This window comes from Equus asinus, chromosome 5 (assembly GCF_041296235.1).
Source record: "Equus asinus isolate D_3611 breed Donkey chromosome 5, EquAss-T2T_v2, whole genome shotgun sequence".
In the NCBI taxonomy this organism is placed as follows: domain Eukaryota; kingdom Metazoa; phylum Chordata; class Mammalia; order Perissodactyla; family Equidae; genus Equus; species Equus asinus.
This window is the reverse complement of record NC_091794.1, coordinates 83,470,656-83,533,868: the sequence shown is the minus strand read 5'-3', so window position 1 is coordinate 83,533,868 and position 63,213 is coordinate 83,470,656. Positions and strand designations below refer to the sequence as shown.

At 53.3% G+C, this 63,213-nt stretch overlaps 3 protein-coding genes and 1 long non-coding RNA gene across 7 annotated transcripts in view; 1 reads left to right on the top strand and 3 right to left on the bottom strand.

Moving 5' to 3' along the window:
- Nucleotides 1-2,646: 2,646 nt before the first annotated feature.
- HEYL (hes related family bHLH transcription factor with YRPW motif like) lies at nucleotides 2,647-17,339 on the bottom strand. Of its 3 annotated transcripts, none has more exons than XM_070510244.1 (5): nucleotides 16,884-17,339; nucleotides 10,810-10,872; nucleotides 9,713-9,796; nucleotides 8,384-8,465; nucleotides 2,647-5,959 (listed from the first exon to the last, which is right to left on the bottom strand). In XM_070510244.1, exons 1-5 carry the CDS (start codon nucleotides 17,322-17,324, stop codon nucleotides 5,286-5,288), a joined length of 1,344 nt encoding a protein of 447 aa, XP_070366345.1. In that variant the 5' UTR covers nucleotides 17,325-17,339; the 3' UTR covers nucleotides 2,647-5,285. The 3 variants fall into 3 exon arrangements, with proteins under 3 accessions (XP_070366345.1, XP_044626362.1, XP_044626364.1); XM_044770427.2 differs by having other exon boundaries at nucleotides 10,810-10,876; nucleotides 16,884-17,115; XM_044770429.2 differs by lacking the exon at nucleotides 16,884-17,339 and adding an exon at nucleotides 11,117-16,817 and having other exon boundaries at nucleotides 10,810-10,876.
- Nucleotides 17,340-28,095: 10,756 nt separating this feature from the next.
- NT5C1A (5'-nucleotidase, cytosolic IA) lies at nucleotides 28,096-48,950 on the bottom strand. Of its 2 annotated transcripts, XM_014840207.3 has the most exons (7): nucleotides 48,692-48,831; nucleotides 46,622-46,755; nucleotides 41,789-41,956; nucleotides 41,197-41,326; nucleotides 39,641-39,763; nucleotides 37,378-37,562; nucleotides 28,096-35,727 (listed from the first exon to the last, which is right to left on the bottom strand). In XM_014840207.3, the coding sequence occupies exons 2-7, from the start codon at nucleotides 46,667-46,669 to the stop codon at nucleotides 35,362-35,364; spliced, it is 1,020 nt and encodes a 339-aa protein (XP_014695693.1). In that variant the 5' UTR covers nucleotides 46,670-46,755; nucleotides 48,692-48,831; the 3' UTR covers nucleotides 28,096-35,361. The 2 variants fall into 2 exon arrangements, with proteins under 2 accessions (XP_014695693.1, XP_014695692.1); XM_014840206.3 differs by lacking the exon at nucleotides 46,622-46,755 and having other exon boundaries at nucleotides 48,692-48,950.
- On the top strand, nucleotides 48,565-50,291 carry LOC139045326 (uncharacterized). The gene is made up of 3 exons (XR_011503467.1): nucleotides 48,565-48,600; nucleotides 49,714-49,806; nucleotides 50,158-50,291. It is a non-coding gene; the product is annotated as an uncharacterized lncRNA (long non-coding RNA).
- A 3,774-nt stretch (nucleotides 50,292-54,065) lies between these two features.
- Nucleotides 54,066-63,213, bottom strand: part of HPCAL4 (hippocalcin like 4) — an 11,981-nt gene continuing 2,833 nt past the window's right edge. Inside the window, exons 2-4 of the mRNA XM_014840205.3 lie at nucleotides 59,823-59,992; nucleotides 59,424-59,639; nucleotides 54,066-58,089 (exon numbers count right to left, since the gene is read on the bottom strand). Of these exons, the coding sequence (XP_014695691.1) occupies nucleotides 57,892-58,089; nucleotides 59,424-59,639; nucleotides 59,823-59,984 (576 nt within the window). The 5' untranslated portion in view covers nucleotides 59,985-59,992 and the 3' untranslated portion in view covers nucleotides 54,066-57,891. The remainder of the gene's footprint in view (nucleotides 58,090-59,423; nucleotides 59,640-59,822; nucleotides 59,993-63,213) is intronic.

Sequence of the window (63,213 nt, the reverse complement as noted above, 5' to 3'; positions counted from 1 at the left end):
TACGTGGTAGTTAACATATAGACAAAGAGAACTGATCGGTGGTTACCAGGGGAAAGGTGGGGTGGGGGGAGGGCACTAGGGGTGAAGTGGTGTACCTACAACATGACTATAACATTACTAGGATGGGGCTGGAGGACAGAATACCCTTGTGGAAATTAATTTCTTCTTCTCCTCTCAGAAAGCATCAGCCCTTTTCAGGCTCACAAGCTGGAGTCCAGTTCACTGGTTGAATGGAAACTTACCTTGACTGGGAAAGAAATCCTGACGGGTTTCTTCAACCTCCTATGGGTTGCCTGAACCTCACAACAGACAAGTTAAATCATCATTTTGGGGGCCTGCACTGATTTTTCTTTTTGAGGAAGATTAGCCCTGAGCTAACATCTGCGCCAATCCCCCTCTTTTTGCTGAGGGAGATTGATCCATCTTCCTCCATTTTCTTTTTTTATATGTGGGACACCTGCCACAGTATGGCTTGATAAGTGGTGCGTAGGTCTGTACCCAGGATCCCAACCGTCAAACCCCAGGCCGCCGAAGCAGAGCACACGAACTTAACCGCTACACCACCACGCCAGCCCCCTGGATGCTGAAGCTTTTAAAAAGCATCTAAGTATTTCCAATGAATAGGAGGCATTGAGTCTGATTACTAGCCCTCCCAGTCAGTTGTCCATACCACCCCAAACAGGAATTTCTTTTTTTCTGCTTTATCTCCCCAAATCCCCCTCGGTACACAGTTGTATATCCTAGTTGCAGGTCCTCCTAGTTCTGGCATGTGGGACGCCACCTCAACTTGGCCTGATGGGCGGTGCCATGTCCGTGCCAAGGATCCGAACCGGCGAAACCCTGGGCCGCCGCAGTGCAGCACGCGAACTTAACCACTTGGCCACGGGGCTGGCCCCAGGAGTTTCTTAAACAAGGTCTGACCTTGGCTTTCACCTGGCAAACGCTTCTGTGGCTTCCACTGACCACAGGCTGAAGTCTGCATGGCACTCGAGGCCTTTCCCAATTTGGATTCAGCCTCTTTCCACTAATGACACTAATGGCTAAGATTGACTGAGAGATTCATGTGACCCGGGATTGTACTGAGGGCTTTCCATGTGTTATCCCATTCAATTCTCACCTAACCTTATGAGACGGTGCCTCGGTTCTGTTTTCCTATCAGTAAAATGGGGACTGTCCAAGAAAAGCATTTGGCACAGTGTCTGCTATGTAGTTACGGCTCAGTTAACAGTAGCCACTGCTGCATTATCCCAGTTTTGTAGATTAGAAAGTTGAGGGTCAGGGGTATTAAGTAACTTGCCCAAGGCCACAGCCCTGATAAGTGATGGAGCTGGGGCTAGACCCAGGGAGTCTGGCTCCAGTGCCCAGACTAGCCTGTCTTTCGCTCTGTCGCTGAAGGTCTGTGCTCAACTCAGGCCAATTTTCAGAGCTCCCCTTGATGCGGTCTCCAGGTCTCTGCACAGTCGGTTCCCTCCACTGTTAGAATGCCTCCCTTCGTCTTCCTCCAGGAAGCCTTCCTCCCAGCGCCCCCCTCCCTCATGGCCACCCTAGGCCATGGCAGATACCCCTCATCCTCCTCCACAGACCTCTCTCTCCCATCTCACCTCACCAAACTATCACTTAGAGAGAGGGTACGCTCCCTCAGGGCAACAGTGTCCTCGTCACCTCTGGCTCCGTCATGCCTGGCCTAACACGGAGCATACCTCTGCGACTCTTTATTGGATTTGTTGCGAGCCAAATCCATCAGAGAGAGCCAGGCCAAGAGTGGAGAACAATACCTGCTGGCAGGGACAGCCTGCCTGTCCTCAGCCATCAGCGTGCACTCCAGAGCGAGCACACTCACGCTTTTTTTTTGGCCAGAGCCTTCTCACCATCTGCCAGGAGCTCCAGTCTCCTGGCCCAGGCTCTCACTTTGCTCTCCAGCCTCCCTGCAAAGTTGGCCAGCGGATGGAGCCTATACCATCCAGCAGCACGAGTCCAGAGGATTCCTCACCTCCCCCAGTTCATGTATTCGACAAATATTTGTTGAACAGTGACTTGAGCCAGGCACTGTGCTTGGCACTGGATGCAGGGTGGAGAGCAAACCAGGCGTGGCCCCTGGCCTCACGGAGCTTGCATCCTGGCTGGGGAGACAGTCAACCCACAAGTAAACACACAAATGGGTGTGTAATGGCTAATTCCTTACGAAGGGAAAGAATAGGGGACTCAGACAGATTAACTATTCAAGCACAGTATTCAGGGAAGGCCTCTCTGAGGAGGTGGCATTTAAGCCAAGGCCCGAGGGGATGAAGAGCTCGGGCTGCAAAGGGTAGAGGAAAAGCATTCTGGGCAGAGGGAACAGCATATGCAAAGTCCTGGAAGTGGAATGAGGTTGGAATGTTGAAATAATGGCAGGACAGGCTGGCAGAAGCCCAGGGAGCAAGATTGAGATTGGCACGCAATGAGGCTGGAAGTGAGGTTGGGACAGAAGAGGATGAGCAGGCTGGAAGTGAGGCTGGGTCAGAAGAAGAAGCGCAAGAAAGCAGCAAGGCCACCTTCGGGAGGGCAGCGATCTGGGGAGAGGTGATGTGGCCAGACCAGAGTGATGGCTGTGGGTTCAGAGGGAAGTGGATGGACTCCAGGGTTATTGAAGAAGTAGAATCTTGGAGGTTTCCAGAAGAACTAAAAAAAGTTTTATTGGATGTCTGCAACAACTCCAGCAATGGGGTAGGGAGTCCGGGGCACCAGAAAGGCTTGGGAATATAAACAAAGATACAAGTCCTCAACCATGGAAACAAACACACAGTCACCTTTCCCCCAACAATCTCTCAGAGAGAATGAACCCAAGATCAACTAAGATGCTGAAAGTTCTGGGCCATTTCCACCTCGTTCAATGGTGTCAACCAATTCTTTTGGAGTTGGGTACTTGGAATGTGGAAATATGTTTCCCACAGCCCCACTATGAGTAAACGTTGGATTCTCGGGCTAGGAAGTCGCCAAAGTGCAGGACTGCAGGACTGACCTGGTACCCTGGGAGCAGTGGGCCACCACCTGGGGTGGTCAGGGAGAGGAGGAGGGGGGAGAGGGGGAAGGAAGAAGGGGGGGAGAGGGAAAGGAGGCAGAGGAGGGGAAGGAGGAGGGAGAGGCAGGAGGGGAGGAGGGGGAGGAGGAGGAGGAGGGGGAGGAGGGGGAGGAGGCAGAGGAGGGGGAGGAGGAGGGGGAGGCAGGAGGGGAGGAGGGGGAGGAGGAGGAGGAGGGGGAGGGGGAGGGGGAGGAGGGGGAGGAGGGGAGGAGGGGAGGAGGAGGAGGGGGAGTAGGGGGAGGAGGGGGAGGGGGAGGAGGAGGGGGAGGCAGGAGGGGAGGAGGGGGAGGAGGAGGAGCAGTTCTTCTCCCAGTCCTTTGTGAGGTGAAGTTGGTCTTTGCCTTCTGCCACCTCCCTCTGTCCCCCTCTCCCAACTCCTAGGAGCCTGCTGACCGCCCAGCCCTCCTTCTCTCCGTCCCACCGTCTCCATCCCCCTCAGGAGCACTCCCTGAAATGAGGCCCTCTCCCCTCAGCACCGTCCAGCTCAGATGGGCCCAGGAGGACAGCAATCTGACAGGACTAACTCACACAGGAATGAAAGAATGACTCTAGCTTTTTATGCCCCCTTGAGGAATTTGCCTTTTCAAAAGAGCTTTCTGGGTCATTAAAATGATCTCTGCCCTCTTACCTACTTCTCTGAAAGGGCCCTTTTTCCCCGGGGCCTTTGCAAACTCCACTTTTAAGCCCATGGAGTCTCCTCAAATTAGTCTCTGGGGAGGGTAGTTCCATCAACGAGTGGGGGTGGGAGAATCTTCCCAGGGGCGACACTGGAAGTATTTAATAACTGGTGCGGAATAAGCACCAGTGCCCAGAGGACCCCATGGCCTTGGGTCTGCCAGGCATTAACCAGCACAGGGTCCTGAGGGAAAAGCCATGTGGTGGGGGACTCTCGGAGACACTCAGGGACAGCAGGTATTTGTGAACGAGCGCAGAAGTATTTCTACATGTTAACAACAGGTCTGGCAATGCTGGGCCAGCTGGATGTCAGTCCTGGGTCTGCCCCTGTTTGGTCCAGTCTCTGCTGTTCCATTGGGAATGGTCGCTGGGCCACTTGTTCCCTCTGTTAGAGAAGCAGTCCGGGCTGGAGGTGGGGAGTGAAACGGCCTCTGAGCAGAGCCAGCTGTGTGGGATCCTGGGTGAAGAGAATCTCAGGCCCTAGACCCACTGTGTGACCTTGAAGGGCCGAGCCGCCTCTGACTGTCCTTCCTCTCACCCCTCCTTGCAGTTATTTTTGTCCAGCCTGACAGCCCTTGGCTGTCCCAACAGTCTGGCTCTGTGAGCCGGATGCAAACCAGGCGGCACAAACGTCTGGTGCTGAATCCCAAGAGGATTCCTCTCTGGGCGCCATCACGTGGGAACATGGTCCTCCACACTGTGCACCCAGTGGGGACCACGTGCCTGGAGGATGGTGACGGTGAGAGAGGCAGGGAGCTGGGTTCTCAGTTGGTCAATCCTGGCTCCGGTCTGGGGGCACTGTCTGAGGCCGGTGGTGAGGACACCCTGTCGCAGAGCCTTACTGCTGCCCGGAAACCTCCCAGCCGTGTGCAGGGAACAGCTGGTCAGCTGGAGGTGGTGTCTGCAGCTGAGAAGAGGGCAGGAGCAGGCCCTGCTGGGCCCCCAATCCTCAGGCCTGGGATGTGGTGGACGGCAGGCCCGTCCTGTGGTTTTCTGCGATGGGGTGGGCTGAAGACAGGTGGGCAGGGGCAGACAGGGTTCCCAAGAGACCTATTTGTGGCCCTTGCTCAGTTACTGTCTCAGGAAGTGAGGCAGACACAATGTTCCAGCCCTGTGGCCCTGGGAAGGCTGCAGCCAGTCTCTCATTGCTCCTGGCTGGGGTCTGGTCTCTCGAGGGAAGCAGCCTGCCTTAGGCCATTGTGCCTGTTAGGTTGAAGATTTGTTCCCAGACCTGAAACTCACGCCTACTGCCCCCTGTGTGCTGGGGCAGGAGAGGGGTCTGGGCACAGCTCTTCGGGGCTCTCCTGGGACTCATCTGTCCAGGTGAGAAAGGAGACCAAGCCTCTGAGATCAGAACAGCTCAAGGAGCGCTGGCTGGACAAGCTGGGATGAGCAGTGAGGAGGGGAGATGGGCCAAAGGAGGAGGGACCTTTGATGGGTAAAGAACACGCCTTCATACACGAGCCAGTCCAGGAAGCAGAGCAGAAAAGGCGGCATCATTTTTTGAGCTCCTGAAACAAGAACTCTCCTCACTGCCAGGGGGAAAGCCAGCTCAGAAAGCCCCAACTTCAGTGATTTCAGAGACCCAGGACTGGCAGAGCACAGCTCCTGCTGCTCTCCCAGCTGGCCCCAGGGAAGGGGGCCTGGGCACAGGAACAGCCGCATAAGCAGGGGACCCCACAATGCCAGGGGGAGTCGGAGAAGAAGATGGAAGGAGGGGTGCCATGTGGCTGCTCCTGGCAGCCCTGCTGCTGGGGGCCATGGGCAGAGGGGCAGCTGGCCTCTCCAGGGGGCGGGCCCTCCGGGTAGTAGATGTTCCTCGACTGGGTGGCAAACTCCTCCGGGGTGGCAGGATGGTACCAGTGGCTCTGCGCAAGGGAGCGGTTCGCAGGGCTGGGATGGGGTAAGCGAGTGAGGAGGCGCTGGGGAGGACGGGGCTGGGCACTCTTCCCAGGATGGCGAGCTGGTGGCTGGGTGCTGACAGCCCTGGACAGCTATGGAAGAAGGACCAGGGCCAGGCAGGGAAGGCCAGGGGGCCAGCGGGCGTGGGTGAAGGCTCCATCTCAGCTGCATAGCTGTTGAGGTGGGAGAGAAGGCGGATCCGCACAGGGTCTGCACGGCTGCTGGGCCCTTCTAGGACCCCCAGGTACCTGATGACCTCGGTGAGGCATTCCCGAAAACCGATGCTCCGGAAGTCAATGGCCAGGGCTCGGGCATCAAAGAATCCTGCAAAGTAAGGCATGATTAGAACATGCCAGGCAGGGGGACAAGCACTGAGCCTGGCGTCAGGCTGTCTGAACTCTGGACCTGCCTCCCCCGCTCGCTCCCTGTGTGACCTGGGGCATGTCACTTCACCTCTCTGAGCCCTAGCCTCCCCCTCCATAAAGCAGGAATAATCATCCTACCTGGGACAGAGGGGAGCGGGCTGAGAGGATCAAATGAGTTCACTAAACGGTGAAGCATTATAACATGTCAAGTATTGTTTTCATCAGGATTCAAGATTAATCCAAAGAAGAAACTCTGCAGCCAAGATAACTTCATTTAAGTAGACACTTGCCAGGTGTGAAACGGCTGTACACACGGAGGTGTAGAACCACCCTGCCTGCTGATGGGGGCGGATGCTGGGACGTGGTGGCAGCAGCCATCAGAGCTGGGAGACTCCTTGCAGAAGGCAGCATAGTGCAGCAAGGAAGCACGAGGTCTTTGGGGGCCAGCCGCTTGACTGAAGACTTAACTAGCTGCCTGACCGTGCACAAGACCCTTAATCTCTCTATGCCTCAGTTTCCTTAGCTGTAAAATGGGCCTATAATAGTACTTGCTGCAGAGAGCTGTGAGGGTGAAATGAAACGGTGCACTGAAATGCTCAATAAATTAAAAGTTAGCTATCATTTGTATTACTGGCTTGGCCCCCGTAGGCAGTAGAGTTTGTCCCCCAGCCCAAAAGGCAGCCCGGAAAGCAGGACCCCACTCTGGTTCTCAGCTACTGTCATCAGATCAGGGACCCTCTCTTTGACCTGGTGACCAGATGGACTGCCCACAGAGGTAGTCACATACTCGCTGCCTCTCCACATCCGCCCCTCCCTCGACCGCCTTCTGGGCAAAGACAGAACAGCCCCAGCGAGCACTGGCCTCAGGACTATGGCAGCAAGTGTCCAGTCCCTGGTTCACCGCTGAGGCCCCCACAGAGGGACAGCTCGGCAGGAGACGACGTTTGGAGTTAGCCTCCCTTGGGGGCGCAACCTGGTTCTGCTGTCGTTGTGCAAGTTAGTGGTGCAACTTTGAGCAAATCCCTCCACCTTTCTGTGTTCACTGTTCTCTTTTAAATAACATTTACTGAGTTCTTACTAAGCACATAATTTGCATGATCTAATTTAATCCTCATAAGAACTCTATCATTACTCCCATTTTAGAGACGAGGAAAGTGAGGAATAGAGAAGTTAAATCATTTGTTCAAGGCCATAAAGCTAGTAAGCAGTAAAGCTGGGATTCAGATCTCACGCCAGGGCCCTAAGCCACAATTCCGTCTTCCCGTTACCCTTAGCCAGGAAATGGCGATGAGCAGCCACCACCCTCGAGGCTCTCACGAGAAGCAAACGAGATAACACTAAGTGAAAGCATTTTGAAAACTATAAAATGCTGCCCAGATATTAGTCACTATTTTTCTTTTAATTGGATAAACATGAATGTAGCTTGAACTATCTCCCCCACTGGTTGATTAGAGACAGAAGTTTCCACAGTTGGCCATGCATTCGTTGGCAGAAGTTCCCAAAGCGACCACCTGCATCAGGGTCATCAATGGGCTTGCTAAACTTGCAAATTTCCAAACTCACTCCAGACCTACCGCCTCAGAATCTCTGGGGTGTGACCCACACCTGCCTGTCCCCACATGATCCTGCTGCACACTGAGGCTTGAGGAGCACCAGCGTGGGCCGCTTAAAATGCAACTGTCCCCTGGAAGGGTAGAAAGTTAAGGTTTTAGGACTTAGGTCTTTGTGGCCAAGGTCTGCGGAGCTTTCAAGGTTTCCCAATTGGGAAATCACCAAAACACACAGAGAGGCTTCATGCAGACAAAACTGCCATTTGTCTGAAGTGTTTTCAAAGTCACAGTTCCGTGACTTTATTGTAATGGCCTAGCTCAAAATAACAGAATGAGTTACATTTGCACTGTACTACAATCCTTAGACGGATCTTCAGCTGTGAGCACGACATATCACCCCAGCACCACCGAGGACACAACAGTCCAGAAGGCTACCCCGCGAGCAGGCACACCAGGGAACGTCTGTGGCTAAAAATTTCAGGCAAGCCCCTCCCAATGGGATCCCAGTGAGAACGAGCTCCTTCAGGCTCGTGCTTAACGAGGCCCTGGGGGGTGGGACCAGTAAGAACAGTCTGTGGTAGAAGAGCTCCTCCAAGGCCTAAGGCTGGAGGAATGGTTGGGACAAATGGAGACACGGAGAGTAGAGAGGGTGAATCCCAAAGAAGAGAGCCAAGTTTGCGCATGTTCCACCTGGATCTGCTTCAGCTCCTCTGCAGACTGTGGGCTCCATGAGGGCAAGGACCACACGTGCTTTGCTCACCAGGGTATCCCCAGGGCCCGGCCCGAAAATATTTGCTACATGAAGGACTCCCAGGAGAGGAGAGCATCAGTACCTGTCCCACCAGTGGCGTGGAGCATTTTCAAGTGATCTACCGTCATCTGCAGGACCTCGGCTTTCTCCAGCTTGGAGGAGCCCTGCGTGGACAGAAGATAGAAGCGTGAAGGCCTCTGGCTGACTTTGTCACTTGCCCAACCTGCACAGCATCATCAGCACTCACTGTCCCAATTTTCTCATCTTCCTCCCGCTCCACCCCTGCATGCAACTGGGCTTCTGCTTTGGCCAAGGCCTCCAGATCTAACGGATTCTCCTCACTTCTCATTTCAGTCTACCTGTCCGCTGTACTGCTGACCATCCTTCCTGAAACTCCTCTCCCACGACTTCCACGACACCACAGCTTCTTGGTTCTCCTTTCCCCTTGCCTGTTGCTCTAACCATCCATTAAAGCAGCGGTGTTCCCGGTGGGGGTTGGCTCACTTTTCTCGCTCTGCACACTCTCCCCGGAGGGTCTCGTCTATTCCATGGCTACCTGCCCCATCACTAGAATGCCACTCCTGCATACCCACCTGCCTCCTGGACCAGCTTCACTGGGACTCCAGTTCCACACTCACCATACCCAAGATCCAGCTCATCATTTTACCCCCAAAGCACTTGCTATTGCTCTATTCTATCTCTTGGGAAACGTTTCCTAAGCCTCCAGCATCACCTGGTTTCCAGGTGAAAGCTAAGGGTCAGACCCTCCATATGAGGGTAGGTACCAGGTCTAGTTCATGGCTGGTCTTGTGAGGGTTTTAGTCAACGTCCGTGGGATGACTGATTTGTTCTCACAGGCATAAAGGAAGGCACAAGCCTATGACCGTGCCTCAGGGCACAGGGTGAGAATCTTTGAGGCTGTGTGACTGATTCAACTATCTGACTTCCCACTGTAGTCCCTCCACCCCATGCTGTTCAATGGCAGAGTGCTCACTCCCCAAGCAGCCTGTTCTACTTTCAAATAGCTCTGAAATATCAGTAGTGCAGAGGGATAAGCCGCTTTAGAATCACACAGTTCTGTGTTCCAGTTCTGCTCTGCTATTGACTAGCTGTGTGACCTGGTGTAAGTTACTTTACCTCTCTGTGCTTCAGTTTCCTTACCTGTGCAATAGCCATAATAATCCCTCCCTACTTCAGGATCATTTCGAGGATTCAACTCAATTGGATGATGGACATAGAGCCACAACACCTGAGACACCTCAGGAAATATCAATTGCGATTCCCCTTATTCCGGCAAATGGTAGCACTGTCTTCAGGGAGCTGCTACCCATCAACAGGATACGCCAGGAGAGGTGAACCTTTCTGCCACTCGCAGAGTATTTCTTCCAGCGCAATCAGCAATGCCACCTACCTGCTTCTCAAAGGCAGTGGGGACCAAGCGCCGCAATTCAGACAGGCTGCTGTTGATGCGGTCTCGGCGCCGTTTCTCTATGATCTAAAAGACAATGACAAGAAGTTACACGTAGGCACTTCATCACAGTTTCCAATGCGCCTTGATGGACACTGACTCATATTTTCCTTCATAACATATGTGAGGGAGAAAAATCTATTCTTATATTATGGAGGAGGAAGCCGAGGCTCAGAGAGAGGCAGTGATTTGCTTAAGGTCACACAGCAAAGAAGTGCAAAGCTGGGAATAGAACTCGGATCTCTCATCTTGATCTGTAGGAGTGACATTCAAAACATTTAACCATTGATACAGCAGGGCGCCAACCAATCAGAACAGGGACACCAGCCACAGCGCTGGAGCAGACCCTGGAGACCCCTGCTGGGCCAGGGGCATGAGGTCTGAAGAGTCCTGGGCATTGCTCTCTCCAGCTGGGAAGGCCTTTCATTCACACTACCTCATTCTCATCTCGCAATACTGATAGCAGAGCAGAAATGATGACCCCCATTTTACTGATAAAGACAATGAGGGCTGCATGGAAGCGGTGTGCCTAAGGTCTGACGGTTAGTGAGTGGCAGGGCTGGTCTCTGCCAGATCCCAGGTCTCTGGACTGGAGTGTAGAAGCACAGCTGCCTCCTGGGGGAAAGCAGGGCTGGGATGAGACCACCGAGAGAAGCAGAGGCCACTCCTCCTCCTGTCCCCCTCCCCGGCCCTGCAGCACACTAGGAGGAAGTGAAAGCTCTGGGCTCAGAGAGAAGAAGGGAAGGCTGGAATAAATAATAACGGCTAATTGTGTGTCAGGTATTGTTCCGAGTGCATTACATTAATTCACTTAATCTTAAAACAACCCTTTGCGGGAGGTCCTGTCATTATTTCAGTTACACAGATGAGGAAATGAAGCACAGAGAGGTTAAGTGGCTCGCCCAAAGTCCCCCCTGCTAGCTACTGGCAGAGCGAGGATTTGAACCCAGGCAGTCTAGGTTCAGGGTGATGTTTTTGACTCCGGTTCTCTCCGCCAGGCCCCTGGAGACTCAGGCAACTCTGCGGAGACAGACACTCACCCCTCTGCGTTTCTTCCTGGCTTGCATCTGCGAAGGGCTGGGGGTGGACAGCGGCCTGGCCATCTGGCTGGAGAGGAAGAGAAAGGCTGACTTTTCAGCGCTCGGGGCCCATCTCCCTGGCCTGGGCTGACCTCGCAGGCCGGGCTGTGGGCGGGCACAGCCCCCTCCCGGGCGGCCGTGGTCTCCCAGGCCGGGAAGAGGCGCAGGGCAGGCGTGGGTGGGGACGCTCTCTCCCCTTCTCCCCCGGGGCCAAGTCCTCCCCTACACGCGGTCTCCTGCCCTGGAGTCGGGGGGCTTGCCTCCCTACCCCTCGGCCCCTCGCCCTGGCCGCGTTCGGGGAGCCGGAGCCGCAGCCCGGCCCGCCGGGTCCTGCAACCCGATCCGCGGGCGGGGCGGGCGAGGGCACGGGCCGAGGCGGCGGGGGCCGGGCCAGCGGCTTGGGTTTCAGAGGGAGCCGCTGGGAACGAGCGTGGAAAAAGCAGATGCCGCCGCTTCCCACGGGCCCGGGCGCGCCGGCCGCCCGCCCTCCGCCGGCCTGCAGCTGCCGCCTCCTCCCACGCAGCGCGGCCGGGGGCGAGGGGGAGGCGGCATCTGGGTCACAGGCTCCTCTGGACTCTGGGGACACTGCCTTGGCCTCCCCAGAAGGCCGCAGCCCCGCACCGCGTCGGGCCTCCCTGAAGGATGGATGTTTGCTCGGCCCCAGGAGTTCCCATTACTGGGCAGAGGCTCAGCCCTGGGGGCTTTTCCTGCCCAGACTGATAGAAACCCTCTTAAGCACAGCTGCTGGCCCCCTTAACGATTTCCTGCTTCAGAGGCTCTCTGGGAATGGAGGGGATTCACTGGGTTGCCCTGAGGATCATTCATTTGGCCAACACTCCAGAGGCCCCATTCAGGCCCAGGGCTGGACTGGAGGTGGTCAGCCCGACCCCAGCTCTCCAGAGGCTCAGCCCCCGTGGGAAGACACCACCTCAACAAATAACTTTAGACAAGGTGACTCCCCTGCCATTCTGGAAGGCAAAATGCACACATCCGAACAGGAACCCATGAGCTGGCCTCCACCTCACACCTCTCCTCTTCCCGGTGGGTTCCCCATCTCAGTGAGGGCACCGCCTCTCCCAGTTCTGCAAGGTGGACACCTGGCCACCATCTTTCATTCCTCCTCTGTCCTCACCCCAACTCATTAAAACCTGCCCGTTCCATGTCTAAAGTACGTCACCTCTGCCATCCTTAGGACCAAACCTCTGTCCTCTCTCCCAGGGACCACCGGTCCCTGCGCGCCCCTCTTACCTCCTACAAGCAGGCAGAGTGATCATTTAAATGCAACTCTGCTCTTGTCACTCTCTTAAAACTCAGTCAAGGGCTTCTCAATGCTTTTAGGATCAAGGCCACCATCTTTCCGGTGGCCCAGCTGGCCCCTGTCATCTCCTAGACTCAGCTCTCTTTCACTCTGTGTGCTCCGGCCTGCGAATGCATGAACTCTTTCCTAGGATTGCACATACTGTTCCTCTAGCCTAGAATTCTCTGGTCACCAATCTCCCCACCCCCAAGGCCCAGCCCCTTTGCCTAGTCACTTCTACCGCTCTTCAGGTCCCAACTCAAATGTCACCTTCCTGGGGGAGGCTTTTCTGACATCCCCCCTCACACTACATGTGCCCTGATCTACACTCTCCTAGCAGTCCGCATTCATAGCGCTTATGCCCATTTGTTGTTTTATATTTGTATGATTATTTGATTAATGTCTCTCTTTCCAACAAGTCCATAAGCTCCATGAGGCCATGAGCCATGTCTGTCTCATTCACTATTGCAGCCCCAGTACTCAGCAAGTGCTTGGAACACAGTACAGCTCATGGCCCAGCTCCTCCTCCAGCCCTCATCTTTGCTATCATTGGGGAACAGAGAGGTGGCACCAAAAAATCCATGTCCTAGGCCCTTGTAGAAGGGGAGCGAGCATATGTGGCTCACCAGGCGGGTCCCAGCCCACACGACTACCCTCTTGGCATCCCAGGCTGTATCATTTTCATCAACTGTTCAAAGAGAGAAGCTTGCAGGAGAGAGCAGATCAACATTTGTCAAATCCCACTGCTATGCCCCTGGCTTTGTCCAGCTACATCTGGAAAAGAATATCCCCATCCAAACATCTGGACAAGAAGGGTTGGTAAGAGGCCTGTGAAGGGTCCTGGGAGGGACAGCCCAGCAAGTTAGGTCCAGAGTTCAGACGGCCAGATCCTGAGATCTGTAGGGCAACTTGTTTACAAAGCTTCACTCAGGACAAGCCTCAAGAGCAAAGGTAAACTAAGAAACATGGCCTCTGTCCGCCTGTCCCCTTTCCCCCCTGACTAGGGCTGGATAAGGCGTATCTAGGGGTATTGGGTTAGCACTGCACACGTCACTGCCTTTCAGCCTGATCCTTCCTTAGGGACCATCTGTCAGAGGCTGACGCACCCCTTTCAGGACACGGCAGCTCTGCCATCCCTTTTCCACTCTCCTGGTCCCTCATTCTGAGCACTATTATCCCTCTCCCCCGACTCCCATATCTCACGGGCAAGCCTCATTTCACAGCTGTCTTGGCATCCCTACATATGTTTCCTCCTTTGAGCCTAACAAAAGCCCCATTTTACAGATGAGGATGCTGAGCCTCGGGGACCTAAGGCAGCTTGCCCAGCCTACACAGCTGCTAAGGAGCAAAGCCCGCATGGGAATCCATGTCTTCTGGCTCCAAATTCAGTATTGTTTTCCCTCCTAATTCCTATTTCCTGTCTGTCTGAATAGCCCTCCAGTCCTCTTATCCTTAAAACTCCCAAGAGCTCAGACAGAGCTTGCTTCCAGGCTGTGATCTGGCCCTGACACTGGGAGGAGGTGTGGGAGCTTCTTGTCTGAGAGTCTGAAAATAAGGCAGATTTTCACGGATCCAGAGAAGATATGTCGACTGCTAAGATCTGCTGCACGGGCTTCGAGTGGTCCCTAGCCAGAATTCTGGGGTGGTCCCTTGGGTGGGGGTGGGGGCAAATTTCTAGCTGGTCTGGCTGCCAGTGCTACCACCCTCAGTGCTCACCCTCAGTTCCCCTTTGGAAACTGCCCCCGTGGAGCCCTGGCAGGTGACCCCACCCGTTTTGCATCAACCAAAAGCAGGATCACAATGTCTCCAGTGAAGGGCTCTCAGAGAGCACTGAGCCCACTTGTAAAATGGGGAAACTCAGAGAGGGGAAGGGAGCTGCTCCAGGCCACACAGCAAATTAGAGGAAATTCCAGAACTGGAGCCAAGTCTGCTGGCTTTTAATCCAGTGCTCTTCTCAGTGCACCCCCTATATTCATTGTCCCATCACGTATATCTCATAGCCAGTACTTCTTGTTCTAGACAGCACTTCCACATTCACTTGTCTCATTTATTGCACAATAGTTCTGTGAGTTAAGTATAATTGGGACCATTTCGCATTTAGGGAAAATCATCATTTGATAGATGGAGTGACAGAGACACAAAGCATTAAGAACCATGCACAGAAAGTCCAGCCCTCAGACTTCCAGTCTTTTCATTGGACCATGCTGCCTCATGGCATCTTCCAACGGAATGGTGACCCCAGAGAGAGTAGCATTAATTGGAAGTCACCTTGTGCCAAAACAGGGAACTGTGTGTTTTAGGTACATTACCTCATCAAAGCCTCACCCTGTAAGGTAGGCATTCGCATCCCCATCTTGTAAGGGAGAAAACTGAGGTGCAGAAAGCAGTCAAGTCACTTGCCCAAGTTAATGGTGGTGAGAGTCAAACTCAGGTCTGTCTATCTGACTTCAAAGGCCACCATGTGCCTTAAATCATGTAGGAATGACCCACAGACCCTGACCCAGTGCCCGACATGTGACAGGTGCTCATTAAATGTTTGCAGAGGGGGAGGGGAGAGGCTATATTCTCAGTGTGGACCCAGCTTGTGTCAGGGGGCTGGGTTCAGACAGGAGCCCTGTGGGTGATTCTGTCACATGGGGCAGGATACCACCACCAGGCAGATGCCCACAGTGATGATGGCACACACCCTGCTCTTTCCTCTCACGTCTCTGAGTATGGGGGATTTGTGCCCTGCCTCTGACCCCAGGGAGGCTGGCTGCCCCAGCCCTATGGCCCTGGCCACTGTTTATCTGGCTTTGTTTCCACATGAAGCTCTTCTTCTCTGAGAGTTCCCCGAGGGCAGAAGCTGAGCAGGATACATCTGGGCCCCCCACGCCCAACCGAGGGTCTGGGCTACAGCAGGCATCGTTCAGCGTTCCCTGAATTGAAGCATTGATGTCTGCTGGGGGAGGGCCCCTTGGTGAGTGCTACAAAGAGGGGTCTATAAGTCAGCCTCTGCCAGATGTCCAATTGCTTTCTCTCCTCTGAGGGGGTCTGCTCCTCTAAGAATCTAGACAGTCTCTAAAAATGGGCTCTGGCTGAAAGGACAAAATGCTGTATAGGAAAAAAACTGCCCACTAATCCGTTATGCCATAGGCCAAATGCCACCACCTTCAGGAAGCCCTCCCTGCTGCCTTTGGTTGTGAACGACCTCTCCCTGTTTAGATGTCCTCGCAGTCCACAGTCTGTCTCTCCTTCTGTCTTCCATCCTGTCTATGGGCTTTATGTGACCTGGTAGGTCACTGACAGATTCTCAGAGGGCAGAAGCCAGTTCTGATCAGCCTAGCTCTCTGGCATCAATTTCATGAATCTGATTCGTGATGACCCAATGACATTGAATTTGAGACCCCCCCCCCCCCCCACCATGTGGTGCTGGGCCCTTCCCCTGCTCCTAGCAGGCACAGATTCAGAGAACTGCTTCTCTAAATAGCAGTTTCTGCCAAACAATTTAAAAAGGCTAATAAGTTATATAGGAAATTGTGTTAAACACCCCCAAACCTAATGTACAGGATGCAAGGGGGCTATCTATTACCTTACCTCCTATTATAAGCTATAAGTAATTGGGAGCTGGTGGCACTTTACTAGGATTTGTGACTGAGGCAGGATTCCTGGTCTCCGAAAACTGAAGATCATTGAAATTATGACATGCCCTCAGAAACGCCCCTGAGAATGAACTGAATCCCCCTTCCAACTCTATTCTAGAGTGTCAGGTTCGGATGAGCCAGGAGAGATCAGAGAGCCACCCCTTCCCACTCCCCATCCTCCTTTATTTTACTGATGAAGAAACAGGCTCACGAAGGGAAAGCAGTGGCCCAAGGCCACATGGTGATTTGGTGGCAGATGTGGGGCTGGGACCCAGGCCTGCATACTCTCAGTCAGTCTCTGCTGCTGTCTCTGGGTTCTGGGCACCACATGTTGGGGGCCTGACACTAATTAAGCATTTGCCATGTGCTAGGCCCTGTATATCATCTCGTTTGATGTTCCCAATAACCCTATGAAGTCAGTTCTATTATTTACACCCTTTTTACAGATGTGGAAACTGAAGCTTAGATTGTTCACAGAACTGGGAAGTAGCAAACTGTACAAGTGCAGTTCGTTCAATCGATTTGAAGCTGGTCAGAATATTTAACAAGAGCCGAACGACATTGGCAGCAGAGGGATGCAGGAAAAAGAGCACTGAATTGGAGGCCAGGCCCTTGGACTGACCACAGGAGAGTTGGCGATTATTGTCTTCAATACCATAACCTTATTTCAAAGTCCAGTTTGCTTAAGGAAGGAAGGAGAGACTTTCTTCCCCTGGAAGCTTTTTGGGGGCTATATGAAAAGTGCGCCTAAGCAAGGGTAAAATCGGGAAAGCATGGTTATTCCACATCGTCAGCGGGCTCCGAAAGGGGCGTATGGTACCAACAGTCTATGAGGGTTTCCAATGATCTCCGGGGAGAACTCGCGCATAGCCTCACCCGGGCACTTGGACAGAAAGCCGATCGCCAACTGGACATCAGACCCCGGAGCTGAAGTCCACCTCCATCCCCGTCTCCCGAGCCCTAAATGGCGAGAGCGCACAGGCTCCCGGGCACTCGCGCGTGTAACGGCCCACACTGCACCTGCCCTCCCCCGCCCCCTAGACACACACCTGCGGGCGCTCGCGCACACCTGCGCCGCCCGGGACCCCCCGGGACGCTCCCCGCGCCCGCCTTACCTCAGCTCGCCCTCGCGGCCCACGTCGATGGGGCCGTCGGACTCGCTGTCGGAGCCGCTCGGCTGCCTGGGCCGCTTCATGGCGAGCGCAGGCTGCCGGGGCTCGGGCGGCTGCGAGCCGGGAAGTCGGGCCCCGCCCCGGCCCCGCCCCGGGGCGCCGCCGCCGCCCTTTCCCAGGGCCCTTCCTGCCCCGCAGCCCGGGGGCCCGCGCCCCCGCGCCCCCGCCGGGACGCACAGGCCGGGCCGTGGGAAGGCCCCGGGCGGTCGCCGCCCCCACCGACGGCGGGAGGGCCGGCTCCGCTCCGCCGCCTGGCCTCCTGGCCGCCGCGCGCTGGGTGGCCTTGGGCAGGTGCCCTTGGAGGCCCCTCCGGGAAGCCTGGGGTCCCTGTCTGTCCCTGGTTTGCCCCGGCGCGGCCGGCCTGTGAAGGCGCCGCTCCACCATGCCCCGGCCTCTGCGGGTTCTGCCTCCTGGGGTTCTGGGGGCAGCAGACAAGTCCGGTTTGGCGAGGGTGGTGAGGCTGGTGGGGGTGGCTGTGGTCTGATCTTCGACAAGAATCCCCTAGCAGCTTCTCCCATAGGGGTCCGAAGCAAGTGGAATGGGGCTTGGGGGTGGGGGCCAGGAAATGGTCAGACATGAGAGGGGTGGCTGTCATCCCCTAAAGGGACAGCTGAGGTTGTGGCTGCACCACCTGAACAGGAGGTCTCCGGCCGAGGTCCATGAGGACCTGACTTCATGGTGGTGGTAGTGGAGGGGGGGTGGGTCCCTGGGAATCAGCTCCCAGTTCCCCAGAGGCAGAGCTGTCCTGGGAGGCCAAGAAGGCCAGGTGAGGGCTCATTCCTAGAGCTGTGGCAGGGCCTCAAAAGGGATACAGGGAGGCACCCTCCAACCTCCCTTCCTGGTACCCCCCTCCTCCTCCAACAGACCAAACTGTTCGTTCTGTGCGGGCTCCAGCTGCCCTGTCCCTAGGGAGGGAGACTCAAGGAAGATTCTGAGACTCACCTGCCCTTCTCCTGGGCTGGTACCTCAGAGAAGTGCCCCAGGCCCAGAAGGAAGCGGAACGGGAGCATCCTGGAAGGTGGACTTCACGAGCAGGGAGGAGGAGGTCTTGATGTGGTGGGACCAGAGAATTCTTTCCCTTGGACCTGCCCACCAGGACACGGAGGGAGCCACCCCTTCGCTCGGGAGAATGGAGCTGGTCATTGAGAGGAACTGTACTTTTACCCCCACAGCAAGACACTTGGGGACACTTCATAACAGTGGTGGGAAAACATTCCTGTGTCCCCTTCCACACATGTCCACAGACACAACCACTTGACCAAGTGCGCAAACACACACATGCAGACACACACTGATATGCCGCTGGCATGAGCAGTCAGTACCCGCAGCCTGTGCTTCCTCAGGAGGCCCTGGGGGTCACCCCAGCCACGCCTAAGGACTCTCTTAGTCCAAATGCCCTCAGCACTCATGGAACTTCTGTGAGCACACACCAGTGAGTGGAAATCTCAACCAACACAGAAGTTGCACAATCTGTGCACTATGCATTCCCCAGAAAGGCAGAAATCAAGGATGCCCCCCAGATATCTGCCCTGTGTCATGACTTTGATGGCAAGGGCTGGCAGTGGAGCAAACTTGCAGGCGAAGGTCAAGGGCTCTGTTATGGGCAAGTTCATGTGAGATGCCCCAGCTCATCAAAATGGGGTGCACAGTTAAATAGGGGGTCTGGAGCTCAGAAAAGAAGTCTAAGCTGGATATTTAACTTTGGAAGTCATTAGATAATAGGTGACGCTTAAAGCTGTGGGAGGAGCTGGATGGGTGGCATAGTGGTTAAGTTCATATGCTCTGCTTAGCTGACCCCAGGTTCGCATGCCTGGATCCCAGGTACTGACCTAGCACCGCTTATCAAGCCACAGCATCCCACATAAGACAGAGGAAGATTGGCAACAGATGTTAGCTCAGGGCCAATCTTCCTCACCAAAAAAAAGCAAAAAGCTGTGGGAGTGGAAAGATTACCCAGATAGAAAATGTGACCGGAGACAGAGGAAGGGCCTAGCTAAACAGTTAACATTTGGTGAGCGCTTAGCATAACATCTGAAACTGTTGTGTAAGTATTAACTCATTTAATCCTCGACAACTCTATAAAGTAGTAATATTATTATCATCCCCACTTTACAAATGAGAATCAAAGGCACAGGGAAGTGGAGTAACTCTAGCTAAAGTGGACAAGAAGTAAATGGAAGGAGTGGAATTCAGCAAGGTAATTTGGTTCCAAGGCCAAACCATTAGAATTTATTACCTTATATAGCTCTTAAACATGAGACTGTATTATCTAGTACTGGGTTATGCTGTCAATACAATAGTCATGATGCACATGTGGCTACTCAGCACTTGAAATGTGGCTGGTCTGAATTGCTATGTGTGGTAAGTGTGAAATACCCAGGAGAATTCAAAAAAGAAAGAAGGACGCGCATTGATATTTTTAATATTGATTACATGTTGAAATGATAATATTTTATATGTATTGGATTAAATAAAATACATTGTTAAAATTAACATCACTTGTTTTCTTTTTAGTTTTTTCTTCATGTGGCGACGAGACAAACTTTAATTGTATATTTCTCCCATTATCTTGCTGTTGGACAGAGCTAATCTAGTGCAGGGTTTCATAATCTCAGCACTACTGACATTTTGGGCTGGAAAATTCTTTATTGTGTGGGGCTGTTCTGTGCACTGTGGGATGTTTCAAAGCATCTCTGGCCTCTACTCACTAAATGCCTGTAGGACCTGCCCTAGTCGTGACAATTAAAAATGTCTCTAGATAATACCAAATGTCCCCTGGGGGAGAAATCACCCCAGTTGAAAACCGTGGTCCAGAGAAATTCCAAGAATTTAGATGTCGAGTAGAAGAAAAAGAGCTGCCAGAGGAGACTGGGAAGGCACAGCCAGCGAGGTGGAGGAGAGCCAGGAAGGAGCGTTACAAGAGCCAGAAGAGTGTTTCAAGTACTTGGTCATGATCCTTGAAAATGTCAGTCCGATATGTCACTGCCTGCTCAAAACCCATCTGTAGGCTTTCCATCACATTTGGAATGCCAGTTGCTTCCCACGGCCTGTACGTAGGGGGACTATATACTTTATCATCTAAACGTGGAGCATCTTGAAGAGTGAAAGGACGCAATACTCATACCTCTGCCGAAACAGTCCAGGGCGTACTGGATATGTACGGTCGTCCTAAGCTCTGGTCCTTGACCTTGCCTTGCTCACTTAGCCACTAGAGCCTTCTTGCCATTCCACCAATATTCACGCTTGTGCCTGCCACAGGGCTTTGCATGTGCTGTTCCCTCTACCTGGAATTCTTTTCCCCCGGCTCTTCTCAAACAACCTCACTCCGTTCAGGTCTTCGCTCAAACGTCACATCCTCAGAGAGGACTCTCCTGACCCCCTATCTAAAATCGCCACCAATCCTGCAGTCACTCTGTCCTCTATCTCGCTTTATCTCACTTTGCAGCATCTATTAATATCGCTGACATTATATTATATATGCTGCTATAGTTGTTTATTGGCTGTGTCCCCCACTAGAAGATAAACTCATGGAGGGTGGAGATTTGTCCCTTCTGTACACTGCTGGCTCTCCAGGACCTAGCACAGCACCTGGCATGCTGTAGGTGTACAATAAATACTTGCTGGCAGAATAAACTCATTTCAGACACTTGACTGTGATGGTAAAGTAAGCTAGGACAGAAGCTGGAGGGAGATGTGGACTCCGGGGTTTGTTTGCTTTTGCTGCCGTTTGTTTTAAGATGAGAAAGAGGGGGCCGGCCCAGTGGCACAGCAGTTAAGTGCGCACGTTCCGCTTCGGTGGCCCAGGGTTTGCCGGTTCAGATCCCTGGTACGGACATGGGACCACGTGGCAAGCCATGCTGTGGTAAGCATCCCACATATAAAGTAGAGGAAGATGGGCACGGATGTTAGCTCAGGGCCAGCCTTCCTCAGCAAAAAGAGGAGGATTGGCAGCAGTTAGCTCAGGGCTAATCTTCCTCAAAAAAAAAAATAAATAAATAAGATGAGAAAGCGTAGGGCATGGCTCAAGCAGCAGGAAACTGTCACTCCATGGGACTTTGATGAACGGCTTCCACCCTGACTGTAAAGTTGGTGGGGGTAGGAACCACTTTTGTGTTCATTATTAGCCCCCTTAGCACGTAGCAAAGTGCCTAGCACATAGTAGGCATTCTAAAATATTTGTAAAATAAATAAATGATAATAATAATAATAGCAATAATAAAAACAAATTTTTATTGCACTTGCCATGTCCCAGGCACTGTCCTAAGTATTTTGATGTATATTAACTCATTTAAACCTCACAACAACCCTATAACAGAAGTGACTGTTGTCATCTATTATAATCCTATTTTATTGAGACATAGGGAAGTTAAGTAACTTCCCCAAGATCACACGGCTAGTAAGTGATAGAGCTGGGATTCTAGCCGGGTGGGCTGGCACCAGAATTCATGCTGGTAGCCACCGTGCATTAGAGCGGGGTGGACCAATCTGAGACTCCTACAATAGGCCAGGCAATGGGGGCTGGTTTAGAGGGGATGAAGATGGAACAGATCCAGGTGATGCTGGGTTCCTGTTGGGTGACTGAGTGGGTGCAGGTGACACAGCAGAAGGTGAGAGATTCAGTGTGGCCATGCTCTGTGAGGCCCATGGGACACCTGGAGGAGAACCGGAGAGAGATCTGGGCTGGAGTGGAGATTTGAGGACTGGTAGCAGCAGCCGTGGGGTACGTGAGATATCTCAAGGAGCTGGTGCTGAGCAAGAAGGAGGAGAACTTAGGATAGGACCCTGGCAAAAACAGCCAGAGAAACTCTGGGGAGGGGTGGAAATTTGAGCAAGAATGGAGCACCTGGGGCCAAGGCCAGAGGGCCAAGAACAAGGGCTGGTCACCAGTCCTGGGCTCTAAGAGGAAGATGGGCAATCATGGGGTCACAGAGGCCTTGGCATGAATGGAGGAGGCAGAGCCAGGAGCCAGATCTGTGGATGGGGAAGTGTCTGGGGGAGGATGCAGGAGCAGTTGGAAGAAGGGGCAGGTTAAGGAGAGAGGGCGCCGCAGGCAGCTCCAGAGGCCGGCAGGGGCTCAGCAGGAATTTGCTTGCTGATGGACAGAGGGTCAGGAGAGGGCAGAGGCGCGAGCCCCAGGGAGCTCAGCCATAGCAGTCAGCCTCAGTCCAAAGGGAGGGAGGCAGAGAGGGAACTCCACCCTCCCCACTTCCCCCCGGCCCCTGCCCCAGCGAGCAGGAGGAGATTTTCAGGGCCAGGTTGCAGCTCCAGTGACACTTTCTCAATTCCTGACCCCCACACTAGGCCAGCTCCAGTCTTCTCTCAGAGCTGGTATTCAGATTACTAAATGGACATGGTCCAGGCTCCAAATGTTTGGGGTCTGTGATGGCCTTCTGCTGGAACAGGGTTCTAGAGACCTCTGCTGGGCCAGGCACTGAGCCTCTCACTGCTGGGTCGGGGAGGGATCTGGGGGGTCCCAGAGGAGAGGATGGGTGGCATGGAGATGCTCGGGTGCTCAGGGCCATGGTTGGTATTATTCATTCTGTGATAATTTGTGCCTGTCTCTGGGATGTAAAGGCAGGAACCAGGATTTGCTCACTATTGTCTCTCCTGTACCTAGCAGCATCTGGCACGTAGTAAGTGTTTGGTAAATATTGGCTGAGTGACAAGTGATGGAAAGGGGAGCTGGGTGGCTCCTGAAGGCCTCCACCCTCTCTGTGGAGGAGGTGGTGCCTGGCCCCTGGGAAAACAGCAGAGTCACAAGGGGCACTATCCCCGCCCAGGGCCTGGGGAGGGGTGTGGAGGAGGGCTGGAGCACCTGGGTGCCACTCCATCTTCTCTCTGCAGGGCCTCACCCCTCCCTTTATGTCTGGGGACACTGAGACCCAGAGAGGGTCAGCAATATTCCTAGAGCCTCAGTGAGGCAGGAGGCGAGCCAGGATAAGAAAGACCTTTCTGTGCCTTGGTTTTTTCATCTGTAAAATGGGATGGTAACCGTTACGTACTACATAGGCTCCTTGGGAGGATTACATGAGGGAAGATGCATAGAACACTGCCTGGTGTTTACAGCAAACGCTTGGTAATGCTAGCATTTGGGCTGAGCCTGTCTCCATGCATTTTCTCCCCTGGTGACTCATCAGCTCCCATGGCTTTACCTCCTATAAGCCAATGATTCTTAAATTTATATCTCTAATACAGATCTTTTTTTCTGAGCTTCAGACTGATATATCCAACTCCCCAGAGAGTTTCTCCTTACACTCATGTTGGTCCACCTATGTGCCAAGACCTAGCTGTGGGTGTGCTGGGCCTGCCCTGGACCTCCCGCAGGCTCTCTGTTCCAAAGCTAACAAATAGAGGGCCTCTGGCCCAGATGTCAGGCCTCCTCATCACCACTTTCCTGCTTGGTGTTCCATCCTGAGAACAATCTGAGCCTCCTTGCTTCAGCCCTTCCCTGACCCCTGCTCATCCAGGCCCTTCCTGTCCTCCCCTTGCACTCCTCCCCTGCTCCCCCGGGACCCATTAGCGCTCACTTCCCACCTCCCCAGCTGCCGCCACAGCTGGTCACTGACGGAATGTGCAGCTGCTGAGAGCCACATGTGCAGAACAGGCGGTGCGCAGCTATCCTGGAGGCTGGGGTTGGGGGTGGGACCATCTGTCTGTGTCTGTTTGTCTGTCTACAACACACACATGCACACACACACACACACACACTCCCAAACTCCTCTTCAGGGAAGGCAGTGGACAGTACTGCTTCGGTTCCCTTCCCTATCCCTCAGTTGCAGAGTTCATGAGGATCAAGCTCCGTCTATGGGGTCCAGCGTCCCCAGCTTGGGGCCCCTGAGAGCAGACTGGATGGGCTGGCCCAGCTCTCTTGATGTCCATCCACTGCCCGCTCCTATGTGCAGGCAGCGCAAAGCCCCACAGAGGCTGCCCAGGGCCAGCAGGGCAGGCTGGGTGTTGAGAGCCTCCCTAGGTTTCCCAGGCCCTGAGGGGGGAGGGTGCCCTGCAATGGAGGAAGCCAGAGGCCTCAGACACATTCCAGAGCCCCCTTGGCAGCACCCAGAGGCTCCAGAAGAGACTCAGCCCTGGGGCAGCGCCAGCAGCATCTGTCCTGGTTCCCACACTCTGGCCTCTGGAATCTCCGCAGATTTCTCTTCCATGTGCACATGATGTCAGCAGGACAAGGACACTGAGGGTGGAGGGAGGGGAGGGACTGAGGACACGATGCTCCCTGAAGTCAGATGACTGTGGAGGGGGTGGGGATGGGGAGAGTCTGGGCTTTGGCATTGCCCACCCAATAAGGAGAGGATGACTTGGCCTCTGGCTCCCAAGCCTGACTGAGTCCTCACACCCCTCAGTGCTTCTTTCCGTCTCTGGGAGCCTGTTTCCTCATCCGTAAAACAGAGATAAGACCAACATCCACCTCCTACATGTCATAGTGAAGGCTGCAGAATCTCAACTCCTGTGGGAGGTCCTTCATGGGCACAGCCCACTGTCACCACTTCGCTGACCTCCACCCAGACCTGCCACTTCTCATATGTTCTAGAACATGTAAGATAGGTTCATTCTTCTGAGTCTTTGTAGTCTGTCTGCCTTGAAAGCCTTTCCCTTTCTCTCTCTGAAAAACTCCTACTTAGCCTTCAAAGCCCAGCACATAAGCCCCTATCTAGGAAGCCTGTCCAGCCTCCCTTGGGCACTGATACTGCCTCCTTGTACTCTCATAGTTCTCCTTATGGTAGCCTGAACGCCCCATACTGCTACTGTCTGCTTACCTTCCCTGACTGCGCCTCCTCAGGGAGCTGTCCTTCCTGGGGCTGATGGAAATCCTCAGGAGCCCAGGCACAGCACCCACTATGTGTCAGGGCATAGTCAGGACACAGCTCTCGGCTTGGCCCCCGCCCTGATGCTGCCAAGTAGAGCTTCCCACCCATCTCCCCTGGTCTGGAGAGAGGCCATGCTTTGCAGTAAGCAGGTGACAAGCTTGCACGTGGGCTGTGCCCGCACTATCGTAACATTGGGTGAGCTTTAAATCACTCCGATCTTCTCAGGGCTTGTAAGGGGGACCTTGTCAGGGGAATGAGAGGATGAAGATTCAGATGAAGGCAGGTGAAAATATGGTGTTTGAGAGGGAATAGCGCCGAATTTGGAGCAACAGCCTCGTATTAAATTTCCTTTCTGTATCTAACTAGTGCGTGTCCTCAGTCAGGTCACTTCCCCTCTCTGAGTTGGTTTTCTCCTTTGAGAGACGTGGATGAGAATATCTCACTCACGCCTCCCCGCCCAGATCCAAAAACCGTGCGGTGGGGGGAATCAGTATTTTTGCCTCTGGAAAGATGGCTCTGCTTCTTACAGAGGTGCCCGTGAAAGACCACTCCTCAACTTTTCCCCTGGAGTGACCCAAATGGCAGAAAATTATCTGTACCACTCCTGAGGTTCAGGGGCACATAGCTCAAGGTCAGTTAATGTAAGCTCAAATTTTCTTACATGCATTTACCTTAAAAATATACATGGGAGAGTCGGTATAGTGTCGCACTTAAGATACACACTCTGGAGCCAGCCAATGTGAGGTTAAATCAGGCTCTACAACTTACTAGCTGTGGACCTTGGGTGAGTTACTTTACCTCTCTGATCTTCAGTTTCCTCATCTGTAAAATGGGGATAATAATAGTACTTACTTCGTAGGCTTATTGAGAGGATTAAATGAATTGATTTGCATAAAGTGTTTAGAACAGAGTCTATTCTATTCACTGTTATGATGCAAATTTGTAATTTTATTCCTTGAGTTACCTCTTTACAAAAAATGTTTTTTTTAAAATGACTTGTTGGCAAGTAGAACTGACCACCAATAGCAAAAGAAAGGAAAGACAAAGAAAGAGAACATGTAGCTCTCAGGTCTCCGATGTGCTTTGCAGGGTGAAAAGGGAGGGCACAGAGGAGGAGAAAGAATTATGTCCACGATTTCTCCATCCCACTGCTCCGAGCTACAGTCATATCTCTACCACATCATGGGGTTTTTGCTCCCAAATCCAGTTCAAGATCATGTCAGAAAGTACAGGATTCAGTTATGGCATCAGAGGATTGGTCTGTTCACCCAAGGGCGGAGCAGGAGAGGACGCTGGGCCACCTCCTTCCCCAGCCCTGCCTCCCCCCTCCCTCCACCCCTGCCCTTTCCCTCACCTTGGACATGGTTCATTGGCTACAAACCAGTGTAAGCAGCTTTGGTACCACTGGTCTTTCGGACATTATAAAAACTTCACAGTGAGACCAAAACATGTCAGAACGCAAAGTTTCCATGACGTTCCCAAGTAGGTGACCCCAGGGCCCCTGAAGGAATCTGCTGGATGAGAGGTGTGAGGAAGGAAATGGATGAGGAGTCACACTTCTCCTTGTCCCTGGTGACTGGGTGGGAAGGTGGGGGACTTCAGGTTAGAGAATCAAGGAGGCACATTTGGAGCTGGTCTTGACTCGAGGCTGGGGAATGGTTAAGATAAGCTCGGAAGTCCCGAATTATACCTGGCTGATGGAGGCATAATAATACGTGTGAGTCAACCTCAAAGATGGCCTCCAATTACCTCCACTTCCTCGCGTTCACACCCTTGCGTGGTCCCCTCTCACACTGCATCAGGTTGGTCTGTGTGATCAACAGAACACAGTGGAAGTGATGATACATCACTTCCAAGGCTAGGTCAGAAAAGACAGTTTTTTAAAGGAAGTTTGCCTTGCTCTCTCTTGGATTACTCTGGGGGAAGCCAACAGCTGTGTTGTGAAGACACTCAGGCAGCTCTGTGGCAAGGAACTGAGGCTACCTGCCAATGGCTATGTGAGTGCGCCATCTTGAAAGCAGATCCTCCACCCCAGTCAAGTCTTTAGCCCCAACTGACAGCTTGACTACAACCTCAGGAGACACTCTGAGCAAGAACCACCCAACTAAGCCACTCCTGATTTCTGCCCCACAAAGATCATGAGATAATCAGGGCTGGCCCCGTGGCCTAGCGGTAGGGTTCACGTGCTCTGCTTTGGCGGCCCAGGGTTTCACCAGTTCGGATCCTGAGTACAGACCTAGCACTGCTCATCAAGCCATGCTGAGGCGGCGTCCCACATAGCACAACTAGAAGGACCCACAACTAGAATATAAAACTATGTACTGGGGGGCTTTGAGGAGGAGGAGGAGGAGAAGAAGAAGAAGAAAAGAAGATTGGCAACAGATGTTAGCTCAGGTGCCAATCTTTAAAAAAGATGATGAGATAATAAACGTTTATTGTTTTAAGCTGCTAAGTGTTGGGGTAATTTGTTACACACAATAAATAACTAATATGCATTAAGACTCCCATACCTTTGGTTTCCTACCCAAATAGGCCACAGGTGATCCTTTGGTGATCTTTTTAGGAGAGATATTCAAAATACTTTACAACCAGTTCAGAAATGACATTGGCTGCCAGCAGCTGGCCTAGTCCTGTCAGCCCTAATCCAATTATTCACTTACAGGCACTTTTATTGACACCCATTTAGGGCTAGGGGACACCAAAATGAAGCTGGAGAGACTTTTTGGGCTATGGAAGAAAGAGCCATGGACGTAAATATTGTTCAAGGGAGGAAGTGATCTGTTCCTCACGATGCACAGAGTTTTGAGGGAGCCTATTTGAGGAAATCGTGTTTGAGATGCACTGTGACAGGGGCTCAGCAGCTGGAGGTGAAGGGGAGTGCAAGAGAAAGGAGGGTGGTGGACAGAATGGTGCAGAAGTATTGGCCCTAGGTTGGGTGGGCTGTGGAGGGGGGCTGAGGCGCAGGAGGAAGTCTGCGGCTGGAGTCTGAGTCACCCCTTCTTCCTCCATCTCTCATCCTTTCTTAGCTTCTCTTCTTCCTCCCACCCCATGCCCCACCCCCCGCTTGGTAGTTCCAGATGGGGACATTGAGTCCATGCCAAGAGCACTGCTGGGGGAAGATTGCCTTCTGATGGGCTCAGGCTGCCGTCCATGGCAGAATCTCCCCTCGGGGTGGTCTTCATGTGGAGGGAGTGGGTCTACAGAGAGACCCTTGCAGCCATCAGGGAACTGATCCCAGGCCTGTTCACTACACGCGTCCCCATTAGCATTTCTTGAGGGGACCCTTAGCCAGTGTGTGATTACAACTGTGAGAGGGGGAAACACAACAGTATAAGTTTATTTTAAAAGTCTTCTTTTATTTGAATGGCTTTTAAGAAGCAGAGGCCCATGTTGCAAAATTAAGGTAGAGGACAAGCATGGGGAGTGAGAGGGATCCACACTGACAAGCACGCAGCACCCTTTTGTCCTGTGACTGGGTAAATGCTGCAGAGCCAGACAGAGCTGGGGCCTGGGGAGGGCTGAGAGCAGCCCAGGGAGGGGCAAAGCCAGGAAAAGCAGGAGCAGTCTTATCCTCGGGGCAGGGCGAGGATAGTCACGCAAATGAAGAAACACATGCTCCGATGGTTTAAGGAGGCACTTAGAAGATGTACCATCAAAAACAACCCAAGGAGGTCAGGTTATATGGAAGACCGGGCGGTCCATGTTTGCAAAAGATAAAAGTAGAGCTTTCATAAAGCAAATGGTATAAAACAGCGCTTCTGACAGGTAGATACAAGCACATCATGTGTAGAGGCTTCATTTCAAATCTTGTCCTAAATTGGAGGTACTGAGATACTTTTAAGTAGAAACCGGAAGTTAAGGATGTGTGTGCTATTAATTAATAAAGAAGTTCGATGTACACAGTTTAAAACACACAAGGGATGGACTAGGTTATCTCTAAGGTCTCTTAAAGATCCCAAACTCTGTGAGTCTGAGGGTAATATTCTTACACTCTCAGTTACTCGGTTCTGAAAAACCCAGTTCCCTGGACCTGGGCCAGTGGGTGCAGACTGGAGACCCGAGGGCTGGATTTAGCCTGCAAGATGTGTTTTATTTGGCCTGCGCAGTGTTTTCTAAACTCAAAACAGTTGCCAACATTTAGAAGTCCAGATTTCTAGCTTCCCTTGAAAAATGGGGTGGAAGACCCAGCAACACCAGGCTGCATGCCCACATGGCAGCACCCGTGTCAGACGACAGAGTGTTTTCACCGAAGACCCCGCCTAATCCTCTTCGCTTCTTTCTGTTTCCTGCCTGGCCCTTGGGGGCATCAGGGTTTGTGACTTGGCCCTGGCATCCAGTGTGTGGTGACTTCATGATTTTCTGCTTGGTGGCAGCTACAAGCCTAGCCTTGAGGCCTTTACCCTAATTCTGTGGCAGACCCATCTCCACAGTTGGCCCATGAAGGTGTATTCACCCCCAGGCCAGGAGCGTGGGAGTCAGTGACCCCAGTCCCCAGAACTTTGGTTAGTCTTACAGGGGCCTCTCACTTTGCAAAGATGAGTAACTGAAAAGCTGCCAGCCATATTTCACTTTCATAAATTGAATCCCAAAGGTCTCTGGGGGATGGCCCAGCAGGGAGAGAATTCCTCATCAAAGCCAAGCATAAGTCACTTCTGGGCCAGACTAGAACACCCAAGCAGAGGAAGGAATCCCAGTTTAGGCTGGGCTGGGCCAGGGGGGCAGGGAAGAAGGCAGTTTTTCTAGCCATGGCCATGAGATGACCAGGGCAGCTGGGAACAATTGGCTGGTTTTACACTTTATGTCATAGTTAGTGTGAATGGCTCCATCTGAATTTGTGCAGTGCACAATCTGCCCAACTATGCATGTTGGCCTTGGACTTTCAGAGGAAGGGAAGAAACAAGTAGAGATGGTGAAGCAGGTACAGCCAAAAGGGTTGTCCTAGCACAGATTTTACCACTTCCTTCCCAAAGCTGCAAGGATTAGGTGCGGGAGGCAGAGGGTTAGGACCAAGACCTTGTTGGCCAGAGGCTAGAAACTGGAGAGAAAGACAAGAAGCCTGGCCTCAGCAGCCCCCGCCCTGAGCATGTGCTAATGCCCATGAGATGATGGGAATAGCCAGAACTAGTCCCAAGAAGCAGGGCTGGCCATCAATATGTGGAACTCAGGATGCTCAGTTAGCAGAGATAACCATCTTGTACACTCACACTCACACACACACACACAGAGTTGTCAGCAGAGATTTCTGACTCGTTACACACACCCACATAAACATGCACACATGCAGTTTTTATCCTGTTGCACACACTCACAGGGGTGTGTCCATACACACAATCACAGTGGTTGTTGGTAAGAGCAATCAGCTTCTCACACAGGTATTTTTAACAAACATTTTCAGAGCCCTTCAAGTCCTTTTTGGCTTAGCTAGCTGCAGGAGTCCAGCACTGCACCAAGTAACATGGCAGGAGAGAAAAATAAACCAGTGAATGAAACCAGCGAGGCCAGAGGCTGAGAGTGGGCCTGCAGTGCCACCTACTGGCAGGAGGGGGTTTTTACTTTGCTCAAAGACTGGGTGAAACCCAGGACAGTTCCTCAGGCACCCCTTCTCAGGAAGCCACCAACTACAGGATGCTATTCTCCCTCTTCTTTATGTTCTGTCCGAGTCGGGTGAGACCCTGGCATCCTCAGAGTCGCACCACAGCATCAGAGAATGAACATTCAGGGCCTTGCATGCTCCCTGGAAAGCAATACCCAACACCAGAAAGGACAGCAAAATAGGATTCCATCCCTCATGTAGTGGCTGCCTGGAATGCTGGATTGAGAAGGATTCTGAGGCCAAGTCTAGGCTTAGCGGAGAAGAGTATCATGATGGAACGGCGACATCAACCATGGTGGTAGGTGGGACTGCTTCCGCACTTGCCATTCTTGCAGTGGATCCTGGAACCTTGGTAAATCCCTAGATCTGCAGGGTCCTAGATTTCTCCTGGTCCACAATTCCATCATGAGGCATGTGTGTTTGTTGCTCACACCCTCATACCACAGGAAAACTGCCATTCCATCTTTCACTGGAGTTTTATCTCTTGCTTGATCAGTAACTTCTGCACCGATACAGCGCTCACTGGGACCATTGTCGTGAACAGTTTGTTCTTGCTGCCACAGAGAACATGTGGAGGACTCGTGAGATCTGAGCACTAAAGTCAACACGGGGCACTTCGCTTTATCCAAAACTAATATTTAACCAAGGCCCATCCGTCTACCAGCACTTATCACTCCTCGAGAGGCCCCATGAGGGCAATAACAAGCTGAGAACAACAAAGCCACACTGAGCAGATGCTGCACTGCCAGCTGGGCTCGACCCCAGCCAGGGGTCCTGCTCCCTGCCCCTCACTAATCAGCTTGGGAGGGCACACCCGAGTCAAATTTGTGCATCAACAACATTTCAAATGACAACAGGCCATGGGTCACTTGAAAATAGTCAAAAGTTGAAGTCTTAATCCTCAGACGCCAAGGGTCTGCTATGTTGGCATCAACTCTGCAATTCTTTGCAGCCCTAACAATGCTTGCAGGTGGGCATGGAGCTCCCACGTGCTGCCCTGTGGGCAACAGAGCCAGCCTCCACCTCCCAATGCTTCGGTGGATGTGAGCTGGTCTCTCCCACTGAGGAGTGGTCCAGGGAGGTTTGCCTTAGCCCAGGGGTCAGCGAACTTTGTCTGTAAAGATAAATCTTTTCAGCTCCGTGCTCTCTGTTGAAACAATCCGACTCTGCTGCTGCAGTGCAAAAGCAGCCGTAGACATCTGCAAACAAACGGGCATGGCTGTGTTTCAACAAAAGTTTCTTTATCAAAACAGGGGGTGGGCCAGGTTTGGCCCAAGGAACCACCGTTTGCCAACCCTGTGTTAGCCCAATGCAGGGTCTTCAGACTGGCCTTCATAGAACTTGGGGGTGTTTGGAGGTACTTCAGGGGGGCTGCAAATGTTTGGCTTTAAATTATTCTTAGCTATTTAGGAAGGTATAACAAAAATGTACACACTCAAGTGTATTAAGATAACATGCAGGAGGTCAACATGTGAACTGACTATCAGGTGAACTCCTTTGCTATGAAGCTTCTATTGCCGCCTCTAAGCAGGTGTATGGGCCATATGGCAAACGGTTGAGCCTGGGTCCCAGCATCAGACAGACACGAGCTTCAGTCCCCGTGCTGCCGCTTCCTAGCTGTGTGACTTTGGACAAGTTACTTCGCCCCTCTAAATCAGTATGGCCGGGGCACCACCAAACAGAGTGGACACTGGCCATCATGCTGGTGCAGCCTCCTGAGGACCCTTTTGCTGGATCATGGGAGGAAGCACTGATCACAGTGGAGGGGTCAGGCCAGCGGAGGCCACTCAGCAGCAATCAGGGGCTTAGGCAGCGCGATTTGCCAACGGTTACAGAGGTATTTCAATATTTTAAGCACCAGTTTGCCTGGACTGGTGCACACTGGTTGAATATCATTATAATGCCAGACCATTTTGGATTTGAACTCCTTGCTGGTTTTGAATTCTTCTGGCGTTTTCTGCTGCACTCCCACCCTTCCTATTGGGCTCTCAGGAAGGGGAGGGGGCTGTTTTGCAGCCCTCTTAGCCGTCTTAGCACGCAGTAACAGGGCTTCTGTTTTTCTGCTAAGTGGCAGTTTCCATTGAGTCTGGGACTTCGTTGGCAGGCATCTCCTGGGAAGTGTTCTGCAGGACTTGCAGAAGCAGTGCTGTTGGCAACAGGGGTCCAGATTTCGGGAGCTGTGGCCCCTCTGCCCAGGGCTGCAGGCCAGAGTTGGGCCTGGGGCTTTGTGCTCACCTGGCTTTTGAATTTGTCTGGTGATGAAATACACGATGCTCCTCGCCCCAGGGCTCCTCCTCCCTGCTTGAAACGATCAAGTGTGTCTGGCAGCTGCCTAAGCCTGGCCCCAGGACTTCTGGCCTTTTATTCCAGCTACTAGAAGCCTTTTTTCCAGGCCTGAGATGCTCATTTATGGTTTCAATAATAGAATTTGGACCCCCAGTGTCTCTCATTGCCCAGGGCTGTCTATTTCTATTAATGGTGGCTTATCTTTCTGCTTCCAGCATCATATTTGCCTGCTTCCTGGGAGACCTAGAAGAATCAGGTGTTGATCACTAGGCTCTGGGGGCAGGACCTCTTGGTTCCCAGGATCCCTGGGGTTTGTCTTAATTAGGTGACATCCGGTGCTGCCTTCATAGCGTATGTGTGGTCATCATAGCCTAATGCCATTCTGTGGACTACCAGCTGGCTGTGTGAGTCCTGAAGGCTCATCCGAGGGGGTCAGGGGGAGGTGGCAGAAGCCCTTACGTGGTTCAGCCAGGATCCGAGGTGACTTGAGTTGAGCTGTCCTTCTCACTTTCTTTTCATTCCTCGAGGCAGTTCTCAGGTCTCACAGTATCTCTTGGCTGGGATGGGGCGCGGGCAGGGGAAGGAGCTCAGAACCAGGCCCTCCGCCCTGAGGTCTCCTCTGTTGGCCAGAAGGATGCTGGCTGTGGATGGAAATGACCTTGCACAAGGACATCTTCATCACCTGCCCTTCCCCTGATCAGGCAGTCAGCCGTGGGCAGTGGGCGTCCGCCCCAGGCACTCAGCACAGCCTTGCCCTTCCTCCCGAGGACCCGCCTCCTGGAGGCCTCCAAGAGGCCCAGCGGGACACGGCTGATAGTGAAAGCCCAGCCCAGCACTTCTGGCCCAAACTGCTGCTCCTTTCAAGAACCACCTCTGTCTTCTCACTTTTTTCTCCTTCCCGGATTATCTTTCTGCAACTACTACCCTGCTCTATAATACCCAGAACCTGTGTCCATTCAGATCCTGGGCTGAGTCCTCAGAAGGACAAAGGTCAGGCTCCAGGTGGCCCTTCCCCCCTTTTCTGCTCTCAAAAGCGTTCCAGCTCTCCTGCACACACCTCCAGGCTCCCCCCGACACTCCCCCACCCCCATGATACCTTTGGCTGTCTTCACAAAGTGCTTGCTCATAGCTAGGATTCCCCCAGGGAGCCGGGCAATCAGCCCCCCACACAGACATCTGCTCACCCCTTCTGGGTCTTCCTGAGGACCAGCCATCGGTGCTCCTGCCCTCCCTCTGGAGAGAGCTAGGCTGGTCAGCAAAGGAGGAGGCTGACTCATCAAGCAGTGACAGTTCTCCCCTAGAAGTGGTGACGAAGGGGCTCCTGCTGGGGTGGAGGATTCATCAGTGCACTGCAGGGGGAAGTCACCTTCTCCTGGAGTCCCTTGCACAGCATCCCAGTGACGGAGAGCTCATTATCTCCATGCACGATCCCATGGCTGGAGAATCTTGCCATCGCACATTTCAGCTCCTTCCTCTCTAACTGATCACTGCCCCAGACCAGACCTCCCCACATCGCCCCAGACAGGCCTTCCCTCGGGCTCAGCCTGGACAACGTCCCTCACTGCAGCCACTGAACTTTCTTCCCTTTCATTTGGGCCCACAACAGTAAACCCTGATACTCTTCCTCTTTCCCTATTGGCAGAGATGCTTGGCAGCACAGCAAGAGGCAATAATTGGGGAAGTGAGGGCTGAGGTGAGGGGGTTGGCAGGCAGGAACAACTGAACTTTGGCTAAGGGAAAGGCAAAGAAAGCACTGAGCCCATTGCCGCTAGAGCTCCTCCCCAGGAAGAGCCTGCAGCACCCCCTGCTGGCTGGAGGAGAGTTTGCGTGCAGGGGAAATTCACCCCCAGGCTCCTCTCACGAACCCTGCATCTGGCGGCTGACCCCTTGATGGCTCAGATTCGAGGATCACAGGAAGCAGATAAGTCTTTTCCAGTGGTTTCCAAACGTATAAAACTGTAGGTAGGATTGCTACGGGACGGTTTGCATTTTGCCCATATAACAAAGGCCTCCGGACTAAGGTGCCCTTGGGGGCTGAAATATCCTGTTATATCCTGAAGCAAGCTGGGTATCCCAGCATGGGACTGGAGCAGCCCAGAAGAAGGGCCGCCTTTTCGTAATTCATTCTAGAGACAGCGTCCTTCTGTAATTTGCACAAAGGTGCCATCTATACCAGCAGCAGCCCTGGCACAGAATGCTTCCTTCAAAGAGGGCAATCTTATAAAACCAAGCTTCTAAGGGTAAAGGAGAGTTTGAAAACCACCTAAAAGATGGGGAAACTGAAGCCCACGAATGGAAGGGACTTACTCAAAATCATGCAGTTAATACCAGGATGGAGCTTAGAAGCCACATCCCTTCTCTCTCAAATCAGTGTTCTTTGCACTACATGGAGCTAAATTTCATCCTAAGTCACTGTTGAGGCATCCTGGCTTCTTTGACCTTCCCACCCTCAGTTCCATCAACTTCCCCTTAAATTCAGCAACGCTGCACAGTCTTGCTTTCCTAGCCAGGATCATGGCACAGTGTCAGCCCAAAAGGAGGGCTGGTAAGAATGCTGGGCCAGTCTGCATAGTTTCCTACAAGTACAGCACTCACAGGGACAAGGGCAGACATGCGGAAGGGCAGAATGGTGAGGAATTAGGAGGGGCCACTGTGTGACTCGTTGAAGAATGACAGGGAGCTGAGCCTGGAGCAATGCAGGTCAGTGAGGCTGGGGGCTCAGCTACTGTGCAGATGGGGCCTCATTTGGAGGTGCAGTCCGCCGGGGTGTCTGTGCCACGCCATACGGTACATGGGCGGCTACTGTACCCATCTCCTGAGCCCCAGCCACGTGGAACATCTGGTCGTCAAAGAAGATGTGTGGGCGGATCTTCTCGAGGAGGGGGCCCTTGGGTGCTCCCGCAAGGAACAGGGCCTCATCCGTCTCCAGGCCCCAGCTGCGCAGGGTCTTGAGAGCCCGGGCCCCGGAACTGGCTGCACTGCGTGCCGTTACCAAGTAGGTGCGGATCGGGCACTCCAGGCGCAGGCCCTTGGAGTAGAACTTCTTCTGCAGCCTCCCCAGCGCCTCCAGAAAGCCCTTTAAGGGGCCCTATGAGAAGGCAAGGGAACACTGTGAGCTCATTCCCTTCCCAAACATTTGCCCCCTCTCCAGCTGGGCTCCTACTTAAAGCACTAGCATCTTGCTGTTAGGCGAAGGAGAGCTTCTCGGGATCCCTAAATCTCTCACTTCTGCTCTGCCTGCTCAGGCCACTGTGTGCATCGACAGGACCGTAGGTACCTATGTCAGTCTGGGTGTTGGTACTGCTGGGGCTGGGGATGTCTGTGTCAGGATAACCATACCAGGGAAGCTGTTACTATGTATGTCCATCCATGTGTCCCCAGGTACATGGGTGCCTGCTCTGCAGCTCTGTAAGTGTGGCCTTCTGTGCTCATCAGCAGGGAGGATATTAAAAATACTTAGAAACTATGGCACAGGTACCCTCCAATCAGAATGGACTCTAGCTGCAAACAGCTGGGACAGACAGACCAACGAGTAATTGGCAAAAATCAACCTGCCCCCGGGGTGCGCAGGTGGCCGAGGGTGTCCTGCTCCAGCACTCTAGGGTCAGGGAAAGGATTTACTGTCTACAGTGCCCGGAACAATGAAGCTTAACGAATGAGGACGTGTGAATAAAGAACCAGATGATGAGGAAGAAGAAAACTAACAGCAGCTGGAAACAAGGAAAGATGGGCTTCTCATCTTGGAGACCCCTCGGTCGCTGGGTGACCCGGAGCAAGCAGTGGTCTCTTGGGCCTCTGCCTACCACTTGGTGGGAAAACTGTCCTGCCCTGGATTCCGGAGGATTTTAGAGGAACCACTAACGGAAGTGAAATGAACACTCAGGGGCCACAACGGAAGCCCGCTGAGCTCTTGGAGAGAGGGACTCTGGGATTATTGAGCACCCAGATTTTTGCTAAAAGTACAAATAGCAGCTCCCAGCAGACATGGAGAATCCCAACAGCTGCAACCCCAGGGAGTTTCCACCAAGCTCAAGGGCATATGCTGCTCTCACAGAGACAGAGGGTGAGTGAGGGTCCCTGAGCCCCCCAGCTGAGGGATGGATGGCAGGGAGGAAGGGCTGGGCTGGTGTGGCCCAAAGCAGATGGGCCACCACAGACCGCACACCAGGTGGATCTCCCTGCCTTGGTGAGGGGTACCAGTCCAGCTTCTCCTTTCAACCAGCCAGGGAAACAGGGGCTTCTTGAGAGGATGGCAGCCTACTCAGAGGAGCTGGAGAATCTCAGGGAGGGGATGAGGGTTCCAGAGAGGGGATGGCGCCTTCAGAGAGAGAGGATGAGGCCTTCAGAGAGGAGTGAGGACTTCAGAAAAGGCATAGAGACCTCAGAGAGGGGATGGAGTCTTCAGAGAGGGGATAGGGGCTTAGAGAGAGGATGGGGGCTTCAGGGAGGGGAGCTGTGAAGAAGAGGTAGGGGCTACAGAGAGGGGCTTAGAGAGAGAAAGGGGGCTTCAAAGGGGGAGTTGGACTGCAGTGCTGGGGGCTCAATGAAGGGGTAGAAGCTCAGTGAGGGGAGCCAAGGGTCAGGCGAGAGGGATGAGGGCTGGAGGTTTGGTGAGGGGCCCTGGCTGGATTCTGCGCCAAGCTTGGGGTTTGGTTCTGTGCTTGGAGGTTTCGGCCAAGGGCACGTTCTGGGGAGACACCTTGCTCAACTCAGGGGTTCTGGGGAGTGTGTGCAGCACCTGGGCCAAAGGTTTGTTCTCGTGGGCCTTCTCGTGCTCGAAGAACCTGTCCAGCCCGTGGGCCTTGACGATGCGCTCTGACTCGTCCGAGAAGAGCACCGCGTCCCCATCGAAGGCCACGCGCAGCTGACTCTGGGATACAGCCACGTCTCTGCTGGGGCTGAAGATGGTGGCGGCTGCGATCCCTGGGCAGAGAGAGGCAAGTGTTGTCTGCCTTCCTCGGGCAATAGGGGTCCCCTGGCTCCTGCCTCAGCTGCCTGGGGCCAGGAGACAGCTGTGTCAGGCTACCCTCGCCCCACTTGCCTCACCCAGGACTCAGGGCAAGGCTAGAGAGCGCTAATATTCAGAATATTTAAAAGCTGGCCGATAAGGACGGACTGTGGCTTTTGCTCTGAGTAGGGCTGTGAGGGCCCGGCCTGTGCCAGGGTTTCCTTTTGAGTTGCTGCTTTGTGGGAAGGTCTGGGGGTGTCCGAGGGAACAGGGGGGCACTCAGAAGACTCAAGGCAGGAGCAACTATCAATCAGTATGGAGGAATTTCAATACTTTAATATCTAGTAAGGTCATGCTGGTGTGGACCAGCCAAACGTCAGTCCTGGTTGGAAGGAAGGGTCCCCCAGGCCACTGCTGTCCCAGGAGTTCCTCAGAGGCCCCTGATGCAGACCTACAGGGTGGCTGGGGAGGAGCCTTGATCCTCACATGGCCTCAGTTATTCTCTTGCTGTTGATTCCAGCAGGTCCCTCCCCTTCTCTGGACCAAGGTAAAATTCAGGGCGTTTCAGCTCTGTCCAGGGCTGAGATCCCAGGCTGCAGTCTGGGGTGGGGTGGGTGTGGGCACCCTCAGTCTACCACCACAGTGGTACCCAGGTATGTTCTACTCAGGGCAGCCTGGCCGTGGTTGGCTACAGGAGGCAGTGCTAATTACATTCAACCATGTGCACAGATTCTCTGCAACCCAGGGCTTCTCCGGGGGCTCAAGGATGCCTCCCGGGAACCCAGGCTTCAGACTAGGGCTGCAGTGGACAACAGAGAGCCAGTGTTAGGAGGCTGGGGACCGGGCAGCTGGCCCAGTCCCTTCCCTATTCTCCATCTCTCCAAAGGCTACTTCAGCCCTGCCCTTTGGGAATCTAGGGTCACAGGGGCTGGGCATAGGCAGAGCTTTGGGAGGAGCGAGCAGTGCCAGCCCCACAGCAATTTCACCAGCCTGAGGATGCTATAAGTAGGATCAGGCCCTGGGCATCAGGCCAGGCACCTTCTCAGCTCTGCCAATACCAGAGCCAAAATGAACCAGAATCACCCCCACCCTGGGCAGGGCCTCCCTCCTGACTGTCCTCTGCTCCCTAGCCTGAGCTCAAATTACACGTATATAGAGGCACACATGCAGGCCAGTGCCAAGGCCCCAACCAGAGGATGTGACACCTGTCTAAGGAAATGGCTTCTGGTCCCTGGTCAAAGAAAGCCTCTTGGAGCCCCAAGCAGATCAGAGGAGTGAGGCATCAGTGAGGAGAGAGGCCACGCTTCCAGGCAGGAGACAGCATGAAAGAGGAAGGGAAAATGAATACATTGCTGGTTGATAAAGAAACCTGCCAGTAGCGTTCAGCCTGAGGGGCCGTCTTGGGCAGTGGGGCAGTCCTTCCTCCTCTGTGGGCCTGTTTTCTTCCATGTACAATATGGATACACACCCTGTTGGGAGCATTGAGACTATGGATACCACGCAAAGCCGCCCCTTGAAAGAGACACATGGGAGGGAAATTCTCTTCGTCAGTACTTGCCGCTGGGTCTCCTAGACTTGTCTCAACACTGGCCAGCCCAGCTTCTGGAAATGCTAGCTATTTCCCAGACCCCACTGCTCAGGCTGGATTAGATACTGATCTCCTTCCTCACTGGCCCAGAGAGGGGCAGAGGCTGCCCATGGTCACACAGGAATCAGATCTCCTACTGACCTGGAGGATTCTTAGAGGGGAGTAGCTTTCTGAGCTGTAAGGAAGGTTTCCATGGAAACAGAAGATTGGGTGATGTTGCTGAGTAAAAGCATCCTTAACATGGTAGCACAGGAGGTGGGAGAGTGGAACAGATGGGCAATAAGTGGAATAGGTGAGGCCTTATTCTCAGAGTTTACAGAACAGGTCATAGCAACTAAGGAAGGTATGCCCCTTCCAGTTACCATGGCAACCCCTAGCACCTGTTCAGAGCTTTAGGACCAGGCCTCCCTCCTCTGGGACCCCTTTGCCAGACTCCCCACGTTCTCCCTCTCCAGTTTGACTCACCTTCATCAATGGCTTCCCGCACTTTTTCCGCATCAGCAGACAGGTAGAGGTTGGTGTGATAGGCCTTGAGGTAGCAGATGGGGCTATTCCCACCTGTCATGCAGAACCTCTCAATGAACAGGTCTGGGGAGGAGGTAGAGAGTACCCAGGTGATGCCGGGGCCAACTCTCAGGGCCTCAGAGTGGTCCCTCCATGTCCAATGGACGCCATCTTGGTTCTGAGTGGTGGTGGGGCAGCAGAGTGATTCTCTGAGTGATTTTAGGCCAGCATTCCCCCTTTCTGAGCCCCTCCATCCCTCATCCATGAAATGGGGGTGATCTCATCTCTGGAGCAACTGCTTGGCTCACAGTAACATCCTCTCATTGGGGAATGACAGTACTACAAAAGGTGGGTCCCCCAGGCATGACTGACCCCCCTGGCCATAGCTGACTGGATCAGGGCAGGCACCTGACCCAGGCTAGGCCAGCCAGATTCTCTCCCAGCCGGGACTGATCGTCACCTAGTACCCATGGCTGCCAGGTTGTAAAATATTTGCTGGTTGGTAAACGGCTGCTGCTCTGAGCCCACTGTTACCCCATCACTACCCCAGCCCCTCACGCAGGACAATCTGCAATGGAAGGAGAAATGGCTGGCACGGGAGCCCCGCAGGACCCTTCTCCAGCACTACAGGTGGCATCTGTCCTGATTACTCAGTGCCTGTGTCACAAGGTGGTTAAATATTTTGAATATCACCCCTCCTCCCAGGAACTTGAGATTAGGATTAAAAATGCCAACTGGCCACTCTTGGTTGCTTAAAACAAGCACTTATAAACTTGTAAATTTTGGCCATATTCAGGAAAAGCAGAGAAACATAGCTTGGGGAGAGAGAGAGAGACACGGGAAAAAGGGAACAGACTTGCTGAGAGAAGCAGAAGTAACGGCTCCTGTGGCCCAGAGAGAAAAAAGAGCCCAGAAGAAATTTCCAGTACTTGGATCCAGGCCTTTGTGCACCCAATTCTCCTTCATGTCCTGTGGTTCTAAGAGACACCGCTGCGGCCTAATAAGAAATTATTCTCTTCAGCTTCAGCTAGCTCAGGAGGGTCTGTTACTTCCAATCAAGCATTTGAAGAAAGACACAAAGCTCCTTCACTCTGATGACTGCACCTGCTTCTCCCAGCAGCCTTGAGGCCTGTTAGCCCCATTGCAGATAGAGAAACTGAGGCACGGAGGCAGCAAGTGCCCTGCCGGATCACACAGGGAGCGGGGCCTGCGCCACAGTGTGCTGGAGCTGGCTGGAGCCATCTTGCAGGAGCCAAATGTTAAATATTCAGGGATTTTTGGAGCCAGTTAGAGTGTTCAATTGTCGATAGCTTGAAATTAGCCATGGTGGGAATAGTCACACCCTGAAATGGCAATGCTACAATCAGGGTTCTTTTCCTCTTGTTTTGTTTTTTTTTAAAGAGCCAGGCACACCACTGGGCTTGACATTCCAGCCAGTTTACCCGACCCTGCAGAGGTGTGGCCCTGTCCCCAGGCATCTGGTAGGGGTGTCCCATGGCCAGAGCCCCCGTGCTCACCATAGTGGTTGATACTGTTGATGAGACGGACACCCACTTGAGCGTGGTTGTTGGTCACAAGGACGATGTCAAAGACATCCTCGCTATCAGGGTACAGCTCCCGCAGCCGCCTGTTCACAGCCTCCAGAGCCTGGATGGGAGAGGGGACCCTCCAGCTAAGACTCCCAGGAACTGACACCTGGAGTTGGGAGCCAGGGCTGGGGAGGAGGGGTGAGCTGGGACCCAATGCGGCGAGGAGAGGGAGGTCAGGGGCCAGGCTTGGGGTGACATCAGTGGCCATGGACTGTCTCCTCCTAATCTCGCCATTGTACGGGTTGGTTATTGCTCAGGGGTGCCTCACTAAAAGGGGGAGTGACCAAAGTCCAGCCCACATCCCACTCACCCGCGGGTTACTTGGAGTGGGGCTGCATTAGTCCAGAGGATAGGGTGGCCTCTTCTTCCTGCAATGGCTCTGTTCCCTTGCCATGCTGTGCTCCTGTGGGGTGGCATTTGCCCAGAGGGGGCCCCTTTTCCTTACTCAAACACCCATGGGAGTGCTTTTTCCTAATGCCCACAAAGGCACTGTGTGGCGAGTGGCGGAAGGGGCCCTCACCTTCACGAAGGGGAAGGCCGGCCCAGGGCTGAAGGGCTCGTTCTCGTGTTCCAGCTGGTAGCGCACATACTCCTCCACGCCCTGCTCCGTGTAGATCCGCTGCTCCTCTTCCATGCGGAACAGGGCTCGGGACGACACAGCGATGGTGACTGCATTCTGAGGCTTGGGCTGCAGGGGTGCGGAGGAAAGGCCCTCCCTCAGACTCCCCTGAGGAAGGTCTCATGTGCCAGCCCCTCCGGGTACTGGGGATGGAGAGACGACCCAGGCCCAGCCTCTGCTCTTAGGAGGGTCAGCCTTGGGCTGGGGCAGACCAGGGTCAGGACCCCTCTGTGCAGGACCCAGCTGGGGACTGAGAGACATGATGGCTCTCCACCGAGGAGCACGATCGGACGTGAGGGATATGCCCTCAGGGAGTTTGCAATCTAGTCGGCCATCTGGACGCAATGGGAAAATGAATACAGTGTTTGTAGTCAGAGTATGACTGATGCTCAAGATGATCTCCAGATGGTTTCCATTAGAAAATGAGAGCTCCATGCCCTTAGGAAGAAATGATGCCCAGAAACATGACAATCATGTAAGAAAATTTATCTCCAGCCCAGATCTTTCTCCTGAGCTCCAGGCTCCTATTTCTAACTGCCCCAGTTGACTAACAGACACTCAAGTTCAACGTGCCCAAGGCCGAATTCCCGCTGCCCTCTCCACCCCCAAACCTGATGCCCTCCCTCCTTTCCTCACCTCACTGTTCAGCACCACCATGCGCTCATCACCTAAGCCGGAAGCCCGAAGCCACCTCAAGGCTTCCCTCTCAGCTCCCTACCCCTATCAGTCAATCACCAAACCTGTCCACTCTGCTAGGCTCCATCCAATTCTTTCTCTTTTCCCTACCATAGTCCAGTCCCTCACCATCTCGCGCCCCTCCAATCTGTCACCCATATTGTCACCAGAGGATTTTTTCAAGTTCCGATCTGATCGTGGCACCCCCCTCCAATGGCACCCACTTTTCTCCAGCTCTCTTCAGCAGCCTTGAGTACGGAGTAGGGAGCCCTTCACAACAGACTCCCACCTCTCGCTCCACTCTCACCTTCCCATTACCCTGCTTTGCTCAGTCTGACCTTTCTCATGCCCAAGCACACCTTCCCCTCTTCCTCTGAGCTTTTGCACATGACGTTCCCTTTGCCTGATCTGCTCTTTCCCCGACTCTCCATCCAGCTAATTTCTACCCAACCTTCAGGTCTCAAACTACATGTCACCTCTAGGAAGACTTCCCTCACCCCTAGTGGTGGGCTGGTTACCTCTCCTATGGGTTTCCTTTTTAGTTAAATTTAACACAGTTATAATCACTTATTTAACTATTCCAATTTCTAGACAGAGTTCTAGGGAGGAAGCAGGAACCAGGCTTAAGTTCTAAGGGAGCAGGAACTATGACTATCTTGTTCATCTATTGTCTCTCTAGTGCTTAGAACTGTGCCTAGCACATAGTAGGTGCTCAGTAAAGTCTTAATGCATGCAAACTTTTAAGTAGTATATTTCAATAACAAACAGTATTTGCCATGACAAGTATAACATGAACTAGAAATCAGTGCCCTAATCTGTTCAGATTGCTTGACATATAGTTGGTGCTCAGAGAATTTTTTTTTGGTTGATGCAAATTTGACAATTGCTTACTGGATCTTTGTGCCAGTCCTGTGGGTTCTGCCTGGTACAGACTTGGCTCCCACGCTCAGAGTCACAGATTGGTAGAGGGGAAAGACAGGTAAACACAAATGCAAAAGGGACTGAAATGAGCGACAGAACACAGGCAAAGTCTCCACGACAGGGGCTCTGAGGAGGCGTTTGGAGAGGAGGCATTTCAGCAGATTCCCTTTTTTTTTTTAAGGAAGATTAGCCCTGAGCCAACATCAGCTGCCAATCCTCCTCTTTTTTGCTGAGGAAGACTGGCCCTGAGCTAACTTTCATGCCCATCTTCCTCTACTTTATATGTGGGACGCCTGCCACATCATGGCTTGACAAGTGGTGCTTAGGTCCGCACCTGGGATCCGAACCAGTGAACCCCGGGCCACCAAAGCAGAACATGCAAACTTAATCACTGCGCCACTGGGCTGGCCCCTCAGTGGATTCTTGAAGGAGGAGGAGGGCACAAGGAAGGTACGAGGAGGTGTGCAGCTACACAGTGCATTCACAAGGGTGAGCAGAGCTCAGGTCATGGGCACGGGTGTGGATGAGCCCAGAAGAGTAGGCAGGTGCTAGATTGCAGAGGGCCTTCCTTAGGGCCCCAGGATGGCCTCAGAGCTCCTTCACCACCTCCAGTGGAATGGGAACAGGAGCAGGCCACCACGGATAGCAGCTGGAGCCTTTACAATCCTTGGGGAGGATGAGAATGTGGGAGACCAATGGATTCACAGACATCTGGAGTCCTACCACATCTCTGTGACCTGGGACCGTGATTCCCACCTTACAGATGAAGACACAGGAGCTCAAGTTGGGGGCAAGACTCATAAATGAACCTCACGTATCAGGAGACCTCTGGCGTCTCCTGACAGCTCTGTGGACACGCACTCAACCCCTGCTTCTCTCTGGAATCAAGCCTGGATCCTAATCAGTTGGTGACATTGAGTGATTACCACATGACAGGCACTGTGCTGGGGACACGGCAGGAAACAATACAAGTGTGATCACTGCCCCCATGGAGCTTAAGCTCTATCCCCAAGGCAGAGATTTGTGCCATCCTATCGAGAGCACTATCTAGTAGACATTTCTGCAGTAATAGAAACAAATGTCCAGTGCTGTCGTGTGGCTACATGTGGCTATGGAGCAACTTGAAATGTGGCTAGTGAGACCGAGGAACTGAATTTTTAATTATATTTAATTTTAATCAATTTCAACTTAAGTAGCTACAAATGGCTAGCGGCTAGTGAAACTTTAGAACCTCAAAGTAGGAATGGAAGACCAGAGAGTTCCCCAAGCTGGTGAGGTAGACCTCAGTTTGCTTTTGACCTTTACCCCAACCAAGATGGCGTATGTGGACTGGAGTGTCAGTGGAAGGCAGTGGCAGGACACGGCCTGTCTTCTGGGGCTCAGCCCAAGTGCCTCTCCCAGATGCCAACCACCCTCGTGTGTCTGTGTGTCCTTGAGCCAGGTACCTCCCACCCGCCTCGGCTACTGTGAGCCTTCAAGGAAAGAAGGTAAAGTTAAAAGACCTAAGAAAAGGGGTGGCAGAGGGATGGCCAGGGATGGTAAGGCTGGGGTTGGGGGAGTGGGGAGACCCACTCTCATAAACCCAGGAAGCCATCTGGCCTCTAGGACACGAGCTGAGCTTGCCCCACCCCCTGGGCTTACTGCCCCAGGCACAGGCCCATCACCCCTTCAAGGACAGAGAGCCTGCTGCCCTCCCAGCCCCTTCAGGCAGGTTCCCAAGCTGGCTGCTCCAGCCCAGGCAGCCAGCCAAGGTCTCACTCCTCACTTTCAGTCCCACAGTCCCTTCCAGACTACAGCATTCTGCTTCCCCTCTGGCTGATCTGCCCAGACCCCACCCTATCCCACCTCTGGCCATTACAAGAAAAATATTCTGGCTGTATGGGCTCAGGAGTCTCCACTTCCTTCTTTTACAGATGGGGAAATAGGCCCAGAGAGAGGCAGAGTGTTACTCTAGGTTGCACAGCAAAGTCAAGGCAGAGCCAGGATGAGATCCCCAGTCTCTGGCCTCTAGCCTAGCCTCTGTCATCAAAGCAGCCCCTCCAATGTGCCCCTCCTCAATCGCTCCCAGAAGATCCCACCCCTGCTACTTCAGGCACTTCTCTGGGACACTCCCCCAACACAGCCCTCCCTGTCCAGATTTGAGAGAAATGGTGAGGGGCGCTGTGCCCTCAGACCGAGGTTTCTAAGGGCAGGGTTCTCTTTCTCCTCAGAATGGAGGTCCCCAGAGCAAGACCTTGCCTCCCCGCTCAGCCTGCTCTGAACACCTGTCATGGAAGGGGGAGTCCAGGGGCCTGGAGGGCAGGAGCTGCTGCAGGAAATATGCATCCCAGCTGGGAGAGACAAGCAGTCTGTCCAGGCTCCAGGTGGAGCGAAAGGAACGGGTGAAGGGGGCTAATCAGAGCCGGGAGAAACCAAGCACTCAGGGACCCTCTGGACCCAGCTGCAGAGAGAGGCCACCCCGTCACATATTGTCAGGTGCACCTAAGGACAGTTCCTCCGGAAATCAGAAAGAAGTCCAGATTCCAGACTGGGAATTGGGTCCGAAAGACCCTTATCCCAGACCAGGGACTCAGCCTGGGAACACTGGGCTCCAGGGAGCCAGGGTCCTGCCAGCTCTGCCTGTCTTCCACGGGGCTGGGGGACAGGGTGGAGGTAGTGGAGGGCCGCCCAGCCCCACCCAGCTTGCCTGAGGAGCTCTCATTTAGGCCAACATGATTCTGCCTGTTGGGCCCAAGATAGAGACATGGCCAGAAGCTGTTATTTCTAGAAGGACTTAGAGGGAGAAGGGCTCCAGAGGAGAGGAGGACAGATAGGTCCGGACTGAGGAAGTCGTCTGACCCCATGAGGTGAGGGCCTCCTATGGGTGTCGGGGGTTAAATATTTCACTCAGGCTCCTGGGAATGAGAGTAAGCCCAGGCCAGGCCCGGATGTGGCCCATGAGGCCCAAAGCCCCCAAAATAGCCTGTGGGAGGAGGGGCTACTACAGGGAGGAGTGGGGGCCAGGAAGCCACCAAGCTCCTTGTCTCCCAGAAAACAGTGAGGGTTGGGGGCTGATGGAGGGGTCATGACCGACAGCTGGGCCTGAGCTCCCAGCTTCCTTAGTGCTTGGAGAGGAAATGGGTTATGAACTCCACTCACCACTCTAGTCTCCAACGTCCATCCCCTCCTCTCCATCCCCCAGGCCATGACAGTACTCCAGCTTCCTCCTCACCAGTCTGCCTGCTGCCAGAAGCATCCTCTCCAGTCCATCCACAACACTACCCCAGAGGGATCTTTTTAAATGAAAATAGGACCACATTAATCCCTTGCTGCAAAATCTGGCAATAGCTCCATAATGGTTTTCATGCTTTTTAAAAAAGTAGGTTGACCTTTTATTCAAATGAAGTCTTGTAATATGTAAAACAGATATTACCATATTTTCCTGGTGTAAATTTATTTTACAAATTCAAATGTATTTTGCTGTATTTATTATAACATCAACCAATGAAAACAACACAGTTGTTCGGGTGACGACAAATTTGAAACTGGGTAGCAGGATGCCGGAGCAGACTTAAGTTTCATCATCTAGTCAGTATGTTTCCGCGTTTGTTCGTTAATTGCACAGTATTGAGAAAGCCCTGATTCGCACCAATAAGTGCTTGCAAATGGTAAAAGGCTTTTTGTTTTGTTTTGTTTTAAACTGCAAGCCTCAAGAGACTCAGCAACAATTGTCAGCAATCTCAAGATACTCTTTTATTAAATAGAGCACAGGAAAAGCTTTATCCTGAGGTTTGCTAAAACAGAAGAAAACAAAACCAACCTGCCACATAAGTTAATGTGTTAATGGTCTCCAGGGTGCTAAACTGTCCACATAATACATTTGAGTGAGCTGAGTTTTATTATACATTTTTAATTGTTTAAAACATAGTTGGAAGGAGAAAGAAAATAGGTTGGATTCACATGTGTGCAGACCCTCTGAAACATGGGCCTCGGTAGAACCCGGTTTTAAAACCCCTCACCCCACTGAATAAGGTCCAGGCTCTTTACCACGGCGTTCAAGGCCTTCCATGGGTCCGCAGCACCCCTCCAGCTCTTCGCCAAAGATTCTGCATCCTCCCACTCAGGTTCAGAGACATCTCCAGGCCTTTTGCCCATCCTGTTTCCCCCTCCACCTGGGAAACTCCACCTACTCAGGCTTTCAGATCAGCTCAAATGCCACCTCTACAAAGCCTTCCTGAGTCGGCAGTCACCCCTCCCCTATGCTCCCACTGCACCATGTAGGAGCACACACCACATCCAGGGTCTCCCTCAGTGCACTGCGGATTCCTGAGGCAGGGACTTAGCCTAATTCATCACTCACTCCCCACTGCTGAGCCGAGCCTAGAGGTGCTACAGGACATGCCTGTTGACAGGGTGGGCCTCGTGGGGAAGGGTCTTTGGAGGGAAGCAGCTGGATGCTTTAAGGTCAGGCTCTTTGGAGGATGCTCTGAGCCACCCTCTGTCCTCTGTTCCCTCCTCAAACTCTGAGATCTGGGCAGCTGGAGTGAGCAAGGCCAGCGGCCAAGAAGAGCATCATGAACTTGTCCGATGGGGGGAGGAACTCTTTCCTCTGTGTGAGTCCCGGAGAGCCGAGACCACCACGGGGATCCCGGGGATATTGAGGCCCACTGCGAGGGGACAGAGCCCGGAGCTGGGGCGCAGAGTCCAGCTTCGGGAGCCGGGAACCAGGGGCACGGAGCACAGATCTCAACGCAGTTCCCTTCCCTTAGGATGCGGGGAGCGCAGCGCCCCAAGCCCAGAGCCTGAACACAGAGGCTCGAGTGTGGAGCCCGGTGCCCATACGACAGAAACCGGAGCGGCACAGCAAGGAGCCAGAGTCGGGTTACCCGAGTCCGGGGCGCTTCCGCAGATGCCAAGGACCGGCTTTGCCAACAAGTGCTGTCCGCACGCCCCGGGCTGTGGGCGAGGGAATGCGCTCGGCCCCGAGCTCGGCCCTGATGACAGGGTGGGGGAGGGGGATCCTGGCGTGGAACCCGAGCCCCGAAAAAAACACCGGAGCAGAGCTCCCAAAATAAACCCGAGCCGGTGCCAACCGCCGGGCGCATTCTGGAGCTGAGGGGCTACGTTGCCTCCTGGAGGTGCGCCGCGGGTCCCTCTCCAGGGGGCTTACCATCCCTCCCCCGGCGACCCTTCCCCTGCCCTCCTCCCATACCAATGCCCTGCTTTTACCGATTTGGGTTTCTTCTTGGGCGCGAGGTTGTCGTAGAAAGTCTTGGCTTCCTCCCAGTGCGGGGCCGCGGCAGTCTCTGCCCCCGGCCCGGGCTCGCGGGGCTCCCGGGGCGCCCCGTGTTCCATGCTCCGCCTCTGCCCCGTCTCGGCCGGAGCAGGCGGCGGAGGAGACGCGGAGCTAGCGGCCGGGGCTGCAGAAGGGACGCGCGTCCCGGGCGTGAGAAGGGGGAGGGCAGCGGCCGGGAGTGAGAGCGCCAGCCCCGCGGGAGGGCGTGGTGTTGGGGGGGTGCCGATGGGGTGCTAAACGCGCCCTCTCGGATGCCCGTGTGTCGTTGCTCTTGTATGTGTATTTCGGGACAACTGAGCTCTCCTTCCCCGACCGTTCCACGCACCAAGTAAATGGGGGATTGGCTCTAGGAGGAGGGGGCCTGAAGCGGGGCTTGGGGCTGTTGGGGATACAGGATTGCGGGGATCATGATCTTCGCAGGCTCTCGCAGGCACCAAGAGAGGGGAGACTTGACAACTCTTTTCCCCCAGGATGGTGATTCCCAAAGGAGAAAATAAAAGTTAACCCCCTCTGCCCCCAAAAAAGAGCTAGCCCCCCTCTTTCCGCTCTGATACCAGAACCCTGGGACCCTGAGCGGCATCCCCTTCTCTAGACCCTAGTCCATTCCGTGGACAGGGAGGAGGTGGTGGGTGGACAACTGTGTCCATGAGCAAGAGCCTGCTCCTAGCCGGGCGCACAGCGGACAGCTCTTCCCCACTAAGGCGAAGGGACTGGTGAAGGCTGTGGTGAGACCAGGCTCCTCTCCGGAGAGCCTCCCAGGGACGCTCAATCCGGATTCTTGCTGGCCCCTTGATGACCAGCAGGGAGCGCTCACTCCCAGGTGCCACCTGCCGAGCTTGGGGTGGTTAGTTACATGCCATGAAGAGACATGCAGGGAGGGGAGAAAAGGAAACTTGCAACCAAAGAATCTTGGACCACGGCCCTGGAGTTCCAGGCATTGTCTCCTTTGGTGCAGATCCTGCGGTGCAGACACTAATGCCACCCATCCCAGGTACAGGCCAGGAAGCAGACAAGGGGCATCTCTTTGTGAGCCTAGAAGTATGGACAGGTGAGTGGGAGCAGCAGAAGAAAATACTGGCTTAGCCTGGAAGGCATCTGACTGGGAGGGAGTACAGAATGGTGGGATCTCCCCAGCCTTCCCCATGTCCTGGGAGGAACCCAACAAACTTTGTGTGGGGGGAAGGGGAAATAACAATAATAATAAAAAGTTTTAGGATTGGGGAATGTTTGTTTAGACTTGCCCTTCTCCAGGCTTAGTAGATTGTTTCCACAGAGGGCCTCAAACTCTCTCCCATCCTGCCTGCCTTTTGGCAATGTGACTTTGACACTCCTCCCAGCCAGAAGTGGAGCGGAATCTGAGTTGACACAGTGCCTTGCTTTGACTTGCTTTCACTAATAGAATGCAGCAGAAGTGATGCTATGCGGTTTCCAAGCTTAATCCTTAAGAGGCCTTGCAGATTCCATTTTGCCCTCTTGGGAGCCAGCTTCTATGTAAAGAAGTCTGGACTGTCCTGCCAGAAAGGCCAGATGGTGAGGCACAGAGTCCCTGGAAGATAAGAAGGCACTGGAGAAGAGTGGTTTCCCAGGTAACTGTCAGTGCCAATTGCCAGTCATATAGGTGAGGCCATCTTGGCTGTTTTAGCCCCACCCCAGTGGGACAGCAGCTGTTGAGTGACCCCAGCCAACAGCACACAAAGCAATAAACCTCCCAGCTGAGCTCAGCCAACCCACAGAATCATGAAAAATAATAAATTGTTGTTGTTTTAAGCACTAAGTTTTGGAGTGTCCTGTTATGCAACAATAGATAATGCAACTCTAGGAAGGGGTCAGTTATTCTCCAGTGCCTCATGAGGAGGAGGTCCTTTAGGAAGAACGTATAGAGTGGCTCTTTGGATGAGGGTGAGCACCTGATGCAAAGGTGAACCTTCCCCATGCTGTCCAGTGACCTTTGACCTGTGTGGTCTGGGTTGAAAAGATGATCTGGGCCAATCAAATTTCTCTTTCTCAGGAATTTGGCATTGGGAAACAGGTGCTGGACAGTCAACCAATGGAATAGATGCTGAGGATGCTATGGAATATAATTGGCTTCTAAGAGACTCAGATGAACCTTAGCAAGTTGCAATTATGTGCAAGATAAAGCTAAAAGAGGGCAGAAACTCTGTCAGCAGACTGAGTCGATCGGCAGATAAAGATGGGAGAAGACGTGCAGAGAGCAGCAGAGACCCCATGAAAGAGAAACGATGCTGCCTGAGAGGGAGCTGCCTCTGATCCTGACAGTCTCCCAGGTCAGAGTTGAGGCCCAGCTATTGTGCCCACCTCGAAATTTCCAGATCACTTCAACAAATGCCCCCAAGAGAGTTGGTGGCTATTGGTTTTGCTTGACTAGCAACTTTTCTCATCCTTTTCTCCTAGTAATAGACGCTGCCTCCCTGGTCACAGGAATAGGAATGTGACCCAGACATGACCAACTGTAGAACCCTTTTCCCTGGACACACTGACTGGGCCAGGGATGAGCACGTGACCCCAGCTGGAGCACTCTTCAGTACTCTTACATAGGGATTCTGGGAGATTTGGCTTTCTCTTCTCCGGGGTTATTAATTTAAGACAATGGCAGCTGGGAACCCATCTTTCCCTGTGGCAGATGAAAGAACACAGGAGAAGCCCATCTTGAGAGGACAATGAGTCACAGAGAGAGAGGAGCAGCGAGAGAGAAAGGCTGCATCACTGAGCCTTTGGACTCAGCAGTGCCTGACCTTCCCAGTTACATGAGCCCATAAGCCTCCTTTTGCTTGAGCTTGTTTGAGTTGGGTTTTGTTCACTTGCAACCGAAATTCTCCACTAATCCCCGTTCCTCACATTGACATGAGTAGGCCTCTGTCCCTTGCCGTCAAAGGATCCTGCCCAGAATCCTGGTTCATCCTTTTCCTAGAGCCCTCTCTGGAAGGGTTAGGGAACTTGATCCTGGGCTGTGCTTTCCACCCTCTCAGGCTCCTGGCCACTGCCTCTGTCTTCCCTGTCACATCCTGACGGCTGGCTGCAGGGAGTCCCCGGCTCTCTGCATTCCTGTACTTCAGCCAGCTCTTTCCCTGGGGTTTAGCACATCTTCAGATGGATAAGCTGGAAACAAACCCCTTCCAGGGAACTCCAGGATCCCTGCACCTGAACTGCTCCCCCGCACAGCCCTGGCCCTGTCGCCTGGACTTTAGCAAGACCCAGGGGCAGATGCCACCTCCTCCATGAAGCCATCTCTCCCTCCCTTCACCCTCAGCCTGTCCCCCTCCCCCTGCTCCGCCCCGACTCGAGGTAAGACCCTTCCTCCTCTGAAGCCCACAGCTCATGTTTTGTTACCTCCTCTTTCACATTCCGATTTGGATTCACTCTCATGGATGAGAAAGCACAGTAAACAGTGGCCTTGATGTGAGGAGACCTGAGTTCAAGTCCCAGCCTTAACCACTCTCTGAGCCTTCATTTCCTTGTCCTTTTTTGAAAAATGGAGACTGAAACACGGACTCGGCTCAGCTGACGGGAATCCCGTGGGAAGCAGTTTGGTAACCATGATGGACTGTGTACACACGAGGTTTGGGAGGGCTTCACAGAGAAGGTCATTGAGGCAGAGGAATGGGTGGCCCAGGGAGGGGCAACAGTTTGTGCACAAGCACACAAAGCCAAGACACCCTCTAGGGAAAGGGGGCGCAATTCGAGGTGGCTCAGGTGTAGGGTGCAGGAGGGGGAAGAGGGGGGAAGAGCAGGCTTCTGAGGCCAGCAGGTGGCAGATCACACAGGGCCTTGAGGGATTTTTAAAGAGCTTATCACACTGAGGGAAGAGGGGAGACTTTGAAGAGTCCGCGTGGTCAGACTGGCGCTTTAGGAAGATGGCTCTCATTTCTTGGATGGTGCAGAGGGCAAGCCTGAAAGCAGGAGGTGGACTGACCCCAGGCTAGAGATAGCACGAGCCTGAGTGGGGAGTTTTTAGAGATGGTGCCCCAGGACCTGTGTGTCTCAAGGCAGGCAGAGAACAAGACATCCCCCCGCTCCCCGCCCCACGCGGCTTCAGCCGGGAATAGCAGCCCCAAGTTCTCAGGCTTCTGAATCACCTCCCTAGGTTCACGGTTGCCCTGAGGCCAGGTCAGCCTCCTTCTTTGCCTAATTGCTTCCCGCCACGGGAGAGCTGGCCCCGCCAAGCGTCCTTGAGAAAACCCTTGTAAAAGCAATTGAGCGTCTCAGGAGGAAGCAGGCACCTCCAGCTGCCACCGCCCCCAACTCCTGGCAGGGAACAGTGCCTCTCGGGCTATTGGGGGGTGTTGTGAGATGATCACTTCCCCCCAACTCCCATTCCCGCCCCTACCGTATTTGGGTCAGTGTAGGGGGTCTCAGGGCTCTGGGCTGGGCTCCTGGGGATGGTGGAACAGGTTATGCACTACACAACACCCCTGACCAGCAGGGCAGGTGGGGGCTGGAATCCAGGCTATGCTCCACTTGCGATGCTGTGCACCCTGACATGACAAGGCTGTGTGTGTTCAGAAGAAGGCTATTGTTCTAATTAGCCCAAGGTGCCATCCACTGGCCCAGCTGCATACTTATGGGGCTGCTTCCACTTAGAGGGGGTGCCTTTTTCTAATCTGTACAAAAGGCATCATATGGACTAATTGTAATCCTGGTTCTCAGCCTTTCTCCCCACTGCCCACCACTCACTCACCTGAGCTCTTACAATGCCTTCCGCTGGACAGAGGGAGAATCTAGGTCCCACTATCTGCTGCTGTTAACTCCCTTCTGAGGGAACTGCTCTGCCCACAGGCCCCACATATCAGCGCTCAGTCTGGCCACTGATGAATGGACCAAGGGCTCCCACCAAAAGCTAAGTGGAGCCAATCAGATTCCTTTGCTTGAGAACTGCAACTAAGAGAAGGGGAGTTGTCAGTCACTGGTGAGTCCTGATACAGAGCTGGTGACGCAGCCACTTTGTGCAGGGAAGCAAAGGAGGACTGAAGAGAAACCAAGGGAAAGAGCACAGATGCAAATACGCCAAGGGGATGAGAGCCCGTGAGGCCCAAAGATAAGAAGGGAGAGGCCCCATCACCAGTTCCAGCGCTCGGGAGGCCCAGCCTTTCTTGATTTTCCCTCTTTTGGATCCCTTGTAATCTGCTCACCCCTTCTTTGAACTCACTCCCGTGGGTTCCACGTAAGCAGAGTACTTGCTAGAGGAATCTCAGCCCCAAGGAGGTTCGGAGGTACTCCCACTGGGTGAGCTCTCCCCATTTCCACTCACCCCAGCCCTGTCCCAGCTTATGGAAGAGTAGTAGCCCTGAGCACAGTCATACCTTTTATTCACTGTCATTGAAAAACACACACCACACAGCACAGGGTCGAACAGTGAGGACAGTCCCTGCAGGCAGAGCCAGGGGCAGCGCATCTGAAGGGCGTGGGGGTTACACTGGAGAAGGAGCTGGGAGGCTCCCTCTGCCACCCGGCCACCCACCTCCCCAGGCCCCCACACTCCTGCAGCCTCCACCAAGAAGGAAAGGCCCACCCTAGGAGGCCCTGTCCTGCCCCCACACTCGGAAGCTTTTCAACTGCGGGATTTGAATATTTTTTTTCCCAAAAAACGATGAATAAAACATGTAAGAAATGTATTCTTGCTTCCACAGTGATCTCTAAAGTCAGCACAAAGCCTCACCCAGGGGGGACCTTCAGGGAATATTTGTTGCTTTAATAAATTTTTGTGTAAAAACATTTACTGTGTCGGTTTATGATCCTGCCTAGAAACCCTAATTTATCCTCTTATTCTCTCTTTCCTTTCTTTCTCTGCCCCCCCTCCCCCCACCCCCCAACCTTCTCTCTCTCTCTGCAGCAGGATGAATTTCTACTTCTCGGGACTCTGCCATTGTCAGGAAAATATTTGGTATCTTTGTTTACGGGCTTCCTTTTTCTTAACTTTTGATTTAGAGGTAAGTTATATAATCCCGACCACAGCTCAAAGGACTGAAGTGGCCATCTGAAGTAGCCCTTGCTGATGATTTTGGGAGATAAGAAATAAGAGGCTCATCAATTAGCCCAAAAGGATGAATGAGGACAGAATAAGAAGGCAGATTCTGGGACCTGGCAATTCATTGATCTGCTGCAAGAAGATAGAGATCTTCAAAGGAGAGTTTGGATGTATCAGTGTTTTAACAGTCTGTATATTTTTGTATCTATGCAAGTCACACTTTAATCTCTGCCAGCCTTGTGCTTTGTGGCAGGTCCCTTCAGCTGGGGCAGGAATGGGAGGCCTGCCTCTCTTCTCACAGCAGGGCTAGTGCTCCACCACAGGAGCTCCCAAGCACGCAGTCTCTGGGACACCCAGAAGAATGTGGGAGCAAGACCCGGCCTGCCTGTGGCTTCTCCCATCGGCAAGATAGTGGTCCCAGTTCTTGGCGTGGCATTATGTGTTCACACTGCTGGGCTATTTGAGAATCCTTGCTGGGGTAGGTCCAGAAGCTTGGAGTGATCAAACACAACCCTCATGGGTAGGACTTGCCCACCAGAAGGGAAAAAACAAAAACGGTTCTCTTAGGAAGGAAGACAGCAGTAAAGACAGCATAAGATGCTTCCAAGGTTCTAAGTCAGAGGCCTCCCAGGACAGCATTAACCCATTAGCAGAGCTGCCCAGAAGCAGAAAATCAAATGCTTGAAAATGTGGAGACTTCACTCAAGCTCCTATTTCTTTTTAGAAGACCACAACCTCGGAAACTTCTTAGCAGGACGCTTGTAAAAAGACTTGGCCTGCTCCACAGTCAACCTTGGTACAACTCAGAGTCAGAGAGATGAGCAGGAAAGAGACTCTGGAGGGAAGAAACCCTCTGAGAGCCTTGGGTTCAAGTCTTGACACTATGCCACTTCCTGATTATCTGCTTTTGTACAAGGGACTCCTCGTCTCTGTGCCTCAGTTTCCACGTCTGCAGAAAGGGAATGAAAATCCCTATTTCCCTAGGCTCTGAGGATAGAATGAGACGGGGTAGATGGCAAGCCTTTGAAAGTCATGGAGTTCTGTGCAATTGGGAATTAGGTTAGATTCACCATTTGGGAGACGGAACCCCACTTTGTAAAAAGCCTTCCACTGGAAGTCTCGGCTGAGCCAAGCTGTTGAGTATTTATGTATCTCTGATGCTGACTGACAGCTCAAGACACACCCCATGGCCAGCTCCTGAGAGCAAGAGAACATCCCTTGAGGCATTACTGGATAAAAAACTGCTGGTTCCTGCCTGAGGATGTGAATTCCCCAGCCTTACCATGTGGCAGGTCATAGGGAGAAGGACAGAAAGAGGGTGGCAACCCAGTGGCCTTGCTATCTCCAAGGGCAGCAAGAAGCAAGGTTCAATAGAGTTTGAGACCAAAGGTCAGCATCCCCAAGAGTTTCCACCTGCAGAGAGGGAGGGCAGGTGAGCACTCAGAAGTCAGAGGCATGCCACATCTCTTTCCTACAGATCCATCCCCCACCCCCAGGACTCAGCAGTCATCCCCTGCTCCCATCCTGGGCTGACAGCACCTGTGTACTGACTGTTCTCACCAGCGGTTCAAGAGGAAATCAACTCACTGCACATCAAAGCTAATTTCTGATCACGAGTACAGGAGAAAGTAAAGTGAAAGACTTGATGAAGAAGCAAGATTCATTTTCTGGCAGTCAAAGCATGCAGCTGTATAGCTCATGGATCTAAAATCAGGAAGAAGACATTGGAAAGCAAAGCCAGCGCACTAGGAAGATGATGAATTACTCGGCAGATTTAGGATTGGGTGTTAGGAAAAGCCTTTCAAATGCAGCATGCCCTGCACATTTTTAGGCATTTGGTTCATAAATGCAGCCTGGTAGCCTAAACAGAGGCCAGGTGGTCCTATTCTTCCAGCTCCTTCTCTTCCGTAGCAGTGAAAGGACAAGCCCCTCCTTGAAACTAGACCAAATCCAGAAAAGATCTACTAAGATGTGGGAAATACACCTGTCTCATTCTCAGCAAAGCCTGTTTTTTCTGTTTCTGAAGTCAGCACCTAACCAGAGATGTGCACGATAGAGAGTTGCTCATTGAATTGAAAAAGATCATTAAAAAGGAAGCAGCAGAAACTGCTGATGGTGACAGCTCAGGGCTTCGCTTGATAAGAAAAAGTCTTATTTGGTAAATTTCATGGTATTTTCTCTCTTTTTTCTCAGCTCTTCTTTTTCCCTGAATATCAGCATTTTCTATATTCATTTAATCATTTTACAAGAAACCAAGTAATATAAAGTATGTTTTAATATCCTAAACTAATAAAACAACTTTAGCTCTTTTAAAGGGTACTAAAAAAATAAGCATTACATAAATTTCAATTTTTTGTAAAACTTCCACTCACATGCTTCCTAGACTTCCAAACACTATTCATTTCATCCTCTGTAGCTGCTCTGTGTGACACTGAGCTGAAGGATTTAATAGTTCCTCTTAACCAGCCCGGCCACACTTTCTGCTCAGCTGTGCTCGATATCCCTGGCTGAGGCTCTGACCACTGGAAGTTTGCCTCACTGCCCTATGAGCTTCCAGAGGGCATGATATGTGTCTTGTAAACCACCATATCCTTATCGCCTAGAGCTGCCTGGCATTGGACAGGTGCTCCATAAACATTAGCTGAAGAAAGGACTGAAGAAATGCTCCAAAGGCTGGGGCCAGAGGGGCCAGGTAGAGTCGAGGGAGCAGGGCAGAGACCACCTTTAAGGGATCTGGGTCCTCAGCAAAGGACAGACCCAATTTGGCCCTTTAACTGAGGTCTGTAGGACCAGTCTTAGAAAGCAAAATCCCGAGAAGGATAGAATTTCAAAGCAGAACCTCAGCCCCCCTCCTAAACCCTGCCTCCTGGGGCAAAAGTTAACGCCCCTATGCCCAGTAGGTGTTGGTTCTGGGCCAAGACTGGGGATGGGGCTAGATGACAGGATACCTGAGGATCTGTCTTTTTTTCCAGGGTGAGGTGGTCCCTCAAGGATCTTGACTGAGGGGAGCAAGGGCTTGGGCAGGAGGGTGGGTGAGCCAGAGAGCGAGCTGGAGTACCCCTCCCCCTGGGGAAGGGCCAGCCACAGAGGTCATTGGGTTGGGAGGTGGCCACACCCCTCCTGGCCAGGGGCCCTGCCCCTCACCAGCCTCTACTTCTGCATGTCACACTGCAGCAGCAGCACGATGGACGGGTCACTCTTGGCTGCCTCCTTGAACTCCTCGAGCGTAATCTGGTCATCTTTATCCTGGTCCATCTTCTTGAAGATCTTGTCCACACGCTGCTGGGGCGTGAGCCCATCCTGGTTCATGCGCATCATGATCACAGTGCCCACCATCTTGTATATAGCCTGGTGGGGGAGGATCAGGGGTGAACGAAGGGGTCTAGGGGGTGGACAGGGAGAACACTGGGAGATGGTGAGGATACCGGAAAGTGCTATATGGTCATTAAGACTGGATATTTAATGAGCATCTCACACTAAACATATCTAAAACCCAACTCTTCACTTCAAACCTGTTTCTCCCCCAGCATTCCCCGTCTCAGTAAATAGCAAATTCATTCTTCTGGTTGTTCAGACCAAAAACTTTGATGCTGTTCCTGACTCTCCTTCTCTCACACCCACATCCAATCCTTCAGCAAATCTCAGCAGCCCTAATTCTGCAATAGGTCCCATATCCAACCACTTCCTACCCCTTCTCCTGCTCCTCCACGGTTGTTGCCTCCGTCAGCTCCTGACCGGACTGCTGTGGACCAGTCTCCTAACCCGTCTCCCTGCTTCTGCTGCCCTCCTAGCCCCTGGGTATATTCTCCACACAGAGCATAGAGGGAGCCTTCATGGCTTCCCAGCTCACTCAAAATAAGGTCAGAGTCTCTACTCCAGACTATGAGATGCTAAGTGACTGTGCTCCTAGCTACCTAGCTGACCACCTTCCTAACACTCTCTTCTTGCTCACTCCTCTACTTCCACCCTGGCCTCCCGGCTACTCCTTGAATACTGCAAACACAACCTAACCTCAGGGTCTTTGCATTTATTGCTCCCTATGCACAGAACACTCTTCCCCCAGATATCAAAGTAGTTAGCTCTCTCACCTGACTCAGGTTGCGGCTCACATTTCACCCCATATAAAATTGCCTTTCCTCCATCACTCTCTCCTCTTACTTTGCTTTGCTTACCTTCTTCATAACACTTACTGCCTGACGCAGCATAGTTTTTGGTGTTGTTGCTGTTTTAAAATTTTCTCACTAGAAGCCATATCCTATGAAAGCAGGAACTTTAAACAGTGCCTGGCATGTGGCAGGCACTCAATACATATTTGTTGGAAGAATTAATGAGTTAGGAACCTAGGCTCTGGAGTCAGACTCCCTGGATTTGAATCATGGACCACCGCTTGCACTGTTTCCAGCTCTGTAAAATGGGGTTTCTGATGGTACTACCCCTTAGAGCTATTGGGTAAAGCATTTAGCACAAGGCCTGTTCTACGCCGAGCGCCCAATCAATGTTAGGTGGCCACTGGATCCTGGGAGGCGGGATGCGGGGAGAGGTGGGGCGCAGCGAGGAGGCTCCTGAGGATGGTGCTGGAAAGGAGGGTGGGTGGAGAGGGCGACGCCAGAAAAGGGCAGGGCAGCAAAGACAAGGGCGCCTGCTCCAGCCCGCCCCGGACTCTCGGATCCGCCCCAGCGCACCTCGATGATCTCCAGCATCTCGAGGCGCGTGATGCGCCCGTCGCCGTCCAGGTCGTACATCTCAAACGCCCAGTTGAGTTTCTGCTCGAAGCTGCCGCGGGAGGTGACCGAAAGGGCGCAGATGAACTCCCGGAAGTCGATGGTCCCGTCGCCGTTCTTGTCGAAGGTGCGGAAAGCGTGCTGCGCAAACTTGGAGGCATCGCCGTACGGGAAGAACTGAGGCAGAGACCCGGGGATTGGGACGCAGAGGTAGCGGCATCCTCCCGGCCCGCCCCTTGGGGTGGCCTGGCCCCGCCCCGCCCGTCCGGCCGGCCCCCTGGGGTTGCCTGGCCCCGCCCCGCCTGTGCGGCCCGACCCCTGGGGTTGCCTGGCCCCGCCCCGCCCGGCCGGCCCGCCCACCTTGATGTAGAGCTGCTGGAACTCCTCCAGGTTGAGGATGCCGCTGGGGCAGTCCTTCAGGAAGCCCTTGTACCACTGCTTCAGCTCCTGCTCGCTGAACTCGGTATTCTGAACCAAGTCCTCCAGCACCTCTGGGGCCAGCTTGCTGTTGGTCTTCCCCATGGCGGGGCCTGGGGGACAGGGGGTTCCCTCAACTTGGTCCAGGGCAAGACCCTCACCTCCGCAGCAGTCTCCCAAGTCCCCGGGCACAGGGTTCCCCTTCTCCACAACAGCCCCCTCCCACAACAAACCCCACGTTGCCACAGCCAGGATCCCTCCTTCCACAGCGGGGTGGGCCCCCTTCCTCTCACCACTACCCACAACGAGCCGTACCTTCCTACAGCTGGGCTCTATCCTTCACCACACCCCTTCCCATAAGAGCTCCTAGCGCCCCTCCCTGCCCCTCTCCCCTAAACGCAAGGGGGGAGTTCCCCTCATTACACTCCCCCATAAAGGGCTCGCTCTCTCCGCAGCAGGGTGCCTTTCTCTCCAGCATCCTGCACCCACAGCAGGCCCCTCCGCTCCCCTCACAGCAGGGTTCCTCTCCTGGCACCTAGGATCTCGAACCTTCCAGGTCTCAGCTCTCCTTCTCCTCACTGGCTGGGGCTGCGTGCCGCAATCTTCATCCTCTCCTCTCCTGCTGACACCTTCCATAGCTCCCCATGCTCAGAGAATAGAGTCCTAATCCTTTCCTTGCTATTCAGAGCTTCCACACTCAGCCCCCACCCCCTTCTGCAGGCTCCTCTCCCACCAGGAACCCGAGGCAGGTCCTCGTGTGTCCCCCTGGCACCATCCCCCAATCTTCCTCAAGGCCTTTCAGGCCACGCCAGCAGGAAGCTCCTCTCCTTCCTTCCTCTGTACAGATGGAAATCCTAGCTGATAGCATTGATGACCGATTGCATTCTACTTTTCAGTAGTTCATTCCCTGAGCATCTCTTGAGGCTGGCTGTGTGCTAGGCCAGTGTGTGTGTACCAGTGATGGGGATAAAGTAGACACGAGCCAACCTTCAATAACTCATAATTGGGTCACAGAGGTAGATGGCTGATTGTAAGGGGTCTCCAATCCATGCCGAGGAATTTGGCCTTTACCTGTAGGGGACAGAAGCCCCTAAGGTTTTAAAGCGAGGGGTAGGAAGATAGCATTCATTCCAAAAACACTTACAGAATGCTGACAATATGTTAGGTCCCAAACTAGGTGCCGGGCACCCAGAGAGAAGGAACGTGTTTTAGAATTTTTCCTTTGGCTACTGTGTACAAGATGACCTGGGGGCAGGTAGAGAGAGCAGAGAGGGGCCTGCTGCATAGCTAAGGTGAGAGATGATGACACTAGCATAGGGGCTGTGGAGAGATGGGGATGGACCGAGACATGTTAGGAGGGGGTATTGGCAGCCCTTGCCGACTGATTAGATGTGGAGACGAGAGGACAGAAGAGTTGAGGCAGGCGCTAAGATTTGGGGCTGAACGGATGATAGTATTGCTGAGAAGCAGGTTTGGGGAGGATGAAGTGTCAGTCCCCAGCTGGAACATGAGCCGCTTGAGTGGCCTGTGCCAGGGGAAGTACGTGAAGAGGGAGGCACAAGTCCTCCCGAGGAAGCCTGGCTGGGATGAGGCCCCACCAGGCCCTGAAGGCTGGGTGGACAATCCTGTCTGGCATCCATGGGCGGAATGTCCCTCCAGAGCCTGCGTTTCGCAGGATATGTCCTGGGAGGTGACTCTGACCTGCCTAGAGTCTCTTTGGAAGGGGGCAGACTCCAACCCCAGGATAGCCTGTCATGAAGATACTCTGGAAAAGGAAGTCCTCAGGCTGGCGGAAAGAATTCCACTTCCACAGCCCACCCCAGGCCACTGTGGCTTTCAATCCTTACTTCTGGGAGTGCCCTGGACAACCAGATCTGAGATTCGTCTGTCCCATGCCCCCTCCCTTGCTGTGTGACCTCAAGCTAGTTACAGGATATCCCTGGGCCTGAGATTCCTCTACTTCTTCCCTGAGGAGGATCAAGGAGCAGTGGGGGTGGCAACATCCTCTCCCACTTACCACCCCCAGAGGATGAGGAATCCTATCTGCCCCCAAGAGAAGCCCTGGAGGGGGAGGCATGCCATCTTCAGGAACCTGGAACTGTGGGATCCAGGTCAGAGTCAAGGATGCCTCTGGAACACCCATGGACAGAAGGAGGCAGGCTCTAACCCCAGCTGCCCCTCTCCAAGTCCAAAGGACACTGAAGACTCAGGGTATAGTCAAGGAAGCTAGAGAACCCAGAGGTGGAGGTGTCTGACAGGGGAGGCAAAGTCTCTTCCGCTCTCTCCTGTGGGATGTTCCTGAGTGTCTGCGTAAGGAGCTGGGTGTGTGGGAGCGTGTGTCAATGTATGTGACTGCCTCATCTGGCAGCACACACAGTCTGTGCGTGCGTGTCTTGGTGTCTGTGTGGCTCTCACGTTCTGCCCCTTTTCTCCTCCTTGCCTGTGTTGCCTTCCCACAGTTCTCTCTCTCCCAGGGCCATACACGTTCCCAGCCCCCATTTGGTCCCAGGCCTCCTCCTTTGTTTCTCCTCATTCCCTCTACTGCCCTTAGATTGGAAAGGCAGAGCTGGCAGTGCCCTTTAAGATCATCTCCTTATTTCAGTGAAAACTGGAACCCAAAGAGAGAAGAAACTGGCTCAGAGCTACACAGCAGGTCAGTGGAAGGTCTCGATGAGCACCGGGCTGAATCCATGCCACCTGCCTGGACCGTTCTCTCCAAACCATGGCTACCCTCCTCTAGTACAGACCTTCAACACTCTTACCTGCCTTCTGGGAAAACCACAGGTCTGATCTCCCTCTTGGCCTCCGTGGGACTGTCTTGCCTGAGCTCCAGGCCATGGTGTCTGATATCCAGGAAACAGCCACCCTTCCAAGTGGCCCACCAGCACCTCTGGCGCAGCACATCTACCACCAGACTCTCCCTCAACCTATGTCGGTCCTTCTCTCTCCATCGCCCCTTCCTTCCCTCCCTTGTCCCAGGGGGAAATGTGATCTTGGTTACCTTCAGTTTTCCCCTCTCCCTTTTCCCTGGGTCCAACTTGCCACCAAGTCTCATTATTCCTTCTTTTGAAGTGCTCGAGGAACCTTCAATATGTCCTCTCTCCCCGTAGTTAGGGCCAGGGGCATGGTGAGGGGGCTGAAATCCAACTGGGACACTACTTGCCAAGCCATGCCCATGGGGCTCAACTGCCTCACGGGGAAGGCCTTTCTTCTGATTCCTCAGTTCCCAGGGAATGTCTTTCCTGGTTTTGCCCAGAAGTACCATATAGGTTAGAGGTGGCCATGTCCATGGGCCCCCTCAAACTCCAGAATCCTCTAGAATCTGGTGTCAAGG

Bases quoted from the DNA above. Each gene is read 5' to 3' on its own strand.
- HEYL (XM_070510244.1), bottom strand. From the start codon at position 17,324: ATGGTGGAGCGGCGCCTTCACAGGCCGGCCGCGCCGGGGCAAACCAGG. The intron at 9,797-10,809 runs GTGAGTGTCTGT...ATTGTCTTTTAG, and splicing joins CCAGGAAGAAACGCAGAGGG to ATCATAGAGAAACGGCGCCG. The intron at 8,466-9,712 runs GTAGGTGGCATT...CTGTCCACGCAG, and splicing joins CCACTGCCTTTGAGAAGCAG to GGCTCCTCCAAGCTGGAGAA.
- NT5C1A (XM_014840206.3), bottom strand. From the start codon at position 48,817: ATGGAACACGGGGCGCCCCGGGAGCCCCGCGAGCCCGGGCCGGGGGCA. The intron at 41,957-48,691 runs GTAAAAGCAGGG...GCACCCCTGCAG, and splicing joins CCAAGAAGAAACCCAAATCG to CCCAAGCCTCAGAATGCAGT. The intron at 39,764-41,196 runs GTGAGCACGGGG...CCTCCTCCCCAG, and splicing joins CAACAGTATCAACCACTATG to ACCTGTTCATTGAGAGGTTC.